We start from the raw sequence: 72,089 nt of genomic DNA, 5'->3' as shown, positions 1-72,089 counted from the left end.
ACGTCCTCTGTCAGGAACCGGCCCGCGGCACGCCTGCGTATACGGTTCCCGACTGCGGGTTTGACCAGTTGAAGCGGGGAGCAGCCTTATTTAAGCTACAAACAAGGCTGTGACGCCTCAAAACACCTCTCACTGCCACCACTAGCGGTTCGCTAGACACTTCCACTCTGCTGTCGAGTCCTCAGCGCGCAATCCGCGTTTTCGTATTCGGGTCAGCTTTGCGCTTTGGGCCGAATACGGGAACGCCACACACACACACACACACTTGCAATCTTACACTGTAGTGAAGCAAAACCACTAACAGTCGTTCCGAACGATACTGTTAGCCACTCTGCTGTCGCTACTCGCACTGGCGTTTTCGTACGTTGGGTCAGCTGCGCGCTTTAGGTCAACGTATGACAAACACCCCCCACACACAATGCAATTACAATTTCATATGGTAGTGTTGCTCAAGCATACAATTAGGCATGGATTGATACACAGTTGCACTTCAATCTCTTCTAGGCTATGAGTGTTAGTTTAGTATAGCAGAAGTCAAACTTATTAAATAATAATGTAATATTCCAGGAAAAAGTGGAACAATGCAGAACAGAATATATACAAAAGATTACAAAAAAAAAAAAAAAAGTTACAAAATTAAGAGTCTACAAAGATACACACAAGATAAGTTGCCAAAAATAAAAATGGAATAAACGTAAAGTGAACTTTTACCCTCGCAAATGTCCAACCGTGGAGAGACGCGGATTTACCGATTTCCTCGGGATCATCTCTAGCAATGAGCTACTCTCGAGAGAAGATCCCTGTGACTGTTCTGGACCAGCTTAAATAGTCTGAAGTGTCCCCTGGGGCATTTAATGCCCAGCCCCCAGGAACTAATGCCATTTCCCCGTTTGTGACATCACCGAACGCTTGTCATAATCTTCCTGTGATATGCGAACTTCAAAGGGTTCCTGTTTCAGCTTTTTGAAGGTTGCAGATTTCACAGGTAAGATTGTATCCTGAGAACAGCAAGTACCCTGTTTACACTTACAGATTTCAAAGCAATCCCATTTCCAGAATCTAACATCCACATGTGAAAAGTGTACTTTAGTACATACATGAAAAGACTTCCTTAGTCCAAGTTACAGGTGACAAACACATTGTTGACAGTATTGGCCTGAATAGCCATCTCCTAATTAGATTCTAGGCAGACAGTCCCTAATTGCAGAGATTTCCCATCTCCCAGTTAGGAGCAGACCATGGCCATTGTCTGATTACCCCAGCTCTATTCACTGAAGTCCTCTTTAGATGCAAATGTAGGTCTATTGACCCACACACACAATCACATGACCAGTCCAGGAATCTAGCCTGGCATATCTACACCTTTGACCTAACACAGCAGATTAGAAAAATGATAGAAATATGTTCCTGTTATCCTTACATCATCAGCCTCATAACTAGCTGCTATATTCCTGACATCCTCTAAACGCAACGTCCTGGTGTGTAAGTAGCCTAAGACTTTTGCCCATTGTCTAGACCATGAGGCATCTTCTGCAAAGATCAGGGGCGTAGCAATAGGGGGTGCAGAGGTCTCGAGTGCACCGGGGCCCCGTAGGGCCCTCCCTCAACCGCAGTATTATCTCTTTTTTGGTCCTGTGCTCATAATAATTACTTCTATAGATGGTTTGACTGATAATAATTGTTAACAAGTTGTTCCCCATCCCCTTCTTGCACCTCTGATACTGTAGTTGCCATTGGCAGGGATTGCTATGTATAGAGTGCTTGGGGGTAATCAGTAACAAGCTGCTCCCCATCCCCTTCTTGCACCTCTGACACTGTAGTTGCCATTGGCAGGGATTGCTATGTATAGAGTGCTTGGGGGTAATCAGTAACAAGCTGCTCCCCATCCCCTTCTTGCTCCTCTGACACTGTAGTTGCCATTGGCAGGGATTGCTATGTATAGAGTGCTTGGGGGTAATCAGTAACAAGCTGCTCCCCATCCCCTTGTTGCACCTCTGACACTGTAGTTGCCATTGGCAGGGATTGCTATGTATAGAGTGCTTGGGGGTAATCAGTAACAAGCTGCTCCCCGTCCCCTTCTTGCACCTCTGACACTGTAGTTGCCATTGGCAGGGATTGCTATGTATAGAGTGCTTGGGGGTAATCAGTAACAAGCTGCTCCCCATCCCCTTCTTGCACCTCTGACACTGTAGTTGCCATTGGCAGGGATTGCTATGTATAGAGTGCTGGGGGTAATCAGTAACAAGCTCCTCCCCATCCCCTTCTTGTACCTCTGACACTGTAGTTGCCATTGGCAGGGATTGCTATGTATAGAGTGCTTGGGGGTAATCAGTAACAAGCTGTTCCCCATCCCCTTCTTGCACCTCTGACACTGTAGTTGCCATTGGCAGGGATTGCTATGTATAGAGTGCTTGGGGGTAATCAGTAACAGGCTGCTCCCCATCCCCTTCTTGCACCTCTGACACTGTAGTTGCCATTGGCAGGGATTGCTATGTATAGAGTGCTTGGGGGTGATCAGTAACAAGCTGCTCCCCATCCCCTTCTTGCACCTCTGACACTGTAGTTGCCATTGGCAGGTTTTGGTGCGCCGTATCAATTGTTATGTATAGAGTGCTTGGGAGGCCCCATTGTAAAACTTGCATCGGGGGCCCACAGCTCCTTAGCTATGCCACTGTGTCTCATCATTAGACCCGATATCGATGAAATCAACAATTAGGCGGACATGTTGCAACACCAATTTTAATCCGATTCAATAAAAGTATTACATTGGATGGTGGATCAGGCCACGAAATCGGTAAATGTATGGCTACAGTAAGGCTCTAGGAACAAATCAAAATACACCATCATATAGCTTAGCGAACACAGTGATGACTATGCTAAGAACATGAGATTGTGAATTCATTCAGATCTCTTGTTCAAACTGCCGTATATACCCGAGTATAAACCAAGATCTAACGTATATACCCGAGTATAAACCGAGATCTAACGTATATACCTGAGTATAAACCGAGATCTAACGTATATACCCGAGTATAAACCTTATATACCCGAGCATAAACCGAGATCTAACGTGTATATACCCGAGTATAAACCGAGATCTAACGTGTATATACCCGAGTATAAACCGAGATCTACCGTATATACCCGAGTATAAACTGAGATCTAACGTATATACCTGAGTATAAACCGAGATCTAACGTATATACCCGAGTATAAACCTTATATACCCGAGCATAAACCGAGATCTAACGTATATACCCGAGTATAAACCGAGATCTAACGTGTATATACCCGAGTATAAACCGAGATCTACCGTATATACCCGAGTATAAACCGAGATCTACCGTATATACCCGAGTATAAACTGAGATCTACCGTATATACCCGAGTATAAACCGAGATCTACCGTATATACCCGAGTATAAACCGAGATCTACCGTATATACCCGAGTATAAACCGAGATCTATCGTATATACCCGAGCATAAGCCGAGATCGACCATATATACCCGAGTATAAACCGAAATCTACCATATACAGTATACCTGAGTATAACCCGAGATCTACCGTATATACGCGAGTATAAACCGAGATCTACGTATATACCCGAGTATAAACCGAGATCTATCGTATATACCCAAGCATAAACCGGTTATACCTGAGCATAAGCCGAGATCTACCATATATACCCGAGTATAAACCGAAATCTACCATATATAGTATACCCGAGTATAAATCGAGAGCTACCATATACAGTATACCCGAGTATAAACCGAGAGCTACCATATATACCTGAGCATAAACTGAGATATTTTGCCCCCAAAACAAAATCTTGGCTTATACTTGGGTCAAGGCACGAGACGCAAGGAGTCTAGTGGCCCCCCTCCCTCCCCCATAGAACATTCCCTGGTGGTCTTGTGGCCCCTCTCCCTTCCTGTATCCCCCATAGAAGAGTAATGGCAGTTCAAGAACAATCTCACCTGATCCGAGGCCTGACGACACCAGGACTCTCCCTGCCTCCGTCCCATTCAGCCTCTTGTGCACAGATGCTGGACTCCACTCCTCAAGGGCCATATAAGCACACTGTTTACGATGGACTGAGAAATAGAGAAATGTGCTCTACTTGATGAATCACACTTTTCCTGATTCAGTCCCATCAATGAATTTGAGCTTTTCCAAAAACGTGAGGACCTCGGCCAGTGATGGCTAACCTTGTCACTTCAGCTGTGGTGGAACTACAAGTCCCATGAGGCATTGCAATACTCTGACAGCTCTAAGCATAACTCGGGAGGCAGAAGCATGATGGGATTTGTAGTTTTGTCACAGCTGGAGTGCCAAGGTTAGCCATCACTGATAGGCCCTTGAGCACTGGAGTTCACCATCCTCACTCTGTGAGTGCCAGAACCAGGAAGTAGAGAGCGAGTGCAAACACTAGAGACCAGGGGCGTTTCTAGGGTCCTTGGAGATCGGGGGCACCTGTGGGCACCAGGCGGGGAGCGCGCGCCGCGGCAAAAAATGGGCGTGGCCTTGCGGTGAGTGGGCGTGGCCATGGGTGGGGCCAAATGTACATGAACTTAGCAGCGGTGTAAGCTACAGATAACGGGCCTGCCCATCGAAATATTGGATGGAGCCCCCTGTCCTTTATTTGGATAATTTACAATCAGTATAGGCATAGATCAAAGATGTATACGCACATACAATTTTGATTGGTCAATCACTGAGCCCCAATTTTACCACCCCCGTGCAGTAAGTGGGCCAACAGACAATGAATTTTATGAACAGAGCTAAAATTGGCTAATCAAAATTTGTATGTGTGTACCAGGCTTTACAGCTAATACTGTACATACTGAAAGTAGCAGGGATCAGCATACAATATAGCTAGTTTACAATCAGTAAAGGCACAGAGTAACACCTTACACTGTACACACTGGAGGTAAATCAGCACACAGTGCAAGCACTAGAGAACAGCGTATACTGTACATACTGTAGGCAGCAGAATTCAGCACACTGCAGCTAGCGTGCCAAAAATATGACGATCACGTTGTGTGGCGTGCTTATCGCGCCGCACCAAAAAATGGGTGGGCCATGGACCAGAATATAGGTGTGGTAATGGGTGGAGACAAATTTACATGAACCTAGCAATGGTGGGACATTAGATTATGACAGTGGTGCCGAACCTTTTGGAGGCCGAGTGCCCAAACTGCAATCCAAAAGTCACTTATCTATCGCAAAGTGGCAACCGCAATTTAAACTAAATACTGTACAAACGTTTTATCTCATACATGAACATTATGGAAAATCCAAGTTGAAAATAAACTGTGAAGATAAACAATTTCATCCATCCTACTCCTGAAAAATGTATTCATTCTTTTTTTTAGAACCTCCCAGTTTTATTTTCTGTTTTAAAAAGCTAAAAAAGTAGGCTTAATGCTATTGTCTCATATGATAAGGATTCAGCTTTTCCCATAGTCTCGCATTTAGCAATCATGTGACCCCCAACAAGACAAATTCAGCAATCATGAGGCCCCCAACAAATCATGAGGCCCCCAACAAGACAAATTCAGCAATCATGAGGCCCCCAACAAATCATGAGGCCCCCAACAAGACAAATTCAGCAATCATGAGGCCCCCAACAAATCATGAGGCCCCCAACAAGACAAATTCAGCAATCTTGAGGCCCCCAACAAATCATAAGGCTCCCAACAAGACAAATTCAGCAGTCATGAGGCACATAAATAGACAGCATTTCACATAAATAGGCAGAATGCCCCCTTAATATGGTAGCCCCCCAAGTTAGGTAGTGAGTGACAGGGACCCCCAGGTTAGCTATTGAGTGACAGGGACCCCGATAGTGAGTGACAGGGAGCCCCTTTAGGTACTGAGTGAGTGCCAGGGAGCCCCATCAGGCAGTGAGTGAGTGCCAGGGAGCCCCTTCAGGCAGTGAGTGAGTGCCAGGGAGCCCCTTCAGGCAGTGAGTGAGTGCCAGGGAGCCCCTTCAGGCAGTGAGTGAGTGCCAGGGAGCCCCTTCAGGCAGTGAGTGAGTGCCAGGGAGCCCCTTCAGGCAGTGAGTGAGTGCCTGGGATCCCCTTCAGGCAGTGAGTGAGTGCCAGGGAGCCCCTTCAGGCAGTGAGTGAGTGCCAGGGAGCCCCTTCAGGCAGTGAGTGAGTGCCAGGGAGCCCTTTCAGGCAGTGAGTGAGTGCCAGGGAGCCCCTTCAGGCAGTGAGTGAGTGCCAGGGAGCCCCTTCAGGCAGTGAGTGAGTGCCAGGGAGCCCCTTCAGGCAGTGAGTGAGTGCCAGGGAGCCCCTTCAGGCAGTGAGTGAGTGCCAGGGAGCCCCTTCAGGCAGTGAGTGAGTGCCAGGGAGCCCCTTCAGGCAGTGAGTGAGTGCCAGGGAGCCCCTTCAGGCAGTGAGTGAGTGCCAGGGAGCCCCTTCAGGCAGTGAGTGAGTGCCAGGGAGCCCCTTTAGGGAGTGAGTGCCAGGGAGCCCCTTTAGGGAGTGAGTGCCAGGGAGCCCCTTTAGGGAGTGAGTGCCAGGGAGCCCCTTTAGGGAGTGAGTGCCAGGGAGCCCCTTTAGGGAGTGAGTGCCAGGGAGCCCCTTTAGGGAGTGAGTGCCAGGGAGCCCCTTTAGGGAGTGAGTGCCAGGGAGCCCCTTTAGGGAGTGAGTGCCAGGGAGCCCCTTTAGGGAGTGAGTGCCAGGGAGCCCCTTTAGGGAGCGAGTGCCAGGGAGCCCCTTTAGGGAGCGAGTGCCAGGGAGCCCCTTTAGGGAGCGAGTGCCAGGGAGCCCCTTTAGGGAGCGAGTGAGTGCCAGGGAGCCCCTTTAGGGAGCGAGTGAGTGCCAGGGAGCCCCTTTAGGGAGCGAGTGAGTGCCAGGGAGCCCCTTTAGGGAGCGAGTGAGTGCCAGGGAGCCCCTTTAGGGAGCGAGTGAGTGCCAGGGAGCCCCTTTAGGGAGCGAGTGAGTGCCAGGGAGCCCCTTTAGGGAGCGAGTGAGTGCCAGGGAGCCCCTTTAGGGAGCGAGTGAGTGCCAGGGAGCCCCTTTAGGGAGCGAGTGAGTGCCAGGGAGCCCCTTTAGGGAGTGAGTGCCAGGGAGCCCCTTTAGGGAGTGAGTGCCAGGGAGCCCCTTTAGGGAGTGAGTGCCAGGGAGCCCCTTTAGGGAGTGAGTGCCAGGGAACACCTTTAGGGAGCGAGTGAGTGACAGGGAGCCCCTTTAGGGAGCGAGTGAGTGACAGGGAGCCCCTTTAGGGAGCGAGTGAGTGCCAGGGAGCCCCTTTAGGGAGCGAGTGAGTGCCAGGGAGCCCCTTTAGGGAGCGAGTGAGTGCCAGGGAGCCCCTTTAGGGAGCGAGTGCCAGGGAGCCCCTTTAGGGAGGGAGTGCCAGGGAGCCCCTTTAGGGAGGGAGTGCCAGGGAGCCCCTTTAGGGAGCGAGTGCCAGGGAGCCCCTTTAGGGAGCGAGTGCCAGGGAGCCCCTTTAGGGAGCGAGTGCCAGGGAGCCCCTTTAGGGAGCGAGTGCCAGGGAGCCCCTTTAGGGAGCGAGTGCCAGGGAGCCCCTTTAGGGAGCGAGTGCCAGGGAGCCCCTTTAGGGAGCGAGTGAGTGCCAGGGAGCCCCTTTAGGGAGCGAGTGAGTGCCAGGGAGCCCGTTTAGGGAGCGAGTGCCAGGGAGCCCCTTTAGGGAGCGAGCGAGTGCCAGGGAGGCCCCCCCGCCGCCGCCGCCCCCACCCCACCCCACCCCCCTTACCTCGTAGCAGACCTCAGGATCAGCGGCGACCCGACCAGTAAGTGCGGAAGTGATGTCACTTCCGCATATCAGTGCGGGCGCTGGGTCCTAGCGCCCGCACGATTGGTCGCCGGCTCGCCGTCTGATCCTGAGGTCTGAGTGACGCGGCGGCGGCGGCTGGAGGGAGCCGCTGCTAGAGGGGGCGGCCGGGCGGAGATCCGTGGCACCCCAGGATAGATTGGGGGCATTTGCCCCCCCAAAATAGGGCTAGCCCCTGCTAGAGACCGAATGTAAGGGAAGGGGCGGAGAGTCCCCATGCTGTGTCGTCCGGCCCTGGATCAGGTGACATATGCATAGACACATTTTGCACATTTGTTTGTTTAGCTGCACACTGCTCATTTCCCCCCATCCATACTTAGTTTTATGCTAGGTACCCACGATACAATTTTCAGGCAGATTTACCTGCCAGATCGATTTCTTCCAACATGTCCGATCTGAATTTCAATCGATTTTCCAATCAATTTCCATTCACTTTTATGGAAATCGATTGGAAAATTGATTGAAATTCAGATCAGGCATGTTGGAAAGAAATCGATCTGGCGGGTAAATGTTCCAGAAAATTGTATTGTGTGTAGCTAGCATTATATACAAGAGAAGAGTCGGCGCTGGTGTCATCACTATGCGCCACAGGCTACTTCAGACCTGGAGACACAGGGAGTAGATTTTTAAGTCCCTTTCTTAACAGGAAGCCCGTAAAATGTAGAAGCTTACATCATTTGGGGCTGAATGTGCTCTGTTTGCATTATGCAGGTGGCAGGGGAATCGGAGGAGACAGACCACACAGCCAAGATGGCTATGCAATTTTTAGTAAATGTAAATGAGGATAAATGCTGCAGATGGAGACAGCATATGCGGGATAAAAACGTTTCTGCAGAGCGGTAGGAAATAGCGGGAGATCTGCAGGGCGAGGACGCTGCCAGCTGGACGGTATAGGAGCAGAGTATGCCTATTTCTGGGTAAACACATGCTGTGCCCTCAGTGGATTTCCTGCACTAAGGAAGACCTCTTCCAGGAAAATGTAGTAAATGAGTAGAAATTTTAGATTTTTAAAGGGACCCTTGTCAATGAGTATTCATAAAGGTATATAAGTTCAGGAGCAGTGATATTTCATCAAAAAAAAAAATAATAATCCCTCCGCACTGTCCGGGTAGCATGTGCAGGCAGCCATAGACCACAGTGTGTACAGATTATGGACTATGGCTGCCTGCAGGATGCTGTACTTATTCCTTTCTACGTTTTTTCCCCTCTGGGAATTTATGAGCAATATACAAGTTCTTCTCCTGAAAAAGTGAACATGGTTTCAAGAAACACATCGAAAAATTGTTTCTGGAATTGTTAGATCTTTAACCATTTACCGCAGCGGAGGCAGTATATCTACGCCCCCATTGCTGGTTATTAAAGTGTACTTGAAATGGGCGATTACCAATAAAATATACTTACCTGGGGCTTCCTCCAGCCCCCTCTTGCCTGATCGCTCCAATGGTGTCCTCTTCTCCATCTCCGTTCGCCCGCAGCTGGCCCCAGAAAATCCGTCAGCTGGGGGAAGTCGGCGCATGCCCAGTCCGGCCAAGGCCACTCCCCTGTCTCGTTCTGCACCTGAGCAGTAGTACTGAGCAGGTGCAGAACGCTCCAGGTGACGTGAACGTGGCAGGAGCGCACACTCGCCAGGCTGCGCATGCGCAGTTGGCCCCTGACCGGAGGACTTTCCAGGTGCCAATTGCAGGCAAACGGACTGGAAGAAGAGGACGCCGTGGGAGCTCATCAGGCCTGAGGGAGCTGGAGGAAACCCCAGGTAAGTACATTTTATTGGTACTCACCCATCTCAGGTTCCCTTTAACCTTCCTGGCGGTAACCCTGAACGTAGTTCGGGGTAAGCCGCGCAGGAGGTTTTCTCAGGCCCTGCTGGGCCGATTTACTTACTTTTTTTTTCTGCACACAGCTAGCACTTTGCTAGCTGCGTCAGCACACCGATCGCCGCCATGGCGACGGGGGAAGCCCTTCAGGGAATCCCGTTCTTTGAACAGGATTTCCTGATCGGAGATCGCCGAAGGCGATCGAAGCGGGCGGGGGGATGCCGCTGAGCAGCGGCTATCATGTAGCGAGCCCTGGGCTCGCTACATGATTTAAAAAAAAAAAAAAAAACTGCTGCGCTCCCTCCTGGCGAAATTAATTAGACCGCCAGGAGGGTTAATGGCTCCAGGAGCATAGATATACATACCTCGCCATGATCGCCCGCTGCAATTTAAAAATGTTTTTACTTAAATACCGTAGTTACCTTAGGGACGCTTTTTTAATATGTATGTCATGAGGGTATATTACTGCTGTTTTTGAAAATAAGGGCTTGTAATTAGTGACGGACGCAAAACTGAAAAAAATACACCTTTATTTCCAAATAAAATATGGCCACCATACATTGTACTAGGGACATATTTTAAATGTTGCAATGACCGGGACAAATGGGCAAATAAAATGTGTGGCTTTTATCCACAGTAGCGCGTTTTATTTTAAAACTATAGTGGCCGGAGACGGAGAAATAATGAATTTTTTCCATTTATTCTTATTATTCCCATAAAAATGCATTTAGAATAAAATAATTCATAGCAAAACGTACCACCCAAACAAAGCGTAATTGGTGGTGAAAAAAACAAGATACATTATAGATCATTTTGTAGTGCTAAAGTTATTGGCGAATGAATGGAAGGAGTGCTGAACTTTGAAAATTGCTCTTGTCCCTAAGGGGAAAACCCCTGCACTGTCTATTATGTTTTATATTTAGTACAATGCTAGTTGAGTAGCGGACAAATTATTGCCGTTCCTAAACCCATATACCTGTTAAAAGATCCACAAGTATATGGTTATGAATGTGCTATAATGTCCCTGTGTAACACTGTACAATGCTTTAAAGGATACCCGAAGTGACATGTGACGTGATGAGATAGACATGTGTATGTACAGTGCCTAGCACACAAATAACTAGGCTGTGTTCCTTTTTTTTTTCTCTGTCTGAAAGAGTTAAATATCAGGTATGAAAGTGGCTGACTCAGTCCTGACCCAGACAGGAAGTGACTACAGTGTGACTCTAACTGATAAGAAATTCCAACTATAAAACACTTTCCTAGCAGAAAATGGCTTCTGAGAGCAGGAAAGAGGTAAAAAGGGGAATTTCTTATCAGTGAGGGTCACACTGTAGTCACTTCCTGTAGTCACTAAAGGTGGCCACACACCATACAAATTTTGGGTAGCAGGAAGAAAGAGCGCTGGCTGAGGGTGGATGAAAAGGGCGCCGCCATAGACTCTAATGCAATTATCGCTAATACGGTGAAAAAAGCAGAAAAAATGGAGCCGCGAGAAATATCATTAACAACATTATAGTTTTTGAAGTAGTTATCGTTTTTGAAGCTTGCAGCGTTATAGTTCTTGTCATTCTTTTGTTTATATGTACAGATTTTACGTTATCAAAGATATTATTGTTTCTATGTGTAAAAGGGTGTTTCTGCAGAGGGAGTGGTTAGGGTTAGGCACCACCCGGGCGGCGGTTAGTTTTAGGCAACGCCGGGGGGGGGGGGGGGGGGTTGGAGTTAGGCACCATGAGGGGAGTGGTTAGGGTTAGGCAGCACCAGGGGAGTGGTTAGGGTTAGGCACCACCCTGGCGGCGGTTAGTTTTAGGCAACGCCGGGGGGGTGGTTGGGGTTAGGCACCATGAGGGGGGTGATTAGGGTTAGGCACTACCGGGGGTGGGGGTTAAAGTTAGGCACCACCAGGGGGATAGGCACCACCGTCTGTAATTACAATTGTTTATCGTTATCAGATTTCGTTATCCACCCGCACCATTTCGTTATCATGCTGGGCCCTTTTTTCATGCATGCAGTTTTTGTATTTATTGATTTCGATTTGAGAATTACGATCAATTTTTCCGATTGCTTCTAACCTTCGAAACATCTGGTCAATGTACCACACGTGTTAGATTTTTCCCCAGTTATGAAAAAAAATGATCTAAAAATATGCTCAGGTCTTTAAATCAAGAAATTGACACTCTATTCTACATTATTCAATCTTCCAACATCCCCCCCCCCCCCAAAAAAAAATCAGAATTTTCCGCCACTCCCAATTGATTTACGTTGAGAAAAAACATTTTTCAATCATATTTCTCTTTCAAAGACAAATAAAACTTAAGATTCTTTCTATTTTCTCCTGTGAGGTCACCTTAAAGCAGACCTGAGAGATCAAAGCAGTGGAGAGATCAAATGACAGTTGTGATTAGTCACAGATGAGGGAGGATTAGACAGGCTAAACTCTCTACATACATACAGGGTGCATTTCTTTATATATTCCTTCTGTCCTGTGTAAGAGTTCAGGTCCACTTTAACTTTGATAGTTTCGTAACGTTGACTTGTGTCTTTAGAGTTTTTGGAATGCTAACACAAAGCAACGTCTTTAAGAATCTTCATCAACAGACATGTCCCTTTATTGGTGAAAAATGAACAGCATGACCTGTTCTCGGTTATTCAGGTTCCTGCTGGTTCATACAATACACTCACATCGAGATGGGTCTACAAGCTATACAAGTCACGTTTATCGAGTAGCACGATTTGTACAATCATAAGATAGGAGAAACAGCTGTACAGATATATACTATATCATACAAAGTGCATTAATAAATCAGAAGCATTTGGCAGTTACAGCCAGGTGCCCGTTGGCGTTTGTTTCAGCGCATTGCGGCGATAAGTAGGTACACTGGCGTTCCGTCTCATCTTTAGACCTCCTTCTCTGGGCTCTCATTTTTCCGTTTCACCAACGCCTCTCGGGTATCCGCCTGCCACTGCTGCACCAGGTCTGTGGGGGTCTTACCATCCTGGGGGGCACACAAGAGGAAAATACGCACTTGAGAAGATTGTCTTCAAGTCCTAGCAGCGACCACACCGGCAGTACATGGCTGAACGGTGAAATATGGCCGCAATCACCCTCTATTGTTTTTATGTACGTAGGTAAGTATAGAACGGTTTAAAGGACAACTGAAGTGAGACGGATATGGTGGCTGCCATATTTATTTTCTCTTAAGCAATAGTAGTTGATTGGCTGTCCTGCTGGTCTATTTTGCTGCAGTAGTGTCTGAATCACACCTGAAACAAGCATGCAGCTAATCCAGTCACACTTCAGTCAGAGCACCTGATCTACATGCTTGTTCAGGGGCTATGGCTAAAGGCAGGGCTGCCATCAGAAATTTTGGGACTCCTCACACATCATCAGGCCTGGGGCCCCCCTCCCTGGGCCAACCCACTGGTTGCTGTGCCCACCCACTAGCCACCCCACCCCCGTGTCCGTGTACGAAGTGCGCTGCTCATCCCCCTACCCTAGACAGGTATAAGTGCCCCCCAGTATAGGTATCCAGGCATGCCGCAGAGCCGGGACATGGTCCTCCAGCACCCAAGGCTGAGACACCAAAGTGCGCCCCTCCATCCCTCCCACCCCAGCCATCACACACTGATTGCTATTACACTAAGAGGCCCCTCCCCCATCCCTCCCACCCCAGCCGTCACACACTGATTGCTATTACACTAAGAGGCCCCTCCCCCATCCCTCCCACCCCAGCCGTCACACACTGATTGCTATTACACTAAGAGGCCCCTCCTCCATCCCTCCCACCCCAGCCGTCACACACTGATTACTATTAGACTAAGAGGGCCACAGGGCCCACAACCTCCCCACCACCTTAATCTCTAGTTATCTGGCTTGCAGTCACTGCTATGTATCCCCTTTTCTTATTTCTTTCTGCTTCAAACACAATTAGGAATGACAGCTGAATGAATTGTGCGCCCCCTCCTACACTGCGCCCTGAGGCTGGAGCCTCTCCAGCCTATGCCTCGGCCCGGCCCTGAGGCATGGGTGCCCCTAGTGAAGGTATCCAGGCATAGGTTCCCCCAGTATAAGTAGCCAGCTATAGCTGGTGCCCCAGTATAGGTAGCCTGGTATAGCTGGCGCCCTAGTATAGGCCAGCAAGATACAGGTTCCCCAGTATCGGTATTTAACTATAGGTGGTGCCTCGTTATAGGTAGCCTGGTATAGTTGCCCCCAGTATAGGTAGACTGGTATGGGTTTTACACCAGTATAGGTAAGCCAGGTACAGGTGCCCCCAGTATAGGTAGCAAGCTATAGGCAACCCAGTATAAGTAATTACCAAAAAGAACAAAGCTAATCCAGGCCTCGCTTGCCAGTAATCAAAAGCTTCCTTTATTGTGGACAGACAACCATAGAATCGTATCAAAATCACATTAAAATTAAAATTAAAACCGCTACAAAAGCCCTAGGAATGTCACGGCACTTCCCCACCACTCCACACGCTCCACTCATCCAAACATTCATTCCAGCCACTATAGAGTATATATCTGTTTGCAGCTATATAGTGCGATATTTCCTAATTTTCTGTAATAGCTATTACTTGGATATCTTCCTGCAATCAATTTGTTTCTTCTATCCCGGTCTATTGCAACCAGTGCAGTCCATCTGATAACCCGCTATTGCTTTGGTTATTCCAGTTTCAGTAAACTGATGTTTCCAGTTTCAGCAAAGCACTGATTGCAAGCCAGTTCAATTCAGTTTCAAATATCAGCAGATCAACATTGCAAGCATCAGCCAAAGCAGCATCTTCACTTTGCAAAGCTACACACATGTAATTGCAGTTAGCGGTGCACAGAGCGCAGTTTTAAGCAAGTCTTATATGCGCAGGAATTGCCAACGTCAGTCACAGCAGTTGTATACCTCACTTGCGGGGCGCCAGCTCCCTGTATACTGTATTCCCCCAGCGGGATGTAGTGACTGTGGTCACATTTACTCACGAACTGCAGTGTTCTTATTAGCAGGCAGTAGACTCTTCTAAAGCGGCTGTGAATGCAGATCTACCCGCACCAGGGATTAAACCAACATGGTCGCGGGGATCACTTCCGAGCAGCGTGGAGTTAGAGTGGTGGGCGAGGCCGGCCTCCTGTAGTTCCTCCCACCTACATGTTTCGCCCAATGGGCTTCCTCAGGGTGTGGCTTAGAGCAAGGAGGAGTGGTTCATCCTTTATATATCCTGGCAAGCGATCACCTGATTTGCCTGCCGGCGCCATCTTTTCTCCTGGCAAGTTTGCCCACAATCCCCATAGAGACTTCATATATTTGCAGAGCGATCTACAGTGCTTGATTCCAAATTTCTTTTATTCAAACGAAGGTGGTCACACATTATAACTTATGAGTAGTAGTCCCCAGATAGTTCACAGACAAAAGATATCCTTATTAAAGGCTCTAATTCTTTTTCTAGCAGGAACTTTTTTATCTATGCACAGCAGCTGTAGGGGTAACTACCGTTCATTCATTGTAGCATTCAGACCTCCAAAAAGAGCACCTAAGGGGCTCATATATATGTGCATTCACATGGATCATAAAGGTACCTCTTCCTCTGCTGTACCCTCGGTAGCATCCAAAGTTTTTCTTCATCACAAAGGGCTCCACACCACATTATACTAAATTGGATTAAACCCAGTTCCCCAACTCGGAGATAGATGCCAACTCCCAGTATACCCATGCGCATGCACTCATATATGACAATCAGTCCAATAATTGAAATCAATGTACTCTGCCCCTTTAGCAAGGGGTCAGTATATAAAAAACATACAAAGTGACCTCCTAAGGATCACACTTGATCCGTATTAAATTAACCGTACAGATCCAAGTACACTGAGAAATCCATCTCCGAGTTGAGGCCACCAGGCGACAAGGTCCCCAATTTATAAATCCACATAGTCTCCTTGCGGAGGAGCTCCCTTTCTATATCAACTTTTCTTGCTCCTTTCTTTATTGAGGAGAGAACCTTCACCAGACTACCCTTAAATTTACCTCCATGATTCAAAAGATAATGCTCCCTTAGAGGGCCCCTGTTTTCATCATTTTTGCTGTGTACATTTGATATGTGCTCCAAAATCCTAGTTTTAAATGCTCGAGTAGTCATCCCAATATAGTGTAAACCACAGGGGCAGGTCACCATGTACACTACCCCCGTGGTCTCACAGTTCATGAATGCTCCAATTTTATATTCCCTTTCATGACCGCTATCCCAAAATGTTTTAGTTTTATGCACAAAGGGGCACACCTTGCACCTCCCACATCTGTGCATACCTTTTGGGGCAGGGGTAGCTCCTAACCAGGTCTTTCTTTCTTCCATTTGCTTTGTGTTTACAAACTCAGAGGACACTAGCTGATCCTTAAGGTTCCTAGCTCTCCTTGCTGTGATCATGGGGGACGGTCCCACAATCTCCGCAATATCGGGAGATGCTGTAAGGACAGGCCAGGCTCTAGTTAGACAATTTCGTAATGTCTCCCAATGTGATCCATATTGGGTAACTATTCTCTCTCCACCCTTAGTGTCCGATCCATCTCCTCTACCTGACACAAGGAGGGTCTCACGGTCTCGATTTCTTGCCCTTTTTAAACATCTTCTGAGCACCCTATGTGGGTATCCCCGATCTCTTAGTCGTAGATACAATTCACGAGACTCTCTGTTAAACTCCTCCTCACATGAACAGTTCCTCCTCAAACGGAGGAACTGCCCATATGGGATGTTCCTCACCAGGTGACCGGGGTGATGGCTGGCGGCGTGGAGTATAGTATTTCCAGCGGTTGGCTTCCTATACGTGGAACTACTGAGACCACCCTCTCTGACCGCAATTTTAAGGTCCAGAAAGGAGATCTCATGTTCATCACACGCATATGTCAACCTAATATTTTTATTATTCACATTGAGTATCTTGATAAATTCCTCCAGTTCATCTCTACTCCCTTCCCACACCACCAGCACATCGTCAATAAATCTAATCCATAGAGCGACGTGGCGCCGGTACATATCAAGTATATATACGTCTCGTCTCTCCCAGTATCCTAGGTGGAGACATGCGTACGCCGGCGCACACGCCGCTCCCATTGACGTCCCGGCCACCTGGTGATAGAACCTTCCATCAAAAAGGAAATAATTTTCCATCAATACCAGTTTCAACATATCCATCACGAACCAGTTATGGTCAGTCAGAGACGGGTATGTCTCCTCTAAATAGAAAGAAGCAGCCTCGAGGCCCGCCCGGTGGGGAATCGACGTATAGAGAGATTCCACGTCAATCCCCACCAGGAGGGCCCCCGGCGACACCCGCACACCAGAAATAACCTTTAGAACGTCCCGAGTGTCTTGGACATATGAGGGGAGGGTCTGAACCAGTTTCTTGAGTTTCTGATCTACATACTGTCCAATTCTTTCCGTTGGTCCTCCGATCCCTGACAGGATCGGACGGCCAGGTGGTCGTTCTTTGTTTTTATGTAGTTTTGGGATCAGATATAGAGTGGGTCTAACATATTCATAGACTTTTAGGAATTCAAACTCAGCTTTAGATAACAAGCCTTCTTTGAAAGCCCCCTCCAGTTTATCGTTAATTTTATCAACCAAGGGGGGAAAGGGGTCATGTGTGAGACATTGATATGTCTTTCCATCACCAAGATGTCTGTGCATTTCTTCTAAATAGTCATTTTCACTCCACAGGACTACATTTCCCCCCTTGTCACTAGGTTTTATCAAAAAGCCCTTTGCCTCTTTCAGTTCTTGTAATGCCACCTTTTCTTCCTTAGTCAGATTTTGTCTGACTTTAGGATTCAGATCAAGTGTTTTTAGATCTTTACTAAAGGTTTCCAAAAAAACCGATAGATATTTATTCGACGTAAGGGAGGGCATAAATTTAGATTTTTTCTTTAACCTAGTCAGGGGTACTATTTCTGTTGTAGTTTCCATCATGTCTCCCATCTCATTGTCCTCTTCTTCAATCACCACATGGCCTTCATCCCATAAGCTCTCCAACACCACCAGAGCCTCTCTCTCCTCTAGATTTAAGCACTCATACTGGACCTCGTTATTTTTGTTGTCCAGTGACTGCTTATGGTCTTTAAACATTAGTTTCAAAAGGACTCGTCTCAAAAATAAGAGAACATCTTTGTATATGGTGAATTCATCACCTTTTTGTACAGGGGCAAACGTGAGTCCTTTTGAAAGGAGGGAGACATGGCGAGGCTCTAATGGAAAGTTGGACAGATTAACTACCTCAACTCCAAGATGTTTCAATTCTGTTTGTTCTGGCTCCTCCCCCTTCTTGGCTCCTCTCTCCGTACGTTTGTCTTTGATCCTCCTCCCCTCTGGGCTGACTCTTTTGTCCCTTTGCCTGAGCCTTTGCCTCTGTCCTGGTCGTCGCTTTCTTCCTCTTCCTCCTCGTCCTCCTCCTGATCTAAAAAAGCTACTTGTTTGTCACTACCAGCATCATCATTTTCTATATTATCTTCTTCACTACTATGTTTACTACCCCTTGGGGTTGGGCGCCTTGGGCGACCGCCCCTTTTCCGTGACCTCGACCGACCTCGTTTTGGTTTAAGAGATGGATCAAACACTGTTGCTAGATCCCACTCTGCAACATCTCTCTGGAATTTAGATTGTTTTGTTTTCTTAATTGTGAATTGAGTCTTCTCTATATGTGTTTTTAAATTATTGTTTAGTTTCTCAAAGTCTGCGTCATCCTTATATTTATCAAGTTGGATTCCACTTTTCTCAACCATATCAGACAGCTCCTCCAATTGCACCTTTTCTTCCTCTATAAAGAGTTCAAGGATATGTAAACCTCTCTTCAAGCAATCCTCACTCCATATTTTCTTAAATCTATCTGTTAGGAGGTTATCTGCTGGTACTATTCGTTCACGTATCCCGTGAGGAATGACCTTAGCTTTATAGTAGGATTGCAAGAAGGAGACATTCCATCTCCTCTTTAATTGTTTCTCCACTAAATGTCGGTGCCCTCTGAAGAGCTGCCAGAGTGGTTCTTTATCTTTGTTTTTCCCTTTTTCCCCGGTGATCCCAGACCTTGAGAACGCAGACTCAATTTCTTCTTGTAGTACATCAGATAGCCTATATGCCATTTTGGATTACAGGGCCCACTCCTCCTTATAAAATTGATAATGATCAGTTCAAGCGGCTGTCACCCACAATAAAGCAGTATTGGTCGATCTAAGCCCCACAGGGGAATATCAGAGCACCAACTTGGGACCGAGCTTGGGTTTTTAAAACCCTCCTCCTTTACATACAACAATTTTCATTGGTCCTCAGCAGGCAAGACAGTCAGGATGTCAAATATAGAGAGTGGTAAATCCACTTCATCTGTAGATAAACTGACTGTTTGCGGGCCTTTAACTCAGACATATATCTGCAATTACCAAAAAGAACAAAGCTAATCCAGGCCTCGCTTGCCAGTAATCAAAAGCTTCCTTTATTGTGGACAGACAACCATAGAATCGTATCAAAATCACATTAAAATTAAAATTAAAACCGCTACAAAAGCCCTAGGAATGTCACGGCACTTCCCCGCCACTCCACACGCTCCACTCATCCAAACATTCATTCCAGCCACTATAGAGTATATATCTGTTTGCAGCTATATAGTGCGATATTTCCTAATTTTCTGTAATAGCTATTACTTGGATATCTTCCTGCAATCAATTTGTTTCTTCTATCCCGGTCTATTGCAACCAGTGCAGTCCAGTATAAGTAGCCAAGTATAGGTGGTACCCCAGTATAGGTAGCCAGCAGTGGCGTAGCTAAGGAGCTGTGGGCCCCGATGCAAGTCTTACAATGGGGCCCCTCAAGCACTCTATACATAATAATTGATACAGCGCACCAAAACCTGCCAATGGTAACTACAGTGTCAGAGGTGCAAGAATGGGATGGGGAACAGCTTGTTAATGATTACCACTATTCAAAGTATCTATAGAAGTGATTATTATGAGCACAGGACCAATAGAGAGCTAATACTGTAGTTGAGGGAGGGCCCTTCGGGGCCCCTCTGGCCCAAGGGCCCCGATGCGGTCGCTACCGCTGCACCCCCTATTGCTACGCCCCTGGTAGCCAGGTACAGGTGGTGCTCTCAGTAAAGGTAGCCAAGTATAGGTGGTGCTCCAGTATAGGTAGCCAGGTATAGATGGTGCCCCAGTATAGGTAGCCAGGTATAGATGGTGCCTCAGTATAGGTAACTAGGTATAGATGGTGCCCCAGTATAGGTAGCTAGGTATAGGTGGTTCCAGCCCCAGTATAGGTAGCCAGGTATAGGTGGTGGCCCAGTATAGGTAGCCTGGTATAGGTGGTGCCCAAGTATAGGTAGCCAGGTATAGATGGTGCCTCAGTATAGGTAGCTAGGTATAGGTGGTTCCAGCCCCAGTATAGGTAGCCAGGTATAGGTGGTGGCCCAGTATAGGTAGCCTGGTATAGGTGGTGCCCCAGTATAGGTAGCCAGGTATAGATGGTGCCTCAGTATAGGTAGCTAGGTATAGGTGGTGCCCCAGTATAGGTAGCCAAGTATAGGTGGTGCTCCAGTATAGGTAGCCTGGTATAGATGGTGCCTCAGTATAGGTAGCTAGGTATAGGTGGTTCCTGCCCCAGTATAGGTAGCCTGGTATAGGTGGTGCCCCAGTATAGGTAGCCAGGTATAGGTGGTGGCCCAGTATAGGTAGCCAGGTATAGGTGGTGCCCCAGTATAGGTAGCCTGTAGCCAGGTATAGGTGGTGCACCAGTATAGGTAGCTAGGTATAGGTGGTTCCAGGCCCAGTATAGGTAGCCAGGTATAGGTGGTGCCCCAGTATAGGTAGCCTGTAGCCAGGTATAGGTGGTGCACCAGTATAGGTAGCTAGGTATAGGTGGTTCCAGGCCCAGTATAGGTAGCCAGGTATAGGTGGTGCCCCAGTATAGGTAGCCTGTAGCCAGGTATAGGTGGTGCACCAGTATAGGTAGCTAGGTATAGGTGGTTCCAGCCCCAGTATAGGTAGCCAGGTATAGGTGGTGCCCCAGTATAGGTAGCCTGTAGCCAGGTATAGGTGGTGCACCAGTATAGGTAGCTAGGTATAGGTGGTTCCAGGCCCAGTATAGGTAGCCAGGTATAGGTGGTGCCCCAGTATAGGTAGCCTGTAGCCAGGTATAGGTGGTGCCCCAGTATAGGTAGCCTGTAGCCAGGTATAGGTGGTGGCCCAGTATAGGTAGCTAGGTATAGGTGGTTCCAGGCCCAGTATAGGTAGCCAGGTATAGGTGGTGCCCCAGTATAGGTAGCCTGTAGCCAGGTATAGGTGGTGCCCCAGTATAGGTAGCCTGTAGCCAGGTATAGGTGGTGCACCAGTATAGGTAGCTAGGTATAGGTGGTTCCAGGCCCAGTATAGGTAGCCAGGTATAGGTGGTGCCCCAGTATAGGTAGCCTGTAGCCAGGTATAGGTGGTGCCCCAGTATAGGTAGCCTGTAGCCAGGTATAGGTGGTGGCCCAGTATAGGTAGCTAGGTATAGGTGGTTCCTGCCCCAGTATAGGTAGCCTGGTATAGATGGTGCCTCAGTATAGGTAGCTAGGTATAGGTGGTTCCAGGCCCAGTATAGGTAGCCAGGTATAGGTGGTGCCCCAGTATAGGTAGCCTGTAGCCAGGTATAGGTGGTGCCCCAGTATAGGTAGCCTGTAGCCAGGTATAGGTGGTGGCCCAGTATAGGTAGCTAGGTATAGGTGGTTCCTGCCCCAGTATAGGTAGCCTGGTATAGATGGTGCCTCAGTATAGGTAGCCAGGTATAGGTGGTTCCAGGCCCAGTATAGGTAGCCAGGTATAGGTGGTGCCCCAGTATAGGTAGCCTGTAGCCAGGTATAGGTGGTGCCCCAGTATAGGTAGCCTGTAGCCAGGTATAGGTGGTGGCCCAGTATAGGTAGCTAGGTATAGGTGGTTCCTGCCCCAGTATAGGTAGCCTGGTATAGATGGTGCCCCAGTATAGGTAGCCAGGTATAGGTGGTGGCCCAGTATAGGTAGCCAGGTACAGGTGGTGCCCCAGTATAGGTAGCCTGTAGCCAGATATAGGTGATGCCCCAGTATAGAAAGTCCACTGTAGCGTGCTCACTCATCTGCTCCCCATGTTCAAGCGCTGATGTCACTCTCCTCTCAGTGCTGGAATGCGGTGTGCTGGTTAGTAAGCCCCAGGCCCGCAGCCAGCACATGCGGCCCTGCCAGCACTTTGGGGGAAGGGGGCCCAGGGCCCCCAGAAGCCATGGGCCCCTCACTGCAGTGTCAGTTGTCCCCCCCTGATGGCTGCCCTGGTAGGTATTAGAGGCAGAGGATCAGCAGGACAGCCAGGCAACTGGTATTGTGTACCCTCCCTATCCCTCTCACCTCCGGGGTCCTTGCTGCACATTGCGGGGTCTTGTATGACCGCTCCTGGAGCTGATGAGGAAGACAAATACTTACTCCATTCTTGGTCATCATGTTGGCTCCATAGATGATCAGCATTTTTATGATCTTGTATCTGTTTAGCCGGACAGCATCGTGCAGAGCCGTGTCCCCCTCCTGCAATTTCCAACAAGAGTGCGTTAGTGCGCAAGTCCTCTACAAAACATTCACATACACAAACCGGCACAACCTTCTCTGTCACACAATCCTACAGATATCAGACCAAACTAATCAAACCGGCACAACCTCCTCTGTCACACACTGCTGCAGATATCAGACCAAACTAATCAAACCGGCACAACCTCCTCTGTCACACAAACCTACAGATATCAGACCAAACTAATCAAACCGGCACAACCTCCTCTGTCACACAACCCTACAGATATCAGACCAAACTAATCAAACCGGCACAACCTCCTCTTTCACACACCGCCACAGATATCAGACCAAACTAATCAAACCGGCACAACCTCCTCTGTCACACAACCCTACAGATATCAGACCAAACTAATCAAACCAGCACAACCTCCTCTGTCACACAACCTTACAGATATCAGACCAAACTAATCAAACAGGCACAACCTCCTCTGTCACACACCGCCACAGATATCAGACCAAACTAATCAAACCGGCACAACCTCCTCTGTCACACAACCTTACAGATATCAGACCAAACTAATCAAACCGGCACAACCTCCTCTGTCACACACCGCCACAGATATCAGACCAACCTAATCAAACCAGCACAACCTCCTCTGTCACACACGGCCACAGATATCAGACTAAACTAATCAAACCGACACTACCTCCTCTGTCACACAACCCTGCAGATATCAGACCAAACCAACACAACCTCCTCTGTCACACACCGCCACAGATATCAGACCAAACTAATCAAACCGGCACAACCTCCTCTGTCACACAACCCTACAGATATCAGACCAAACTAATCAAACCGGCACAACCTCCTCTGTCACACACTGCTGCAGATATCAGACCAAACTAATCAAACCAGCACACCCTCCTCTGTCACACACTGCCACAGATATCAGACCAAACTAATCAAACCAGCACCACCTCCTCTGTCACACAACCCTACAGATATCAGACCAAACTAATCAAACCGGCACAACCTCCTCTGTCACACAAACCTACAGATATCAGACCAAACTAATCAAACCGGCACAACCTCCTCTGTCACACAAACCTACAGATATCAGACCAAACTAATCAAACCGGCACAACCTCCTCTGTCACACACCGCCACAGATATCAGACCAAACTAATCAAACAGGCACAACCTCCTCTGTCACACACTGCCACAGATATCAGACCAAACTAATCAAACCGGCACAACCTCCTCTGTCACACAACCCTACAGATATCAGACCAAACTAATCAAACCAGCACACCCTCCTCTGTCACACACTGCCACAGATATCAGACCAAACTAATCAAACCAGCACCACCTCCTCTGTCACACAACCCTACAGATATCAGACCAAACTAATCAAACCGGCACAACCTCCTCTGTCACACAAACCTACAGATATCAAACCAAACTAATCAAACCGGCACAACCTCCTCTGTCACACAAACCTACAGATATCAGACCAAACTAATCAAACCGGCACAACCTCCTCTGTCACACACCGCCACAGATATCAGACCAAACTAATCAAACAGGCACAACCTCCTCTGTCACACACTGCCACAGATATCAGACCAAACTAATCAAACCGGCACAACCTCCTCTGTCACACACGGCCACAGATATCAGACTAAACTAATCAAACCGACACTACCTCCTCTGTCACACAACCCTGCAGATATCAGACCAAACTAATCAAACCAACACAACCTCCTCTATCACACACCGCCACAGATATCAGACCAAACTAATCAAACCGGCACAACCTCCTCTGTCACACAACCCTACAGATATCAGACCAAACTAATCAAACCGGCACAACCTCCTCTGTCACACACTGCTGCAGATATCAGACCAAACTAATCAAACCGGCACAACCTCCTCTGTCACACACGGCCACAGATATCAGACCATACTAATCAAACCGACACTACCTCCTCTGTCACACTCACACAACCCTGCAGATATCAGACCAAACTAATCAAACCAACACAACCTCCTCTGTCACACACTGCTGCAGATATCAGACTAAACTAATCAAACCGGCACAACCTCCTCTGTCACACACTGCTGCAGATATCAGACCAAACTAATCAAACCGGCACCACAACCTCTGTCACACACTGCTGCAGATATCAGACCAAACTAATCAAACTGGCACAACCTCCTCTGTCACACACGGCCACAGATATCAGACTAAACTAATCAAACTGACACTACCTCCTCTGTCACACAACCCTGCAGATATCAGACCAAACTAATCAAACCAACACAACCTCCTCTGTCACACACTGCTGCAGATATCAGACTAAACTAATCAAACCGGCACAACCTCCTCTGTCACACACCCCCACAGATATCAGACTAAACTAATCAAACCAGTACAACCTCCTCTGTCACACACTGCTGCAGATATCAGACCAAACTAATCAAACCGGCACAACCTCCTCTTTCACACAACCCTATGGATATCAGACCAAACTAATCAAACCAACATAACCTCCTCTGTCACACACCGCCACAGATATCAGACCAAACTAATCAAACCGGCACAACATTATCTTTCACACAACACCGCTGCTCAGCCAGTCCTACGATTCTTTACATTCTGCTCTCATCTCCTGTAAGGAAGTTTGATATCCTGTGCTGTCCCTTCCCTCTCCCCATCCCCAGTCTGAAAGCTGCTTCTCTGGCGTTTTTTATGAGAGCCGCCTCCTCCCTCCTCTTCCCCTTCCCTGAGCTTATCTTTACATCTGCTGTGCAGGGGAGGGGCACGGTTGATCTCTAGGATATGGGCCAGAGGGGGAGGGGTGGGCAATGTGGTCACCACCTCCTAGCGCTAGTGTGAGGAGGTGACCCGTCCCTGAGAGTGAGGGGCACGGCTAGCTTGCACTCTATAATGCCTTGTTCCCGAACACCGTCACTGCAGTGCACTCTTTCAAGCCTTTTCCATTGAGATCAGTCCAGCATCATTTCGATTGATTCAGAGAAAAATCAATTGAAATGATTGATCAGGCATTGATCTCTGCCTGATTCGATCATTATGACTGAATCGTCCAGATATCGACGCCACAAAATGAGTAGTGTATGGGCACCTTAAAAGTATGAGAGGCAGAGTTGATGCACACTTATGCAGCTCGAAGATGAACCAATTGAATTTTACCTCAGCAGGATTTGATTGGTTCATTTTCAAACTGCATAAATTTGCATTAAAAATTGCATACATTTGCATCAACTCGAAGTTATTTGCATCTACTTGACCATCACTAATCAGCAGTATAACCAGGCACTTTGCTTTAACTGGAACTAAATAAGTCCCTCTTACTTCAGGGGTGCCCTATAAGATTACCAAACTTTTGTGAATATATCCCCTGAATCCAAAGATCAGAACAACAAGCAAGCACTTCTCATCCCAGGCAGGGCTGGCGCAAGAGCTGGGCCAAGATCCTCCAGCAGCCAAGGCCGAGACACCAAGGTGTGCCTCTCCATCCCTCCCACCCCAGCCATCACACACTGATTGCTATTAGACTAAGAGGCACCCCAGGGCCCGAAACACCGTAATCTCTAGTTATCTGGCTTGCAGTCACTGCCATGTATCCCCTTTTCTACATTCTCTCTGCTTCATCCACAATAGGGGAATGATAGCTGAGTGAGTTGTGTGTCCCCTCCCACACTGCGCCTTGAGGCTGGAGCCTCTCTCGCCTCTGCGCCCCCTCCTACACTGCGCCCTGAGGCTGGAGCCTCTCTCGCCTCTGCGCCCCCTCCTACACTGCGCCCTGAGGCTGGAGTCTCTCTCGCCTCTGCGCCCCCTCCTACACTGCGCCCTGAGGCTGGAGCCTCTCTCACCTCTGCGTCCCCTCCTACACTGAGGCTGGAGCCTCTCTCGCCTCTGCGCCCCCTCCTACACTGCGCCCTGAGGCTGGAGCCTCTCTTGCCTCTGCGCCCCCTCCTACACTGTGCCCTGAGGCTGGAGCCTCTCTCGCCCGGAGCAGTGCTTTTCAGCGCTGCTAGATTTGGGCGCAGCCAGCGCCGCCATAGACTGTAATGGGAATCAGTCTATAGCGGCGCTCAGTGAGTAACGTCGGAGCCAATAGGGGAATGATAGCTAAGTGAGTTGTGTGTCCCCTCCCACACTGCGCCTTGAGGCTGGAGCCTCTCTCGCCTCTGCGCCCCCTCCTACACTGCGCCCTGAGGCTGGAGCCTCTCTCTCCTCTGCGCCCCCTCCTACACTGCGCCCCGAGGCTGGAGTCTCTCTCGCCTCTGCGCCCCCTCCTACACTGCGCCCTGAGGCTGGAGCCTCTCTCACCTCTGCATCCCCTCCTACACTGAGGCTGGAGCCTCTCTCGCCTCTGCGCCCCCTCCTACACTGCGCCCTGAGGCTGGAGCCTCTCTTGCCTCTGCGCCCCCTCCTACACTGTGCCCTGAGGCTGGAGCCTCTCTCGCCCGGAGCAGTGCTTTTCAGCGCTGCTAGATTTGGGCGCAGCCAGCACCGCCATAGACTGTAATGGGAATCAGTCTATAGCGGCGCTCAGTGAGTAACGTCGGAGCCGTCAGAAGACGGAACCGAAGTTGCTTAAAAACACAATAATTCGGCCTCCAGCAATCGCTGGAAGCCGAATTATTTCATTCCCCCACTATCCATGGCGGCCTGGAGGGGGAATAGTAATTAAATCAGCCCGGACTTGTGCAGAAGCAGGATCAGCCATATACCGGCTGTATCCTGCGCCCAAGTCTACCGGCGCCGATTTCAAATGTACTCCTCTCGCCTCTGCCCGGCCCTGGCCAGCGCTTCCATAGAGGCAAAAGGGGTAATTCCCCAGAGCCTGTGGAGGCCCCCCTAGGTGCCCCCCTCCAGCTATGGTGACCCATGAGAGAGGCGATATTGTGTATACTCAGTAGAGGAAAAGGAGGAGGTAAAAAATGGGAACCTTAAAATGCTTTTTAGGGGCCATATGATGGACACCTAATGATATTGTGTGATAAAGGGGGATTGGATCGGGCCTGGAAGCCGGCTCGGGGGGTGATTTGGTTGGAAAGGGTGATTCAGGGGGCCCCCAAGTGACTTTTGCCCCAAGGCTCCATTGTATCTAGAACCGGCCCTGATCCCAGGAGCAATATGGCAGCCCCCATATTCTTCTGACTTCCGGGTACTTTACAAAAGGAACAAAAACAGATACTTACTCTGTCCTTGGAGTTGATGTCCACCCCGGTGGCAATAAGGTGTTCCACAATGTCGGCATGTCCACACCGCGTGGCCACATGCAGGGGGGTACTCAACACCTGAAATGTGAATAATCATAAGAGAATAAAGCACAGATATCACTATCCTCCACCATAATACCATATTACCACTTATAACTAAATGTACAGTAAAGAGGAACTGTAACCAAAGTTACAATATTCATTTATAAAATATTTAGTCATTGTTTGCCCATTGTAAAAATCGTTCCTCTCTCTAAATTAGATTCTGAAATGTATTTCAGGTGGTGACATCTTTACTGAGAGTTCTAAAGCCAGTACAAAAACTTCTGATCGCCCAGAGTGGTGGTCGGGATAGGGGGGGGGGGGGGTGGGGTGGAAAGTAAGCCCAGACCACGCATTAGGGATGAAAATATGTCTGAGTACCCAACAGTAATAATCACTCCTATCTCAGTAACAGGGAGGAGGAGCCATCACACCTGTAGGGATGCTGGCTCTGCGTACGAAGCACCCCACAGTGATAATCACTCCCATCTCAGTAACATGGAGGAGGAGCCATCACCTCTGTAGGGATGCTGGCTCTGCATACGCAGCACACGATAGTGATAATCACTCCCATCTGTGACAATCCAGCCCCGCGATCCCGTCGAGATCTGCTCCCATTAGCGTACGCAGGAAGTACGGGTGCAGACGGACAACGAGACCGGTTGCTGGATCGTCAGAGGTAAGAAGAAAAGGGCGACAGAGCGTGCCAATCCCGTCTAATCTGCTCCCGTTAGCATACGCAGGAAGTACGGTGAACAGACTGACAATAAAGATTGGTCGCGCAGCTGCCGACAATATGTAATGGGACAAACATCCACCAATCCCGTATTACTAGGCCACTGTTGCCATGCAGGTCTCATGCACTAGAGACTGCTGGAGGCAAATTCACTGTGTGCGTAGTAAACGGTTAAGATTGGTTGGAGGTGTCCATACATGTACAATTCTGATTGTATATACAATCGGTAAACTAAAAAATATCGATTTCGCGCTGGAAATCGGGTAAATAAAGTAGACTGCCACCACTCTCTCAAGTTCAGGGAGGAAAGAGACTCCCGCTATCCTAATACGGTAGCCAGCCCAATCACGTTCAACACGCTCAAGTCACCGTTCGGGGAATAGTCACTTCCGACGGCTTAAAGACTGTGAGCAATGTGACGTTAAAGAAAGGTTACTGGGTCCCTATATGATGCAATCTCGAATTGTATTTACAATCGAGAAACGAAAGTTATCGATTTCGCACAGGAAATCTGGTACTAGCTAATCCTAGAAGGAAGAAACGGTTATTTACAACCTAGCTAGCAAATCAACAATTTATAAGCAAACCATAAAACAATGCGGTAGTATGACTGACTCTTCAGAGGGCAGATTCGTTATAGCAGCAATCAGATGACCAGAACAGGCACAAGACTGAACGATAAAATCGTTAGTTTATTTCTAAACTACATACACACAGCTTATTTTAGAACAGATTGATTGACAGAGAGAAGGGAAGAAAAGGAACAGGATGTCTGATTATATACAGTTCAAATACCGTTATTGGTAGTCCATGCGGCAATCGCAAGTCTTTGGCGAAAGTCCCAAAATGGCGGTTGCCATGCGGCCAACAGGCCTTTGTTAGGAAGTTCCAAGAGGGAGGGTTTGCCCGCGTCCTTGCGGGCTGCCAGGATGTTACTAGGCATCAGATTGAAGGTAAAGGACTCAGAGCTTTCTGGGCTCTGTCTGGTTATAGCCCCCACTCCAGCAAGGAGGGGTTAGGGGGCGTGGATCACACACCTCTTTGCAATAGGAGATCTCTGCCCCTCTCAGAGAGACAAAATTTTACCTGAATCATGATAAGTGTGCTCATCTGCAAACCGTACAAGTTGTGTTAAATCTAATAACATTTTTAGGTTTGTCAGAATTTATCAAGAACGTTGATACCAAACTTGGGGGGTTTAGAGTGAACGGTGACCCCAAAATGTATATCTCTGCTTTGGCAGGGCTTACCTTGAATTCCGAAACATCCAATCGTGTGGTTGGTTCCGAATTTCAGAATAAGCGGGTTCTTAAGGCCGTTGCCTATTTGGAAAGCCATCTTTATGGCAAAAGATGGATTTCATATTTGTGAGATCACAGAAAGGTCAGCTGGGAGATGGAATCTCCTTGATCCTTCAGCTGAGGTAATCCTGAGAGAACCCCCTGCTGTGATCGGTTCCTAGCAGTCTGGAGGAGCTAACATTTATGAGCTTCTGTCAACTGATATCTACCCTTCACCTGATGGATGAGGTCATAAACACCTCAGGGGGTCCCCTGTGCTGGCAGAGAATCTTTTCAACAGCAGGCTAATTAACTGGCCATGAAAAGATTTCTCCAGCCCTTTGGTGAAGGGAAAAAAAAAGTGTATTTAAACCCAAAAAACTGTCAGTTTGGGTGGTTTGCGCAGAACTAGCGTTGGTAACTCCATGACGCATTCGATATGTCATATCGACGGCGTCACACCATCTCAGTAACAGGGAGGAGGAGGAGCCATCACACCTGTAGGGATGCTGGCTCTGCGTACGCAGCATCCCACAGTGATAATCACTCCCATCTCACTAACATGGAGGAGGAGCCATCACACCTGTAGGGATGCTGGCTCTGCGTACGCAGCATCCCACAGTGATAACCACTCCCATCTCAGTAACATGGAGGAGGAGCCATCACACCTGTAGGGATGCTGGCTCTGCGTACGGAGCACCCTACAGTGATAATCACTCCCATCTCAGTAACATGGAGGAGGAGCCATCACACCTGTAGGGATGCTGGCTCTGCGTACGCAGCACCCCACAATAATAATCACTCCCATCTCAGTAACAGGGAGGAGGAGCCATCACACCTGTAGGGATGCTGGCTCTGCGTACGCAGCATCCCACAGTGATAATCACTCCCATCTCACTAACATGGAGGAGGAGCCATCACACCTGTAGGGATGCTGGCTCTGCGTACGCAGCATCCCACAGTGATAACCACTCCCATCTCAGTAACATGGAGGAGGAGCCATCACACCTGTAGTGATGATGGCTCTGCGTACGCAGCACCCTACAGTGATAATCACTCCCATCTCAGTAACAGGGAGGAGGAGCCATCACACCTGTAGGGATGCTGGCTCTACGTACGGAGCATCCCACAGTGATAATCACTCCCATCTCAGTAACAGGGAGGAGGAGCCATCACGCCTGTAGGGATGCTGGCTCTACGTACGCAGCACCCGACAGTAATAATCACTCCCATCTCAGTAACATGGAGGAGGAGCCATCACACCTGTAGGGATGCTGGCTCTGCGTACGGAGCACCCTACAGTGATAATCACTCCCATCTCAGTAACAGGGAGGAGGAGCCATCACACCTGTAGGGATGCTGGCTCTACGTACGGAGTACCCCACAGTGATAATCACTCCCATCTCAGAAACAGGGAGGAGGAGCCATCACACCTGTAGGGATGCTGGCTCTGCGTACGCAGCACCCGATAGTGATAATCACTCCCATCTCAGTAACATGGAGGAGGAGCCATCACACCTGTAGGGATGCTGGCTCTGCGTACGGAGCACCCCACAGTGATAATCACTCCCATCTCAGTAACATGGAGAAGGAGCCATCACACCTGTAGGGATGCTGGCTCTGCGTACGGAGCACCCCACAGTGATAATCACTCCCATCTCAGTAACAGGGAGGAGGAGCCATCACACCTGTAGGGATGCTGGCTCTGCGTACGGAGCACCCCACAGTAATAATCACTCCCATCTCAGTAACATGGAGGAGGAGCCATCACACCTGTAGGGATGCTGGCTCTGCGTACGGAGCACCCGACAGTAATAATCACTCCCATCTCAGTAACAGGGAGGAGGAGCTATCACCTGTGGGGATGCTGGCTCTGCGTACGCAGCACCCAACAGTAATAATCACTCCCATCTCAGTAACAGGGAGGAGGAGCCATCACACCTGTAGGGATGCTGGCTCTGCGTACGGAGCACCCTACAGTGATAATCACTCCCATCTCAGAAACAGGGAGGAGGAGCCATCACACCTGTAGGGATGCTGGCTCTGCGTACGGAGCACCCTACAGTGATAATCACTCCCATCTCAGAAACAGGGAGGAGGAGCCATCACACCTGTAGGGATGCTGGCTCTGCGTACGCAGCACCCCACAGTGATAATCACTCCCATCTCAGTAACATGGAGGAGGAGCCATCACACCTGTAGGGATGCTGGCTCTGCGTACGCAGCACCCCACAGTGATAATCACTCCCATCTCAGTAACATGGAGGAGGAGCCATCACACCTGTAGGGATGCTGGCTCTGCGTACGCAGCACCCCACAGTGATAATCACTCCCATCTCAGTAACAGGGAGGAGGAGCCATCACACCTGTGGGGCGTCTGGCTCTGCGTATGCAGCACCCCACAGTGATAATCACTCCCATCTCAGTAACAGGGAGGAGGAGCCATCACACCTGTGGGGCGTCTGGCTCTGCGTATGCAGCACCCCACAGTAATAATCACTCCCATCTCAGTAACATGGAGGAGGAGCCATCACACCTGTAGGGATGCTGGCTCTACGTACGGAGTACCCCACAGTGATAATCACTCCCATCTCAGTAACATGGAGGAGGAGCCATCACACCTGTAGGGATGCTGGCTCTGCGTACGGAGCACCCGACAGTAATAATCACTCCCATCTCAGTAACAGGGTGGAGGAGCCATCACACCTGTAGGGATGCTGGCTCTGCGTACGCAGCACCCCACAGTGATAATCACTCCCATCTCAGTAACATGGAGGAGGAGCCATCACACCTGTGGGGATGCTGGCTCTACGTACGGAGTACCCCACAGTGATAATCACTCCCATCTCAGAAACAGGGAGGAGGAGCCATCACACCTGTGGGGATGCTGGCTCTGCGTACGGAGCACCCCACAGTGATAATCACTCCCATCTCAGTAACATGGAGGAGGAGCCATCACACCTGTAGGGATGCTGGCTCTGCGTACGGAGCACCCTACAGTGATAATCACTCCCATCTCAGTAACAGGGAGGAGGAGCCATCACACCTGTAGGGATGCTGGCTCTGCGTACGGAGCACCCTACAGTGATAATCACTCCCATCTCAGTAACATGGAGGAGGAGCCATCACACCTGTAGGGATGCTGGCTCTGCGTACGCAGCACCCCACAATAATAATCACTCCCATCTCAGTAACAGGGAGGAGGAGCCATCACACCTGTAGGGATGCTGGCTCTGCGTACGGAGCACCCTACAGTGATAATCACTCCCATCTCAGTAACATGGAGGAGGAGCCATCACACCTGTAGGGATGCTGGCTCTGCGTACGCAGCACCCCACAGTAATAATCACTCCCATCTCAGTAACAGGGAGGAGGAGCCATCACACCTGTGGGGATGCTGGCTCTGCGTACGGAGCACCCCACAGTGATAATCACTCCCATCTCAGTAACATGGAGGAGGAGCCATCACACCTGTAGGGATGCTGGCTCTGCGTACGCAGCACCCCACAGTAATAATCACTCCCATCTCAGTAACAGGGAGGAGGAGCTATCACCTGTGGGGATGCTGGCTCTGCGTACGCAGCACCCAACAGTGATAATCACTCCCATCTCAGTAACATGGAGGAGGAGCCATCACACCTGTAGGGATGCTGGCTCTGCGTACGCAGCACCCCACAGTAATAATCACTCCCATCTCAGTAACAGGGAGGAGGAGCCATCACACCTGTAGGGATGCTGGCTCTGCGTACGCAGCACCCCACAGTGATAATCACTCCCATCTCAGTAATAGGGAGGAGGAGCCATCACACCTGTAGGGATGCTGGCTCTGCGTACGCAGCACCCCACAGTGATAATCACTCCCATCTCAGTAACAGGGAGGAGGAGCTATCACCTGTAGGGATGCTGGCTCTGCGTACGGAGCACCCAACAGTAATAATCACTCCCATCTCAGTAACAGGGAGGAGGAGACATCACACCTGTGGGGATGCTGGCTCTGCGTACGCAGCACCCGACAGTAATAATCACTCCCATCTCAGTAACAGGGAGGAGGAGCTATCACCTGTGGGGATGCTGGCTCTGCGTACGCAGCACCCAACAGTAATAATCACTCCCATCTTAGTAACAGGGAGGAGGAGCCATCACACCTGTGAGGAGTCTGGCTCTGCGTACGTAGCACCCGACAGTAATAATCACTCCCATCTCAGTAACAGGGAGGAGGAGCCATCACACCTGTGGGTATGCTGGCTCTGCGTACGCAGCACCCCACAGTGATAATCACTCCCATCTCAGTAACATGGAGGAGGAGCCATCACACCTGTAGGGATGCTGGCTCTGCGTACGGAGCACCCGACAGTAATAATCACTCCCATCTCAGTAACAGGGAGGAGGAGCCATCACACCTGTGGGTATGCTGGCTCTGCGTACGCAGCACCCCACAGTGATAATCACTCCCATCTCAGTAACAGCCATGTAGGGCAGTTTACCCAGTTTCTGGCTACTTCCTATTTGTGTACATGTGACATTAGTGTAGAAACGGAACTCATACCTTGTCTTTCACATTAATCTCCGCTCCGTTGTCCTGAAGCAGAATGACGACCTCCAGTTTCCCTCCGCGGCAAGCCCAGTGGATGGCCGTACAGTCCAGCTGCCAGAGAAGCCATACAAGTGGTAAGCACTCATAGCTAATATTTCAACACAATACTTACTTAAAACGAACCTGAGGAGAGAGGGACATGGAGGCTGCCATATGTATTTCCTGTTAAACAGTACCAGTTGCCTGGCAACCCTGCTGATCTCTTTGGCTGCAGTAGTGTCTGAATCACACCCAGAAACAAGCATGCAGCTAAACCAGTCAGACTTTAGTCAGCATCTTATCTTCATGCTTGTTAAGGGGCTATGGCTAAAAGTACTAGAGGCAGGAGATCAGCAGGATAGTCAGGCATTCTGCATTGTTTAAAAGGAAATAAATATGTCTGCCTCCATCCCCCTCTCTCCTCAGGTTCTCTTTAAGTTACAAAGAAGTATCTCTATCTATGTTAGTTGACCTGCATTAGCACTCTGGGACACTGCGCTGTGATATAGACATAATATAGCCACTATGTGATTTCTTACACCAGTATATACTGTATCTAAGAAGGATACATTATCCCCACATCCTGTAGCTATGAAGAGTTCTGCCTGAACTGTCAGTGCCGTGTCGGGCCCAGGAAGAGGCCAGCTGTCACTTGCTGTCATATGATGTGATGGCGTCGGGTGATCGCAGTATTCCTGGGTCAGGGGCGGGGTCTTACCCTGTCCCTGAGGTTGACAGATGCTCCGCTGTCTATGAGCTTCTTGATGATCTCTATGTGGCCCTCCAGGGAGGCTCTGTGAAGGGCTGTCCTCTTGAACTGCAAGAAACATACAGCAGAGTCAGTCTACAGACGTCAAAACAAGCAGGAATCACAACAAATATTCTTCAATACAAATTCTGAAGCAAACAAGAAGCAGCCATGATTTCTTCCTCTTTCTCCCCAATGTTTCCTGCTTGTGTGGAGGATACCGCTTCAAGAGCGATAGTGTGTGCCTCGTGTAGGATTGTGGAAGGGGTGTGTCCATAGTTCCAGGGTTCCAAATCTTGCCTGGCAGTCCAGGATAAGGAGGAGAAGAATAATAATCACATGACTACTATCAGGTGCAGCAAGAGCAGCCTTTCTGATTGGCTGTCGCTCATGTGACTTCTGTTGTGGGACAGATAAGGATTATTTGAGTGTATTACTTTTGGCAGATTACATTGTTTCCTGCACCTGGCTACCTATACTGGGGGCACCTATAGCTAGCTACCTATACTGGGGGCACCTATACCTAGCTAGCTATACTGATGGGCACCTATACCTGGCTAGCTATACTGGGAGCACCCATACCTTGTTTTCTATACAAGGGGCACCTATACTAGGCACACTATACTGGGGGCACCTATACCTGGCTTCCCATACTGGGGGCACCTATACCTGGCTACCTATACTGGGAGCACCTATACCTGGCTACCTATACTGGGGGCACCTATACCTGGCTACCTATACTGGGGGCACCTATACCTGGCTACCTATACTGGGGGCACCTATACCTGGCTACCTATACTGGGGGCACCTATACCTGGCTACCTATACTGGGGGCACCTATACCTGGCTACCTATACTGGGGGCACCTATACCTGGCTACCTATACTGGGAGCACCTATACCTGGCTACCTATACTGGGGGCACCTATACCTGGCTACCTATACTGGGGGCACCTATACCTGGCTACCTATACTGGGGGCACCAATACCTGGCTACCTATACTGGGGGCACCTATACCTGGCTACCTATACTGGGGGCACCAATACCTGGCTACCTATACTGGGGGCACCTATACCTGGCTAACCTATACTGGGGGCACCTATACCTGGCTTACCTATACTAGGGGCACCTATACCTGGCTTCCCATACTGGGGGCACCTATACCTGACTACCTATACTGGGGGCACCTATACCTGGCTACCTATACTGAAGGAACCTACACCTGCCTACCTATACTGGAGGAACCTACACCTGGCTACCTACACTGGGGACACCCATATTAGGCAATCTATACTGGGGACACCCATATTAGGCAATCTATACTGGGGGCACCTATACCTGGCTACCTATACTGGGGGCACCTGTACCTGGCTACCTATACTGGGGGAACCTACACCTGGCTAGCTATACTGGGGAACGTACACCTGGCTAGCTATACTGGGGGCACCTATACCTGACTACCTATACTGGGGGCACCTATACCTGGCTGCCTATACTGGGGGCACCTATACCTGACTACCTATACTGGGGGCACCTATACCTGGCTACCTATACTGGAGGAACCTACACCTGGCTACCTATACTGGAGGAACCTACACCTGGCTACCTACACTGGAGGAACCTACACCTGGCTACCTATACTGGGGACACCCATACTAGGCAATCTATACTGGGGGCACCTATACCTGGCTATCTATACTGGAGGAACCTACACCTGGCTACCTATACTGGGGGAACCTACACCTGGCTAGCTATACTGGGGAACCTACACCTGGCTACCTATACTGGGGGAACCTACACCTGGCTAGCTATACTGGGGAACCTACACCTGGCTATCTATACTGGGGGAACCTACACCTGGCTGCCTACCTACCTATTCTGAGGGTGTTTTTTCCTGGTAGCACTGCAGCTATAATGCACAGTGCAAATTGTCGGGCGCTGTGCGATCATAGTGAATGGGGGGGGGGGGGGAGGTTACGCATGCTTACTAGTTTGCCTCAGGCAACAAAAAGTCTAGAACCAGCCCTGGGTGCTACTTTAGTGGAGGCAGAGGTGCAAATGCTACCAGAATTGGTCCATTCAGTTAAACAGGTAAAAGTCGATGTGCAGCTCTGTGCAGGATAGCCGGGACAGCTGTGGAAAGAGAGGGACCGGAGTATTGGGTTGCAGACCGGAGCGGCTGGTCACGTGCAGCATAGCCGGGACAGCTGTGCACACAGAGAGACAGGAGTATTGGGTTGCAGACCGGAGCGGCTGGTCACGTGCAGCTCTGTGCAGCATAGCCGGGACAGCTGTGCACACAGAGGGACAGGAGTATTGGGTTGCAGACCGGAGCGGCTGGTCACGTGCAGCTCTGTGCAGCATAGCCGGGACAGCTGTGCACACAGAGGGACAGGAGTATTGGGTTGCAGACCGGAGCGGCTGGTCACGTGCAGCTCTGTGCAGCATAGCCGGGACAGCTGTGCACACAGAGGGACAGGAGTATTGGGTTGCAGACCGGAGCGGCTGGTCACGTGCAGCTCTGTGCAGCATAGCCGGGACAGCTGTGCACACAGAGGGACAGGAGTATTGGGTTGCAGACCGGAGCGGCTGGTCACGTGCAGCTCTGTGCAGCATAGCCGGGACAGCTGTGCACACAGAGGGACAGGAGTATTGGGTTGCAGACCGGAGCGGCTGGTCACGTGCAGCTCTGTGCAGCATAGCCGGGACAGCTGTGCACACAGAGGGACAGGAGTATTGGGTTGCAGACCGGAGCGGCTGGTCACGTGCAGCTCTGTGCAGCATAGCCGGGACAGCTGTGCACACAGAGGGACAGGAGTATTGGGTTGCAGACCGGAGCGGCTGGTCACGTGCAGCTCTGTGCAGCATAGCCGGGACAACTGTGCACACAGAAGACAGGAGTATTGGGTTGCAGACCGGAGCGGCTGGTCACGTGCAGCTCTGTGCAGCATAGCCGGGACAACTGTGCACACAGAAGACAGGAGTATTGGGTTGCAGACCGTTGGCAATTGGTCGCCGCCAGGCAGGGGAGGACTGGCCAGGGGGGAAGGGGGGCAATTTCCCCCCAGGCTGCCTCTCATTTAATGATTTAGGGCTGGTACAGTGCCTGCCTGGTACATGTTTTTGTATAAGGCAATGTGAACCACTGGGCTGGCCGAGGGAAATCAATGCCTAATTACAGAGTAATTATAGGGAGGGCAAGTTGGTAAATATAAACAGCATGATGCAGAGCAGAGGCTTGCCTGCAGGTCCGTGGGAAAATATCTGTCTGATTTTGGGTGGAAATTGGTTGAAAGTATCGATCTGAGATGCGGGGAAATCTCGGGCTGATGTGGTCGATCCAGTGCGATAATCACGAACAATGAACGCGACGGAACTTGAAATGTTTTATGTGCCCCCCCATTGCCAGTGCATTATATTGTACCTGTCACGCTGTCCCTGATGTGTCCTTACTGAATTTCCCATGTGAATTTTGGCATATAGCACATGGGGCACGTGTGTGTTGTAATTTAGGCCCGGGCTGCCGTGAAAATGGGCCTCTAGTTTGTGTTTTCCCTCCAGGCCAAAAGGTCCCAGTCCTCCCCTGCCGCCAGGCCTTGATATTGGTATTTCAGCCTGTCAGAGGCCGCTCCATCCTATACTGTGGCATGTGCTGATACATCCCGTCCTGCACAATCCTTGGCTTCCCATAGAGGAGATTTATATTACCCGTCTTATTCCTAGGTTAGTCTCTGGTCCTGTATATCTAGTAGTTGGATAGACAGGTTAGCCTCTGGTCTTGTATATCTCAAAGTTAGATAGGCAGGTTAGTCTTTGGTCCTGTATATCTTATCTAGTAGTTGGGTAGGCAGGTTAGTATCTGGTCCTGTATATCTAGTAGTTGGATAGACAGGTTAGTTTCTGGTCCTGTAAATGTAGCAGTTGGATTGACAGGTTAGTCTCTGGTCCTGTATATCTAGTAGTTGGATAGGCAGGTTAGTCCCTGGTCCTGTATATCTAATAGTTGGATGGGCAGGTTAGTGTCTGGTCCTGTATATCTAGTAGTTGGATAGGCAGGTTAGTCCCTGGTCCTGTATATCTAGTAGTTGGATGGGCAGGTTAGTCCCTGGTCCTGTATATCTAATAGTTGGATGGGCAGGTTAGTGTCTGGTCCTGTATATCTAGGAGTTGGATAGGCAGGTTAGTCCCTGGTCCTGTATATCTAGTAGCTGGATAGGCTGGTTAGTCCCTGGTCCTGTATATCTAGTAGTTGGGTAGGCAGGTTAGTCCCTGGTCCTGTATATCTAGTAGTTGGATGGGCAGATTAGTCTCTGGTTCTGTCTAATTATAGTAGTAGTATGCAGTCCCTGAGTAGCTCTGTGTCCTTCATCTCACCCTCACAATTAGCCTGGGAGATCTCGCATGTAATTTAAATGACTTACAATCCCTAGTCTCTCCCTGAGGTCCTGGTGATGCTATTTTTACCCCGATAAATAAATAATTGCAGCGATCTCACATAAGTTGATGGTTTTACAGCCCATCCTGGAATATGTGCAGCCCTCATGGCTATAGTCGTTACTCTTCAGATACAAGCAATGTACAGACATTACACAAATCATGCCCTACAGTTATACTGCATGTGCAGAATGGTCCTGGCCAAGGGCGCGTGATATTGGGGGGCGGGGCAGGCATAGTGCTCTGCATTGGGCAATCTTACAGGGGGGCACAGCAGAGCAGACCAGGACACTGAGGAACCTGTAAAGGTGGTCACACACAATACAATAAAATTATCCTATTTTACAGCAATTCAATAAAAAAAATCAGATTTCTCGAAAAAAAACGAAAAAGCTTTCTTTTTTTTTTTATTAATTCAAGCAAGAAATCGTTTCGAGCAAAAGGTCACTCAGGCTCACTCAGCCTTTGCGATGTTGTGGGCGGCTGAGTGAACTATAAGGCCTCGTTCACATCTAAAATCACAATAGCTGACTCCATCGTTTTGCGATTTTGTGTGAGATTATTTTTAGTGCCTCCCGGCGCTTACCTGTGCATTGCGATTTTTTTTTTGTAGATCGCTTTTCGAAGCACTTTTGCAGAGCGATTTGTTTTTTCTCTTCCTGATGCCAGTCAGGAAGTGAACTCTTTGACCCGGAAAAAAATAAATACAATGTATTTATTCTTAAAACGCCTATACTAAGCGCTTTTTTAAGCATTTTGCGATTTCCCTATACCTTTCATTGAGGCAAGTCACCCCAAAAAATGGTCCAGGCAGCGCTTTGCTGAGCGGATCAGAATGGAACAGCTCAGATGTGAACTCTCTCATAGGGAATCATTGCACAATCGCTTTTAGGACGATTTTTTTAAATCGCTGGCACTTCAAAAAAAAGCTTAAAACGCCCCTAGTGTGAACTAAGCCCTAAAAGATAGAAATATGAGCACATGCGCAGCACTACCCACCCACCCCAGTATCGTGTCTGTAGGTTGTTGTACGGGGGCTGGGTGATGGGATTGTTTTGGAAATAATAAGTGTTATTATCTTGTCTACCCCATGTTCATTTCTTACTTTGTATAGCGCCACGGAATATGTTGGCGCTTTATAAATCAATAATAATAATTATCTTCAAAGTAAAAGCAGCACAAATCTTATTTTTTGCAGCACAAATGGGCACAAACGCAGCACTAACCAAGCCTGGTGGAATTTTTATTCATGCTGATTGTAGGTAGGGGGGAGGGCAGATTTACGGAGGCCATTTGCCTATATGCCGTTACGGTGTCGCTTTAAACATATCAGGAGTCGGTACAGCTTTCACAAAAGAGTTTGTCAGCACCCCAAGTAATATTGACTGCGTGTGCTGGGGTAGAACATGTATACATAATACTATAAGAGAAAAGATACCCCTATAAACAGCACCACTGCAGACCATATGTATCAATAAAAAAAATAAAAAGTACAGCTTTGCCGTCTCCAGGCTCCCAAACATTGACCTGCTACACAGCCCTGCTTATTATTTGTTATGCTGTGTAATAGTCTCCTCATTAATAAGCGGTAATAGAGTGATGGTTGCTGAGTGAGCTCTGCGTCCCCGGCCGGTGTCCTGTCTATAACAGCTACCCATCCTAAATAGCTACTTTCAGCACTGCGCATGCGCACTTCAATAAACGCGTCACAGGAGGGAGGAGGGTCGTCTGAAATAGCTGCTTTTCTGCTGCACTCAGAAAAACTATCAAACCTACTAGCACAGAACTGTTGCTAAAGAAGTGGCAACTAGCCGCTGTGCAGGCTTGCCGAGATCTCATCTCCCTTCTCCTCTTCTTTACTACACAGCTGCGTGACTGGCAGGGCAGCTGATACTCCCTCACTCAGGCTGACGTGCTTCTCCCTGCTTCCTCCTGAAGGCTGCGATGTCTGTCCTCCTCGCACAGCAGAGCGGTGTATAATATCTCTGGCATACACCTCGTCTAGTGCTGTGCATCCCTCTTCCTTGCTCTCTCCTCTGCTTTCTTCAGAGCTCCTCTGCTATAATTCACATTTGTGCAGCTCCTGACTGAGTTGTGACAAACTCGGGAAGCACAGTACACTGGGCAGCTCACCTCTGATGAAAGTGTAGGAGAGGAGCGATGCAAAGCGCTGGATGAGGTGTAATGGAATTATAAACTGCTTTGCTGTCATGTGCCTTAAAATACAAGGTGGTGGAGAGGACAGACATTGCAGGGGGGAGGTGGAGAATGTCAGCCACTGGGAGTGTGAGGGGGGGGCTCAAATTACATCAATCTTTGTGAGACGTAATATACTGTACATGGGGCAGGTGAGGGAAGAGGGTCAGTAATGCTGGCCACTTAGTTTTTTCGTTGGGGTGTTGGGGGGGGGGGGGGGGGGATGATCCTGGCTATACATAGGGGAACAAGAGGACTATTAGATTAGTAGGGGGGGGGGGGGAATAAAATGCTGGGAGGGATAGTCATACTAGCCACTTTTTACAGGTGAGGGGGGAGGGGGGTTTAAGGTGTACTGGCCAAACTTTTCTGGTGGGAAATTGGTAGAACATGATATGAGGGGAAGGGCAGGGGGTAAGGTGCAGAGCAGGTGAAAACGGGGCTGCCATAAGCACCAATATTAAAAGCCGCAATTAACGATATGGACAGTACTTAAAGGGAACCAGAGACGTTGGGGGAAAGGTTTTATACATACCTGGGGCTTCCTCCAGCCCCATAAGCCTGGATCGCTCTTACGCCACCGTCCTCCACTGCCTGGATCCGCCGGTACCGGGACCCGTCATTTCCGCGAGTCGGCCGGCGGACGCGGCCAATTGTCCGCATCACAGGGGCTCCCTCCATATACCTACGCGTGCGGCTGCAAATTGCGCAGCCACATGCGTACGGGGATGGAGGTAGCCCCTGTGCATGCAGACAATTGGCCGTGTCCGCTGGAAGTGACGGCGTGGGAGCGATCCAGGCTTATGGGGCTGGAAGAAGCCCCAGGTATGTATAAACTCTTTTTATATTTTATAAAATCATTCCTCTCTGGTTCCCTTTAAAGACAAATAAGTGTGGAAAGTTTGGGGCTTGTACCTGTGAAACTGTAGGAGGAGTAGCGTATAGAAAATGGGGGGGGGGGGGGGCACCGATAATAATATTAACTAGATGGTGTCGTTTCTGAAGAAACCACAGGATGTTGGCTATGTGTCTGATTGGCTGTATGTGGCTCCGCCCACCTTGCCAAATTTTAACCCCAGTGACCCAGTGTGCCAAGTCTGGGAACTCTGGCTTTAATACAGTGAGAATTACAGCTGTTTACATTTTCTCATTGAAGTCAATAGGGAAAATCTGATTGGTTGATTATGGCTCTGCCCACTTTTGGGGGTCCCCAAAATGTGACAAAATGTTTCAGCTTCACTCCATTAACAAATGACCCAAGTTTGGTGAATGTAACTTCAAATTTTCATTGGCCGCTGGTAGCTCCGCCCACTTCAGGGTGACCCCCCCCCAAAATACATATTTTTATTTGGGGTTACACCTACAATATGTGGTCCGAGTTTGGACGAGTGGCAGTGATTTAAAATTTTTCCCTGTCAAAGTCAACACGGAAAAAGGGGTCTTCCGGGGTCCGCCGCAGGGGCCCGGAGGGTGGGATCGCTTATTAAAGCACAAGCAATATACTTTGCTACAGGACGAATAAGTGTAGAAAGTTTGGGGCTTGTACCCCTAAAACTGTGGGAGGCGTAGCGTATAGAAAATGGGGAGCGCTAATAATAACAATATTAATAATAAGAAGAAGAACGAGCTGAACTAGAAGAACAATCTATTGGCTATTTCATATCCAACATAATAATTATTACATAAATAAGATCTGTAACCTATCACTCAAGGGCAAACAACATTATGCAGCATATACACAGGGTTTGTTTTTTGCCATGGTAGCTAATTCAGACAGGGTAGCTTTTCCAGACACACTGTGCTGTCTGATTTAGCTACCGGTAGCTAAATCAAACGAAGTAGCTAAATCAGACACCACACCGGCATTCAGAGCGCAGCAGGCGGATAATAGCGCTGACACTGATTACATAAGCGCAGACATCTCTCTCAGGGTAAGTGAGCCTGCAGCAGGGAATGCAGATCCACGGCCAATCACATTCCACGCCGCTCGGGTTACCCAGACAGAATGGCCAGCCAGCCTCGTATATATAGACTCACCACATCGCAAGTGTCAGCCGATCCCCCTTCCTCCAAGAACTTCTCTATTATGTTCACTTTGCCTTCAACGGCCGCTTTCAGGAATGTCTCTGGGCTGATGGGCTCCGTCTGTCGGGCACAAATCATATCGTGTATGAGGGGTCCGCTGGTTCAGGTGGTCACAGTAACATTAAAGCATACCTTAGTCCTAATTAAAATCTAAAAATGCCCCCCTGTGTGTGTGAGGGGAGGTGCACATAGCCTCCCGCACCTCGAGCAGCCCGTCGCCTGTCTCCGTTCACCCGCTATTCCTCCGGTGGTCCTGGTCGGAGCAGTCGGCGCCCTTTGACCTGGACATACTCCGCATGCGCAGTGCATTCTTTTGAGAGGCTTGTGACCGCCCTTGCCGGGCACTCAGTGTGCTGTTCACACGCACGCCCGTGAAATGACGTACCCAGTGCACAGGAGGACATACTGCACATGCACAGTACCAAATGTCCAGGTCAAAGGGTGCCGACTGCTCCGACCAGGACCATGAGTACCGGAGGAATAGCGGGCGAACGGAGGCAGACGTCGGACCACGGGAGGTGCCCGAGATTGAATTGGAAATCTTGTAGCGGCAAAGCATACCGCAGTCATGGCATTTCTATATCTTTATACGTCAGTTTATTCTCCTGCTGCAGTACACCACAAACTTGTACATCTAAAAAGGCACCGCGGTAATACGAGCGCCGGAGAAAGCCGCTAGTAGAATATCAGTAAAATGATCAATGTTCTATTGGGCAATAGGTGATATGATAGTAGAACATTGGTAAATTTTACCAATATTTTACTGTCGCTAAACCTGATCCTACTCTAACTTGAACACTCCGACTATTGATGCCTTACCCTCACTGATCCTCCCCCACTGATCTGTAAGTGACACCCCCATTGATGTCTGACCCCCCCCCCCCACTGATCCCTAACTGACACCCCTTCCCCCCACCACTGATGCCTAACCCAAACCAAAAAACCCCTCCCCCCCATACATTGATGCCTAATCCTAACTGACCCTGCAGATTGATAATTGGCCATTTTTGCACCAGATCTTTCTGACTTGTCTAGACTGACGCTCTGATCATTATTGTTTGAACCGAAATTCATTAAGCTGCAGGAAGCATTGCTTCTATGACTCATCACAGAGAAGACCCGCCCCCCATTGACTTACAAGCTCCTCCTCTTCTGGTTCTGGTTCTGGCGCCACCACTAACGACCTCTTCTTCTTTCGTTCTTGCCTCCTTTTGCGTGTTTCAATCAGATTCTGGATGCTGCCTATGTCCACGATCTCCTTCCGTAAATCCACAGACGTCTTCCTCACTCGCTCCTCCCCCTGCGCATTTATAAATAAAGTCTGTGCTCAGCCAATGATTACCATATAACCATACAGAGGATTAAAAGGTAGCTGCAGTAGTGCAAAAATCCGTGTAGCCTATATAATCACCATGCAGCCAGGTCATTCTAATGCTGGGTACACACGTTGCGATTTCCCGCTCGATCTGCGGGATCGACCGGGATTGATTAGATTATTTCCGACATGTTCGATCGGGTTTCGATCGATACAGCTGTCGATTTTGCATACTTATCATGCAGGTCATTAATCTCAGTGCTAATAAATATCATCTGCTGTACATGGATCTTGTACATGGCAGATGGAGATGCACGTGGGATTGGAGGGGGTTGATGTACATAGATATGGAATAGAGGGCTGCACATGGAATGGGAGGGGCTGTTGTACATGGATGATACACATGGAAGAGAGGGCTGCAAATGGAATGGGAGGGGGGCTGCTGTACATGGGTGATACACATGGAAGAGAGGGCTGCAAATGGAATGGGAGGGGGGCTGCTGTACATGGATGATACACATGGAAGAGGGGGCAGCACATGGAATGGGAGGGGCTGCAGTACATGGATGTTAGACATGGAAGAGGGGGCTGCACATGGAATGGGAGGGGCTGCTGTACATGGATGATACACATGGAAGAGGGGGCTGCAAATGGAATGGGAGGGGGGCTGCTGTACATGGATGATACACATGGAAGAGACGGCTGCACATAGAATGGGAGGTGCTGCTGTACATGGATGATACACATGGAAGAGGGGGCGGCACATGGAATGGGAGGGGCTGCTGTACATGGATGATACACATAGAAGAGGGGGCTGCACATGGAATGGGAGGGGCTGCTGTACATGGATGTTACACATGGAAGAGGGGGCTGCACATGGAATGGGAGGGGCTGCTGTACATGGATGTTACACATGGAAGAGGGGGCTGCACATGGAATGGATTGGGGATGCTGTACATGGATGCTACACATGGAAGAGGGGGCTGCACATGGAATGGGAGGGGCTGCTGTACATGGATGTTACACATGGAAGAAGGGGGTGCACATGGAATGAGAGAGGCTGCTGTACATGGATGTTACACATGAAAGAGGGGCTGCACATGGAATGGGATGAGACTGCAGTACATGGATGTTACACATGGAAGAGGGGGCGGCACATGGAATGGGAGGGGTTGCTGTACATGGAGGATACACATGGAGGAGGAGGCTGCACATGGAATGGGAGGTGCTGCTGTACATGGATGATAAACATGAAAGAGGGGGCTGCACATGGAATGGGATGGGACTGCAGTACATGGATGTTACACATGGAAGAAGGGGTGGCACATGGAATAGGAGGGGTTGCTGTACATGGAGGATACACATGGAGGAGGAGGCTGCACATGGAATGGGAGAGGATGCTGTACATGGATGTTGCACATGGAAGAGGGGGCGGCACATAGAATGGGAGGTGCTGCTGTACATGGATGATACACATGGAAGAGGGGGCTGCACATGGAATGGGATGAGACTGCAGTACATGGATGTTACACATGGAAGAAGGGGCGGCACATGGAATGGAGGGGGCTGCTGTACATGGATGTTACACATGGAAGAGGGGGCTGCACATGGAATGGGATGGGACTGCAGTACATGGATGTTACACATGGAAGAGGGGGCTGCACATGGAATGGGAGGTGCTGCTGTACATGGATGATACACATGGAAGAGGGGGCTGCACATGGAATGGGAGAGGCTGCTGTACATGGATTGGGAGGGGCTGCTGTACATGGATATTACACACAGGAGAGGGGGCTGCACTTGGATTGGGAGGGGTTGCTGTACATGAATGTTACACATGGAAGAGGGGGCTGCACATGGAATGCACAGAAACTGAATTTTTGTAGGTTAGCTGCAAGCACAAGATGCCGGCACTATGACAATACTGGATATTTTGATCATGTTTTGTGATTATAAAACCTTCAAAGCAGAACTACAGTTTTGTGATTATAAAATCTTCAAAGCAGAACTACAGTACCTGTATTTACTGTTTCCAAAAAAAAGAATGCACTACACTCCCAGTGGTACAAAATATACAGCACAGCAATAATAGAAAAACAGCAAAAAAAGCCCTACTTTAATTTTCTGTGGTCACATGATTATGCCTAGAGGAAGCTGCTGACTCAGGTGCATGCTGGGAGAGAACCTCAGCATCTGTTAATACTGTAATTCTCTCCCAGCATGCACCTGAGTCCACAGCATCCTGCGACCACGGACCAGGGAACATGAAAAGTAGGCTATTGAAGTTTAAACCGTTTACTATGTGTTTTGTTCTACATGCTGTGCAGTGTATTCATGTCAGTCACGGTCTGTCTATAGTTCTGTTTATTAATTCACTTTTATTCTATGTAGAACCAAAGTAGAAACAAATAGGGATACATCACATGGCCATATGGGTTACCAATGACTGAACAGACAAAAAGAAATATCACTTTAATAATTATACAGCAGTCAGGTGACATCATGCAGGAATATACACTGCTCGTTACCATGGTGACAAATACGGCTGTATACATTACACAAACCTAATACGGAAACACTGATATTCAACGTGTTACCTTTACGTTGGCGAGATTTCGATTGACGGGGGGTTTAACGTTCTCCTCGTTGAGCGCATTGCAATCAATGCTGACTACTCCAATCTTCCGAAATCGAGGCCTAATCTTCTAAACAAAAACATATCAATTGCGTTAAAAGAAGATCTTTAATGAATATACTCTATACCGTAATTAATAAAATGTCATTTTTTACACAATTCCTTTAGAAATGATTAAGTCAGCGTTGCCCATTTACATTCTGAAATGTATCACAGTTGGGGACATCTTTACTATTTGCAGGTGCACCACTGAGGAATGTTTGTTTGTTGTGTGTGTTCTGATTTCTGAAGCAAGCAGGAAAAACAAAACTTGTCTCCCAGAGGGCACTGGGGCAGACGACTGCATAATAAACAGCCTAGGTTAAGCATGACTGAGAGGGCAGAGCTACATGTAAATGTACAGCAATATATAGATATCGGAAGTGGTTCTGATGCTGAAACAAGAATAATTAACATAAAAAAGGCTATCTTGAATCATTGACTGCATTATTTGTTTGTAGGATTTAAACAGGAGATGTTGGGCTCAGCGCATCTGTCTTATCAGTCTGCCGACAGACTGTACACACGTCCTACTCTCGGCAGGACGTCCGCCCAGTGGGAGGGTCTGGCGGACCCGTCGTTTGTTACAATAGTGCGTGTGTACGCAGCTTAAAGGGATACTGTAGGGGGGTCAGGGGAAAATGAGTTGAACTTACCCGGAGCTTCTAATGGTCCCCCGCAGACATCCTGTGCCCACGCAGCCACTCACCGATGCTCCGGCCCCGCCTCTGGTTCACTTCTGGAATTTCAGACTTTAAAGTCTGAATACCACTGCGCCTGCGTTGCCGTGTCCTCGATCCCGCTGATGTCACCAAGAGCGCACAGCGCAGGCCCAGTATGGTCTGTGTCTGCGCAGTACACTCCTGGTGACATCAGCGGGAGTGAGGACATGGCAACGCAGGCGCAGTGTTTTTCAGACTTTAAAGTCTGAAATTCCAGAAGTGAACCGGAGGCGGGGCCGGAGCATTGGTGAGTGGCTGCGCGGGTACAGGATGTCTGCGGGGGATCATTAGAAGCCCTGGGTAAGTTCAACTCATTTTCCCCCGACCCCCCCCTACAGTATCCCTTTAAGGCCTCTTTCACATTAGCAAACGCATGCACGAACTTACTGTGTGCACGCATTATGACCTTGCGGCATGACACCAGGAAGTCGCGGATAGTTCGACACTGATCAGCGACGCTAGTTCTAATTCACCCGACAGGAAAACGCCAGCGCTGGACTCTTCGAAGCTACCTGATGGGTTACAACGTAACTCTCTGGAACGCTTTGTCTAATGGAAAGTTAACATGATAGTCAATAGACCTTCATGCTACCTTTAACTGCATCCCAGGAGCGATCCATCAAAATGCACGGATCAGTTCCTAGTGTGAAGGTGTGTGTTAGGAATAACAAAAACAGAAGCCGGGTCTTAAAGAGAACCTGTACTGAGTGAAAATATTTAAAATAAACACATGAGGTAACTTCAAATGAACATTACATAGTTACCTTGCCATCAGTTCCTCTCAGAAGCTCACCATTCAGTTCTGACAATATTTTGTCAGATCTGAAATATATCAGTTGCTGTCAGTAAAATATCAGTTGCTGTCAGTTATAGCTGAGAGGAAAACTGATGTACCAGGTAATGTCCATGTTTCCCTATGGCTCAAGTGGGCGATGTTACAGTTTAACTGTGTGCTGACCAGAAAGCTGTTATGGGTAATGGCCATTTTCAAAATGGAGGACGGAAAATTCCCTTGATCACAGTGAACAAATAGGACGCGGGAGAGGAGAAAGACACTGAGAAGTAGACTGCATGGAAGGTAAATATGACTTGTGTATGCTTATTTTGACTTTTAATTTTCAGTTCAGGTTTTCTTTAACCATACCGAAGACTTGGCTGCAGCATTAGCTCAGTGTCTGCTCTGCATGGTAATTTCCCAGTAGGCATCACTGGGAGGGCGGGATTACATACCAATATACAGCAAGATATAGCTATGGGAAGTGATTCTGCTGCTGAAACCAGGAAATTACCCTAACATTGTTTATACTGAGTAATTTACTGCATTCTACTATTTGTCACTACAGGGCCTATTTACTGCATTCTACTATATGTCACTACAGGGCTTCTTTACTGCATTCTGCTATATGTCAGTACAGGGCCTCTTTACTGCATTCTACTATATGCCACTACAGGGCCTCTTTACTGCGTTCTGCTATATGTCACTACAGGGCCTTTTTACTGCATTCTGGTATATGTCACTACAGGGCCTTTTTACTGCATTCTGCTATATGTCACTACAGGGGCTCTTTACTGCATTCTGCTATATGTCACTACTGGGCCTCTTTACTGCATTCTGCTATATGTCACTACAGGGCCTCTTTACTGCATTCTGCTATATGTCACTACAGGGCCTCTTTACTGCATTCTACTATATGTCACTACAGGGCTTCTTTACTGCATTCTGCTATATGTCACTACAGGGCCTTTTTACTGCATTCTGCTATATGTCACTACAGGGCCTTTTTACTGCATTCTGCTATATGTCACTACTGGGCCTCTTTACTGCATTTTGCTATATGTCAGTACAGGGCCTCTTTACTGCAGTCTAGTATATCTCACTACAGGGCCTCTTTACTGCATTCTGCTATATGTCACCACAGGGCCTCTTTACTGCATTGTGCTATATGCCACTACAGGGCCTTTTTACTGCATTCTGCTATATATCACTACAGGGCCTCTTTACTGCATTCTGCTATATGTCACTACTGGGCCTCTTTACTGCATTCTGCTATATGTCACTACAGGGCCTCTTTACTGCATTCTGCTATATGTCACTACAGGGCCTCTTTACTGCATTCTGCTATATGTCACTACAGGGCCTCTTTACTGCATTCTGCTATATGTCACTACAGGGCCTCTTTACTGCATTCTGCTATATGTCACTACAGGGCCTCTTTACTGCATTCTGCTATATGTCACTACAGGGCCTCTTTACTGCATTCTGCTATATGTCACCACAGGGCCTCTTTACTGCATTCTACTATATGCCACTACAGGGCCTCTTTACTGCGTTCTGCTATATGTCACTACAGGGCCTTTTTACTGCATTCTGCTATATGTCACTACAGGGCCTTTTTACTGCATTCTGCTATATGTCACTACAGGGGCTCTTTACTGCATTCTGCTATATGTCACTACTGGGCCTCTTTACTGCATTCTGCTATATGTCACTACAGGGCCTCTTTACTGCATTCTGCTATATGTCACTACAGGGCCTCTTTACTGCATTCTACTATATGTCACTACAGGGCTTCTTTACTGCATCCTGCTATATGTCACTACAGGGCCTCTTTACTGCAGTCTAGTATATCTCACTACAGGGCCTCTTTACTGCATTCTGCTATATGTCACTACAGGGCCTCTTTACTGCATTCTGCTATATGTCACTACAGGGCCTCTTTACTGCATTCTGCTATATGTCACTACAGGGCCTCTTTACTGCATTCTGCTATATGTCACTACAGGGCCTCTTTACCGCATTCTACTATATGTCACTACAGGGCCTCTTTACTGCATTCTGCTATATGTCACTACAGGGCCTCTTTACTGCATTCTGCTATATGTCACTACAGGGCCTCTTTACTGCATTCTGCTATATGTCACTACAGGGCCTCTTTACTGCATTCTGCTATATGTCACTACAGGGGCTTTTTACTGCATTCTGCTATATGTCACTACTGGGCCTCTTTACTGCATTCTGCTATATGTCACTACAGGGCCTCTTTACTGCATTCTGCTATATGTCACTACAGGGCCTCTTTACTGCATTCTGCTATATGTCACTACAGGGCCTCTTTACTGCATTCTGCTATATGTCACTACAGGGCCTCTTTACTGCATTCTGCTATATGTCACTACAGGGCCTCTTTACCGCATTCTGCTATGTGTCACTACAGGGCCTCTTTACTGCATTCTGCTATATGTCACTACAGGGCCTCTTTACTGCATTCTGCTGTATGTCACTACAGGGCCTCTTTACCGCATTCTGCTATATGTCACTACAGGGCCTCTTTACTGCATTCTGCTATATGTCACTACAGGGCCTCTTTACTGCATTCTGCTGTATGTCACTACAGGGCCTCTTTACCGCATTCTGCTATATGTCACTACAGGGCCTCTTTACCGCATTCTGCTATATGTCACTACAGGGCCTCTTTACCGCATTCTGCTATATGTCACTACAGGGCCTCTTTACCGCATTCTGCTATATGTCCCTACAGGGCCTCTTTACCGCATTCTGCTATATGTCACTACAGGGCCTCTTTACTGCATTCTGCTATATGTCACTACAGGGCCTCTTTACTGCATTCTGCTGTATGTCACTACAGGGCCTCTTTACCGCATTCTGCTATATGTCACTACAGGGCCTCTTTACTGCATTCTGCTATATGTCACTACAGGGCCTCTTTACCGCATTCTGCTATATGTCACTACAGGGCCTCTTTACTGCATTCTGCTATATGTCACTACAGGGCCTCTTTACTGCATTCTGCTATATGTCACTACAGGGCCTCTTTACCGCATTCTGTTATATGTCACTACAGGGCCTCTTTACTGCATTCTGCTATATGTCACTACAGGGCCTCTTTACTGCATTCTGCTATATGTCACTACAGGGCCTCTTTACTGCATTCTGTTATATGTCACTACAGGGCCTCTTTACTGCATTCTGCTATATGTCACTACAGGGCCTCTTTACTGCATTCTGCTATATGTCACTACTGGGCCTCTTTACTGCATTCTGCTATATGTCACTACAGGGCCTCTTTACTGCATTCTGCTATATGTCACTACAGGGCCTCTTTACTGCATTCTGCTATATGTCACCACAGGGGCTCTTTACTGCATTCTGCTATATGTCACCACAGGGCCTCTTTACTGCATTCTGCTATATGTCACCACAGGGCCTCTTTACTGCATCCTGCTATATGTCACCACAGGGCCTCTTTACTGCATCCTGCTATATGTCACCACAGGGCCTCTTTACTGCATTCTGCTATATGTCACTACAGGGCCTCTTTACTGCATTCTGCTATATGTCACTACAGGGCCTCTTTACTGCATTCTGCTATATGTCACTACAGGGCCTCTTTACTGCATTCTGCTATATGTCACTACAGGGCCTCTTTACTGCATTCTGCTATATGTCACTACAGGGCCTCTTTACTGCATTCTGCTGTATGTCACTACAGGGCCTCTTTACTGCATTCTGCTGTATGTCACTACAGAGCCTCTTTACTGCATTCTGCTATATGTCACTACAGGGCCTCTTTACTGCATTCTGCTATATGTCACTACAGGGCCTCTTTACTGCATTCTGCTATATGTCACTACAGGGCCTCTTTACTGCATTCTGCTATATGTCACTACAGGGCCTCTTTACTGCATTCTGCTATATGTCACTACGGGGGCTCTTTACTGCACTCTGCTATATGTCACTACAGGGCCTCTTTACTGCATTCTACTATATGTCACTACAGGGCCTCTTTACTGCATTCTGCTATATGTCACTACAGGGCCTCTTTACTGCATTCTGCTATATGTCACTATAGGGCCTGTTTACTGCATTCTGCTATATGTCACTACAGGGCCTCTTTACTGCATTCTGCTATATGTCACTACAGGGCCTCTTTACTGCATTCTGCTATATGTCACTACAGGGCCTCTTTACTGCATTCTGCTATATGTCACTACAGGGCCTCTTTACTGCATTCTGCTATATGTCACTACAGGGCCTCTTTACTGCATTCTGCTATATGTCACTACAGGGCCTCTTTACTGCATTCTGCTGTATGTCACTACAGAGCCTCTTTACTGCATTCTGCTATATGTCACTACAGGGCCTCTTTACTGCATTCTGCTATATGTCACTACAGGGCCTCTTTACTGCATTCTGCTATATGTCACTACAGGGCCTCTTTACTGCATTCTGCTATATGTCACTACAGGGCCTCTTTACTGCATTCTGCTGTATGTCACTACAGGGCCTCTTTACTGCATTCTGCTATATGTCACTACAGGGCCTCTTTACTGCATTCTACTATATGTCACTACAGGGCCTCTTTACTGCATTCTGCTATATGTCACTACAGGGCCTCTTTACTGCATTCTGCTATATGTCACTACAGGGCCTCTTTACTGCATTTTGCTATATGTCACTACAGGGCCTCTTTACTGCATTCTGCTATATGTCACTACAGGGCCTCTTTACTGCATTCTACTATATGTCACTACAGGGCCTCTTTACTGCATTCTACTATATGCCACTACAGGGCCTCTTTTCTGCATTCTGCTATCTGTCACTACAGGGCCTCTTTTCTGCATTCTACTATATGTCACTACAGGGCCTCTTTGATAGCAGAGTATTTGTTGTGGCAAATGGTGCTGGCTAAACAGATAACAGAGGTTGTCGTGCGTCCCAATAAGCATATTTAGCAAAATGTCTGTTTAAGCCATGAACTTGTAAATCCAAGCACAAGCATAAACTGCCCTTATTGTCTTTCCTGAAATCTGTATTCCATGTTTCAGTACAGGCAGCTCGGGACGAGTATCGCCTCTTGCATGACTATTCACATGCACAGAGCAGGAGGTCTTATTAGTTATTTTTCACTCCTGCACTAATTGAGTGACGGTAGGCAGCACTGACACTTCCAAGTTGAGACTGTGTTTGGATCATGAGGGAGAGGATGTTGTACTGAATCAATGTAAGCTGTTTGAGATAACATTTGGCATGAGGGCTAGCAATGTGTAGTGCTGAAGGAAGGAATTTCTGTATAATAAAGTGCAGTCTCACTTCACGAAAGAGGGAGCAGGCTAAGGGAGTTTCTTATCTCAGTTAAAGCACAAACTATTGAATGATAACTATCTATGTCTATTTATTATTTTATAATACATGTTAAAATGATAAGGAAATTGCAATATTGTTTATGAAGGGTGTCCATTGGTGAGTTGGTCTCATTTGTACATGATATAATTATGGAGAATGCTGAAGGGCTCGTCTTATCAGATGCAAAATGTATTTTCCAAGACACATGCAAGAGGAGGACATTTTACTGTTTCTATATTCTTATTCATTTTTAGTAGTAAAAATAATACAGCACATTCATAAAATATATATATTTTGAACCAGGAAAACATGCTGGTTTGACTTCCTAATTCATTCTAATTGAATCTGTGCTCAGTGACAGCCTGGTACACACCTTCAATTTTGATTGGCCAATTTTACCACCTCCTTCTAGTTTGACAGTTAAAATACTTTGAGCACTATGAGCACGTGTAGATAAACTCTCGTACTATAGGGAAGTGGTAAAACTGGCCAGTGATTGGCCAATCAAAACTGAAGGTGTGTACCAGTCTTACGAGTTAAAGGACACCTGAGGCAAAAATAAACTAATGAAATAAATTATTGTATCTATTTTCTTTCTCCTAAAAATGACTTTTTTAAGATATTGCACAGTTTTATTTTATGTTTAAATCTACTTTTTAAGTTTTAACTGTTTTATTGTTTTTGTTCAATGACACATTCATTGAAGTATGCCAGAGCTAAAATCTATGAACTATTTACCCTTTTTATCTTTTTCTTGCTCTCAGACGCCATTTTCTGCTAGGAAAGTGTTTTATAGTTGGAATTTCTTATCAGTGAGGGTCACACTGTAGTCACTTCCTGTCTGAGTCAGGACTGAGTCAGCCACTTACATACCTGATATTTAACTCTTTCAGGCAGAGAAAGAAAAAAAGGAACACAGCCTACGGTAGTTATTTGTGTGCTAGGCACTGTACATACCCATGTCTGTCTCATCATGTCACACGTCACCTCAGGTATCCTTTAAGTCCATACTTAGCAATAGGGGTGATTACTGAACAAGTCAGGACATTTGAATTGTGTAAGGAGAGAGGGTATAGCAAGATGCTTTTCTGTTTACAGAATATGCCATTGAACCAACAGATGGACCCACCAAGTCTCACCACAATTTTGAAATAATAATTCATATTTTCCAATAAAAATACAATAATTTAACCACTTTGGCCCTTGTTAAATTTACTTTTTCTCTAATTTCACTAAGTTTTCTCCCAGATCTTTTTTCATCTTCGCTTTAACCCATTCGCGCTCCGTCTTTTTCACTTGAGAAATGTTCACCTCCCATTCTTTAGCCTATAACTTTATCACTACTTATCACAATGAACTGATCTATATCTTGTTTTTTCCGCCACCAATTAGGCTTTCTTTGGGGGGTACATTTTGCTAAGAGCCACTTTACTGTAAATGCATTTTAACAGGAAGAATAAGAAAAAAACGGAAAAAATCATTATTTCTCAGTTTTCAGCCATTATAGTTTTAAAATAATACATGCCTCCATAATTAAAACTCACGTATTGTATTTGCCCATATGTCCCGGTTATTACACCGTTAAAATTATGTCCCTAGCACAATGTATGGCGACAATATTTTATTTGGAAATAAAGGTGCATTTTTTCCGTTTTGCATCTATCACTATTTACAAGTTTAAAATAAAAAATATAGAAATATTTCATCTTTACATTGATATTTAAAAAGTTTAGACTCTTAGGTAAATATTTACATGTTTTTTTTTTTTTATTGTAATGGTTTTTTTTTTTATATTAAACATTTTATTTGGGTATTTTTGGGAGGGTGGGATGTAAACTATAGTTTTATAATGTAATTGTGTGTGTTTTTAATTTTTTTTACTTTTAGTTGTAGTTTTACTTTTTGGCCACAAGATGGCGGCCATGAGTTTGTTTACATGACGTCACTCTAAGCGTAACACACGCTTAGAGTGACGCAGGGGGGAGGCAACGGCCAGAAAAAGCTCAGCTTCCGAGAGAAGCTGTCGCTTTTTCAGCGGGGGAGAGGAATCAGTGATCGGGCACCATAGCCCGATACATTGATTCCGTGGCTACCGAATCCACGGCCGGGAGTGCGCCGTGCACGCGCGCGATCGGCCGCGGGAGCGCGCGGTAGCGCGCATGGTTCCTGGACGTAGTTTCTACGTCCAGGAACCAAAATAGGTTAAAATAACTTTTCAGCATTCGGCTATTGAAAAAGTATCAAAAAGTAGGTGAAGAACTACTGCTAAAATTTATCAGACTACTTTCTTGCTTGCTGTTGGTGGCTTCAAATGCATTTTATTGATAAGGTGTGAAAAAGGGGAAGAAGTTATTGGATAGCCTTTATCTATTTTACCGCTTAAAAAAAATAGAACAACACATATATTTACATCACTATGCATACAGTTTAAGATAATTTTTATATATATATATATGTATATATATATATTCTAAGTCTAAGTGGTCTGCAGCCTTGAAAAATATTGGATCATGTACAAAACTTTATTAGTATTTGTCAGCTTTGTTGTTTTACTGGAGTGCCATGTGTATTAGATTACTGACATGATGCAACCTGTTTTATAGGGCACTATAAACCCCATGCTGTAAATAGGATATTACGGCTACAACATTTTTGTTGAATCATTTAACATAAAAACACATCGGTGGAGGTGCCCTTGATGATAGGATACTGCTAGATGTTGTATATAGGAGACGTCATTTCTTACCTTCTCAGGAAGACAAACCATTATTTCATAGAAAAAGTAATGTTTATTCATGCGCAGTAGACATGATTTTTAGGCACTCATGTTCGTGGCCAGAAGCTCTATTGCCTGTACTATTGACCCAATGAATTGACCCGAGGAAGCAGGCCAAGACCCGTGAAATGCGTTGTCTACCCTGCATGAATAAACATTACTTTTTTCCATGAAATAACGGTTTGTCCTTCTGAGAAGGTAAGAAAGTACGCTTCTCATATATATATATAGCATCTTGTAGTATCATATCATCAAGGGTGGCTCCACCAGTGTTTTTAGTGTAGTCCATACCCCCATAGGCTTTTTTATTTTGTCACAAAGACCTTCAGTCCTCTCAACTAATCCAGGAGAGCAACCGACCAGCATCTGCAGCAACAGACCAGGGACACCGAGCGGAGCTCAGATGGTTGTTGCAAGCAGCTGACCCTTGTGAATATAATACTTGTACACGTGTGCTTACATCCCTTTGTCTGACGATACTGCACCATTGGCCTCCTGGGGCCCCTATGCAATTCACCTTTTTCTCCTGAGTTTTCTCCTAGGAGATCATTTTTAATCTTCTATTTAAAATACCTTTCCAGCACTTTTCAACTCAAAAAGTACAGAAAAGTAAGTGCAAAAGTACTATCAGAATTATTTTGAATATTTTCTTGCTTGCTGGTTGCTTAGCAGACAATTTTATTGACAAATTTAAAGATATCACCTAGGAGAATTGCATATGGGCCCTTGTCACAAAATCCCTTATAAGGGCTAGGGCACACCGAGCTGGTTTTCTGGCGTTTTGCGATCCGCTTGCGGCTGCGGATACGCTTGGTCAATGTATCTCAATGGGCTGGGTCACACCAGAGCGGGAGGCGTTTTGCAAAAATACATACTCCCGGGCTGCTGCAGATTTTGGATTGCGGAGGAGTTTCTGCCTCAATGTTAAGTATAGGAAAACCGCAAACCGCTCTGAAAAACTCTAGATCAGAGCGGTTTGCCAGGCGGTTTTTGTTACAGAAGCTGTTCAGTAACAGCTTCACTGTAACAATACATGAAATCTACTACACCAAAAACCGCTACACAAAACCGCAAAATGCTAGCTGAAACGCTGCAGAAAAAAAAGAAAAAGCGTTTCAAAATCTGCTAGAATTTTGCGGATCTGCTAGCGGGTTTTGGTGTGCACCGGGCCTAAGCCCCCAGCAACCAAGAAAATACTCAAAATAATTTTGCCAGTACTTTTACACCTACTTTTTGGTACTTTTTCAATTACAAAATGCTGAAAAGTTAGATTAAAAGAAGTTGAAAAATTATCTCCTAGTGAAAACTCAGAAGAAAAAGTGAATTGCAAATGGGCCTTGGTTTCTCTCATTCACAGAGACTTGCAGGGTACGGGTAACCCTTAAAAATTAAAACTTTTTCTACCATTGAATGTAAACAACATTTTTCTGTAGGTTCGAAATTCTGCTATAATGCACATAACGTTCTCAGATATCATTTGAGATGATAAACGTATCTCTAATTATAACTTTAAAAGCTGGTTGTTTTTTTTCATGTTAGTCTTTTAGATCTGCCTATTTTTATATTTTTTTAGTTCATGTACTGATACTTTTTTTTATTTAATTATGTTTTAGTTCAAATGGTATTTCAATTTACTGTTACTATTTCCAGCTTCTGGGTAATTATATTTTTTTATTAGCTTTTGATCTCATCAATCATAATTGAAATTTGAACTCTAAAACTTCTCTGAAAATATTTTTGGATAAAACACTCACCTCGTCCTTTTCTTCTTCCAGCTTTTGGTCAATAAGATCTGTAGCCCATTTTACCTCTTCTTCCATCTTCCAAGTTTATAATCCAACAGGTAATGAGAGGTCGGGAGGATTGTGGAGAAGTGATGTGATTTAATATAAATCTTGATGAAGATATATTTAGGTTTTTTTGTTTGTTGTTTTTTTTAGTGCTGAAACATCCAGCAGAATCCTGTGTGTCTATCGGGAGGAGGAGGAAGAGTCCATCTCTCTTCCAAATCACACACAACTTTATAGAGAGCTGTCTGAGGACGCTCCACCCTTCTCCCTTTCAGAATAGTCAGGACCTCCATTCCAAACTAACAGGTGTAGCCCTCTTGCACATGACCTGGGAGCCTTCGGAGTGAGCTCATCTTTCTGCATTATGTCATGTCTCTCTCCATGACCTCAGGTCACCTTCACATCCATCTTCTCAGACTGGCAGGAACTTTCACAAGTCCTCACGCACGCCACATCTTTAAAGTCTAATTCATTTCAGGCAAATACAATTAACACTGGATGGCAGGCCAATTAATATCAATTTAAAAAAATTAGAGTTAAAGAGGAACTGTACTAAAAATAACGTAAAGTCAAAATGAACTTCCGCACACTCATGCAAATCTTAATGCGAATCTATTCACGAAAATCATGCAGCAATCAATGCTGTCCTTACAGCTAAGTTAAAAGCTGGGATCTTCGTTACAAGAATAAAGTCTCTTGCATAGTCACATACACCGCATAGAGGTAGCCCAGTGTGGTATGTGTCCTAACTCTGGCCCTGTAACATGCATAGCACATACACCGCATAGAGGTTGCCCAGTGTGGTATGTGTCCTAACTCTGGCCCTGTAACATGCATAGCACATACATCGCGTAGAGGTAGCCCAGTGTCGTATGTGTCCTAACTCTGGCCCTGTAACATGCATAGCACATACACCGCATAGAGGTAGCCCAGTGTCGTATGTGTCCTAACTCTGGCCCTGTAACATGCATAGCACATACACCGCATAGAGGTAGCCCAGTGTCGTATGTGTCCTAACTCTGGCCCTGTAACATGCATAGCACAAACACCGCGCAGAGGTAGCCCAGTGTCGTATGTGTCCTAACTCTGGCCCTGTAACATGCATAGCACATACACCGCATAGAGGTAGCCCAGTGTCGTATGTGTCCTAACTCTGGCCCTGTAACATGCATAGCACATACATCGCGTAGAGGTAGCCCAGTGTCGTATGTGTCCTAACTCTGGCCCTGTAACATGCATAGCACATACATCGCGTAGAGGTAAGCCAGTGTCGTATGTGTCCTAACTCTAGCCCTGTAACATGCATAGCACATACACCGCGCAGAGGTAGCCCAGTGTCGTATGTGTCCTAACTCTGGCCCTGTAACATGCATAGCACATACACCGCATAGAGGTAGCCCAGTGTGGTATGTGTCCTAACTCTGGCCCTGTAACATGCATAGCACATACACCGCATAGAGGTAGCCCAGTGTGGTATGTGTCCTAACTCTGGCCCTGTAACATGCATAGCACATACATCGCGTAGAGGTAGCCCAGTGTCGTATGTGTCCTAACTCTAGCCCTGTAACATGCATAGCACATACATCGCGCAGAGGTAGCCCAGTGTCGTATGTGTCCTAACTCTGGCCCTGTAACATGCATAGCACAAACACCGCATAGAGGTAGCCCAGTGTCGTATGTGTCCTAACTCTGGCCCTGTAACATGCATAGCACATACACCGTGCAGAGGTAGCCCAGTGTCGTATGTGTCCTAACTCTGGCCCTGTAACATGCATAGCACATACACCGCATAGAGGTAGCCCAGTGTCGTATGTGTCCTAACTCTGGCCCTGTAACATGCATAGCACATACACCGCATAGAGGTAGCCCAGTGTCGTATGTGTCCTAACTCTGGCCCTGTAACATGCATAGCACATACACCGCATAGAGGTAGCCCAGTGTCGTATGTGTCCTAACTCTGGCCCTGTAACATGCATAGCACATACACCGCATAGAGGTAGCCCAGTGTCGTATGTGTCCTAACTCTGGCCCTGTAACATGCATAGCACATACACCGCATAGAGGTAGCCCAGTGTCGTATGTGTCCTAACTCTGGCCCTGTAACATGCATAGCACATACACCGCATAGAGGTAGCCCAGTGTGGTATGTGTCCTAACTCTGGCCCTGTAACATGCATAGCACATACATCGCGTAGAGGTAGCCCAGTGTCGTATGTGTCCTAACTCTGGCCCTGTAACATGCATAGCACATACACCGCATAGAGGTAGCCCAGTGTGGTATGTGTCCTAACTCTGGCCCTGTAACATGCATAGCACATACACCGCATAGAGGTAGCCCAGTGTCGTATGTGTCCTAACTCTGGCCCTGTAACATGCATAGCACATACACCGCATAGAGGTAGCCCAGTGTGGTATGTGTCCTAACTCTGGCCCTGTAACATGCATAGCACATACACCGCGCAGAGGTAGCCCAGTGTCGTATGTGTCCTAACTCTGGCCCTGTAACATGCATAGCACATACACCGCATAGAGGTAGCCCAGTGTCGTATGTGTCCTAACTCTGGCCCTGTAACATGCATAGCACATACACCGCGCAGAGGTAGCCCAGTGTCGTATGTGTCCTAACTCTGGCCCTGTAACATGCATAGCACATACACCGCGCAGAGGTAGCCCAGTGTGGTATGTGTCCTAACTCTGGCCCTGTAACATGCATAGCACATACACCGCGCAGAGGTAGCCCAGTGTCGTATGTGTCCTAACTCTGGCCCTGTAACATGCATAGCACATACACCGCGCAGAGGTAGCCCAGTGTCGTATGTGTCCTAACTCTGGCCCTGTAACATGCATAGCACATACACCGCATAGAGGTAGCCCAGTGTCGTATGTGTCCTAACTCTGGCCCTGTAACATGCATAGCACATACACCGCGTAGAGGTAGCCCAGTGTCGTATGTGTCCTAACTCTGGCCCTGTAACATGTATAGCACAAACACGCACGCAATCAGCGCATCAAAACCTATCTAAGGAATAGGAACACATATCCTTACCATCCTCCTTGGGAAAATAGCATAATAAAATTACTTCTTTTTTTTTTTTTTACAATATTAACCACTTGCCGACCGCACGCTTATACCGTGCGTCGGCAAAGTGGCAGCTGCTGGACCAGTGACGCAGTTCTGCGTCGCCAGCTGCAGGCTGATTAATCAGGAAGCAGCCGCTCGCGCGAGCGGCTGCTTCCTGTCAATTCACGGCGGGGGGCTCCGTGAATAGCCTGCGGGCCGCCGATGGCGGCTCGCAGGCTAAATGTAAACACAAGCGGAAATAATCCGCTTTGTTTACATTTGTACGGCGCTGCTGCGCAGCAGCGCCGTAAGGCAGATCGGTGATCCCCGGCCAATCAGCGGCCGGGGATCGCCGCCATGTGACAGGGGACATCCCGTCACTGGCTGCACAGGACGGATAGCGTCCTGTGCAGCCCCGATCACCAGGGAGGGGACAGGTAGGAGGGGGAGGGAATGTCGCCGCGGAGGGGGGCTTTGAGGTGCCCCCCCCCCCCGCAACATGCCACCAGCAGGAGCGATCAGACCCCCCCAGCACATCATCCCCATAGGGGGGAAAAAAGGGGGGCGATCTGATCGCTCTGTGTGCCCTCTGATCTGTGCTGGGGGCTGCAGAGCCCACCCAGCACAGATCCCATCAAACAGCGCTGGTCCTTAAGGGGGGGTAAAGGGTGGGTCCTCAAGTGGTTAATTGTAAATTATTTTTTTAGTCAGTATTTTCCTTTTGTAAAATGTTTCCTCTCCCTGATTTAGATTCAGACATTTATCTTTAGTCCTGTCCAGTGCAGGATCCACTGTTCTTAGGTGCTTTTCATTTGTTTACCTACAGCAAGGGACGCCTCCAGCCATTTTGTCACTCCAGGCGAGAAAACCTGTGTCAGACATGGCACATGGGACTGAAGGAGGCACAAAAGGGACAAAAGTAGGCACCAAGGTGGGAAGAAGGATGCACAGCGCACAGAGGTGGCAGCTGCTTGCAACTTACGCTAAGTAGATGCAGCAGAAGCAAGTAATAGAACACCCATGGGGGTGGGGCTTAGTCCAGGGTGGAGCTTAATCCAGCAACATGGTGCCCCACAGGACCAATGGCACTCCAGGCAATGGTCTGTACTGCCTATGCTTAGAGGCTCCCCTGCCTACTGCTCAGAATTACTCTCGGCACAGGTGGCTACATGGTGTCCGTTGTTCATAAGGTAATTGATTTCTGGATTGTTTATGCAGTACTATGATTTGTTTCTGTACAATTATTATGTAGATCCCCCCCCCCCCCCCCCCACCATTGCTCTGGCATTGCTACACTGCTAGTGGGTCTGCTGGTGTAGTGATTCACCAGACTCTAAGCGCTGTAAAAGCAATCCTAGTTGGTGCCAAGCCTAAAAGGAGACAGGCAAATGTTAGACGATACGAATCTCTGCACCACTTCCAAACCTTAGCTTTGTATTAAGATCAGTGAAGGAAAAAGGAGGTAAAATTGAGGGTAAAGTGTAGGTCAAGAAAGCGGAAGAAGGGGGAAAGATAGGATTCCCCCCATTTTATTGGGGTACCACGATGTGTATTTAGATAGAGCATTTTACAGGATGTAAATTGCTACTTTCTGTATATACTTTTGATGCTGGATTTATTGTTTATCCTTCTTTTCTTCGTTTCTTTGTAGATTTTGTATTTTTTTTAACTTATAGTCATAGGGGAATAACTTGGAGTTTATTTGCCTCTGAGGAAGCGTCCCTTATGCAGCCGGGAAACGCGCATCAGGCTGCTGGATGTTATATTCACCACATTCTGTGACCGTATCATATTTTAATATCTAGGACTGTACTCCTGCTGTTTTTAGGATTTGATTAAAAGTCTTATGCATAATGTACCTTTGGCCTTCACACCTTCCTTTATTCTTCTTTGTTTATTGTATGATGTTTGTTTAAAGGGTTTTCACGTACGGATTCTGTTATTGACTTCATGACAGATAGTTCGGCAGCTTTGCAGGACCCCTGTAGACACACTCGATTCTCAGTTGAAAAAATATTGTGTTAAATTTTCATGTAAAACTGTATTATGAGCATCTCGGTAACCCCCCCCCCAAAGGCTTGTTTGTCTGTACAGTATATATTCTGTAAGAACAAACCCATGTGAAGGTAGCCTGATTTGTAGCAATACATTAAAGTTGGTTTTGGTACAGTTTATCTATGCCCCATAGGAGGACTGTTTAGTTTCCGGGGTCGTAGATATACGTACCTCACCTCGATTGCTCACCGCATGCTCCCGCACATTCTCATCGCCGCCCGTTAGTACACTCATCAGTGAATGGATCACACAGTTCCGATTCACCAATCAAAGTGCCTGTGATCAATGTGATTCCGGGTGGTCATTGATAACAGTAAAGTGGAAGCATACTCACATAACTTTGTGTGTACTGTTCACCATATACACAGGAATAACTGAAACAAATAGGCAAACATAATGTGAGGGTTTTATCCACAGTAGCAAGTTTTATTGTAAATCTATAATAGCTGAAAACTGGGAAATAATTTAATGTTTCTAATTTTTTCTTATTATTCCCGTTAATATGCAGTTACAATAAAATAATTCTTAGCAAAATGTACCACCCAAAGAAAGCCTAATTGGTGGCGAAAAAACAAAACAAGATATAGATCATTTCATTGTGATAAGTAGTGATACATTTATTGGCGAATGATTGGGAGGAGCTCTGACAGGTGAAATTGCTTTGGTCCATAAGGGGAAAAAAAAACCCTCAGTGTTGAAGTGGCTAAAGAAGACCAAACGCTGCTTTGCATTTTTCGGCAGGACCCCGTAGTCGTAGTCGTGTCTGTGAGACCTCCTGCCAGTGTGACAGTTTATTGCCCTGCGGCCAGTGTGACAGTTTATTGCCCTGCGGACAGCAGCTGTCAGACAGCAATGAGCACAGTTTATAATCACAAGGTGGTGTGAAAACAAGCAGTTGTGACACTTATGTGCTCAGTCACATGGCCTGTTTGTTCAGACAGAAGGATTGACGGCGTGAGCTATCCAGATCCTGCGACAATAAAACTAGCAATGTGTAATCTGTCACCCAGTACAACTGAGGCCAGGCCTGAAATACAACTCAAAACAACTCCGTAAATGCCAAAACAAAACCTGCACGGGGGGGGGGGGGGGGGAGGGGGATACAAGGGGACATTGGAGGCACAGGAGGACACTGGAGGCAAAGGGGACAGAGGTGGCACGGGGGGGGGGGGGGGGGTTGAGGGACGACGACACTGGTGGCACAGGGGGTGACTGGTGCCACTGGAGGCACAGGGGGAGCATTGGAGGCACAGAGGGGGAGATCGGTGCCACTGGAGACACAGGAGGGGGGCATCGGAGGCATAGAGGGGAGACTGGTGCCACTGGAGGCACAGAGGGGAGACTGGTGGCACAGGGGGAGACTGGTGCCACTAGAGGCACAGAGGGGGACACTGGAGGCATAGAGGGGGAGACTGGTGCCACTGGAGGCACAGGGGGAGCATTGGAGGCACAGAGGGGGAGATTGGTGCCACTGGAGACACAGGAGGGGGGCATCGGAGGCATAGAGGGGAGACTGGTGCCACTGGAGGCACAGGGGGGAGACTGGTGGCACAGGGGGAGACTGGTGCCACTAGAGGCACAGAGGGGGACACTGGAGGCATAGAGGGGTAGACTGGTGCCACTGGAGGCACAGAGGGGGACACTGGTGGCACAGGGGGAGACTGGTGCCACTGGAGGCACAGAGGGGGACACTGGTGGCACAGGGGGAGACTGGTGCCACTGGAGGCACAGAGGGGGACACTGGTGACACAGAGGGGACACTGGTGGCACAGGGGGAGACTGGTGCCACTGGAGGCACAGAGGGGGACACTGGTGGCACAGGGGGAGACTGGTGCCACTGGAGGCACAGAGGGGGACACTGGTGGCACAGGGGGAGACTGGTGCCACTGGAGGCACAGAGGGGGACACTGGTGGCACAGAGGGGGACACGAGGCACAGGGGAGCACAGAGGGAGATACTGGTGGAACGGGGACGATGGAGGCACAGAGGCAAAGTGTTCAGATTTAAACTGTGTTCCGACTTAGATACAAATTCCATTTAAGAACAAACCTGCAGTCCCTATCTGGTACATTAACCTGGGACTACCAGTATGTATTTGTTTTAAAATTTTAGAATAGATATAAAATATAAATTGCAGGAACACGTGAAACATAAGTGAAAAAGTTACATTTGTGTATTGCTGCAGCAGCTGGTTTATCTGGCGAGCTTTGTAAAGCCATCATTTTGCTGCTATATAATATGTACGCGGTAATCAGTGTCCACAGCTAATCCTTAGGGCCGGTTTTCACCAGCCGGATGCTTTGTGCGTCCGTAGCGCAGGCAGCCGCGGGGGTTTTCCGGAAGTCCAGATGCGGCTGTCGCTCACTGCTGGGGGGAATCTGCAGCATGCAATCCACTGGAATGAGAATCGCAATCGCAGGAAAATTATAGAATAGCGCAACACAAATTTTGCTAAATCGCTAGGCGCTTGCGATCGTGATTATGTTCGTACAATATACACTATATATTTATTTGGTTTTTTTTCAATCTTATTAAATCAGATTAAAGAGGTCCTGTAGTGACGTATAGTAGAATGCAGTAAAAACATTTTTTATTATAGACACTTTTACAGTAATTTTCCTGGTTTCAGTGCCAGAAACACTTCTAGGCTAGGCTAATTAGCTAAGCGGAAATCTGCCTCCCAGAACATTCTGGGTGACCAGGTATATTTTCTACTGGCTTTAGAATTCTCAGTAACCAAACATTCTGCAGAGATGCACTTGACAGGACTAAAGATATCCCCACCTGTCATGAATATTAGAATGCAAATCAGTGCGAGGAAAGATCTTACAATGGGCAAACATTGACTAAATCCTACCCAATAAAACCCCACTATCCCTGTGTCCCCTGTCCCTGTGTCCGTGCTTTTTTGCCAGCGCAAGCGAGGACGAGGGCAGGGGGCGGCCATTGGTGTGCGGGGCGGGGAGCGTGGCCGTGTGCACATGTGGCGGCGGGGGTCCTTGGGAAAGGGGTCGCATCCCAGCCCTAGCGCTTGTTTTTTAACGAGCGGGCTGATTAACTGGTAGTTTATAAATGAATATTGTAAAAAAAAAAAAAAAAAAAGCAATTTTACGCATTACCTTACTGGTCTTCTTTAAACTGCCCTTATGACTGTCCATAAATGACATAGTTACCTTAGAGAGTGAACTTTTTTAATATGTATGTCAAGAAGGTATATTACTGTTATTTTTGAAACTGGGCTTGTAAATAAAGACGGACGCAAAACTGAAAAAAACGCACCTTTGTTTTCAAATAAAATATTGCCGCCATACATTGCACTAGGGAAATATTTTAAACGTTGCAACAAATAGGCAAATCAAATGTGTGGGTTTTTAATTACGGTAGCATGTATTATTTTAAAACTATAATGGCAGAAAACTGAGAAATAATGATTTATTTCAATTTTTTTATATAGATAAGATATAGCTTGTTTCGTTGTGATAAGTAATAATAAAGTTATAGGCGAATGAATGGAAGGAGCGCTGACAGGTGAAAATTGCTCTGGTTTTTAAGGGGAAAAACTTTTGGAGGTTAATTGGTTAATGGATCAAGCCCATTTTTAATTCTAAAAGTAGAAATGAAACTCACAAGGGGATGTAGTTTCATGCTTGGTGTTCGTGAGACGAGGCGTTCCTTGTTAACGTCGTGTTCTTGTCCTGAGTGACAGGGTCACAACACGCGGTATACATGTGTCAGACAGGCCAAGGTGTGTTATATAACACTGTCACTCAGCCAGATCCACTTACACACACTTCAGCCGTGGCACGGAATCTCAATGGCTGTCTTAAAGGGGAGATCTCGTTCTGCTAAACACGCCTTACGCTTGTGAGAATCAGCACCCGTGTCTGAACAATTCAATTGTAAGCTCTCCTGACCAGAAAATTATGTATAGAGAATAGAGATGGCTCGAACCGTTTGCCGGGCGAATCTCTCTGGGCCTTATACTACTTCCGGGTCGCTATGACCCGGAGTAGTACGGCTGCGCTGGCCCGGCAGTGCGTGTCCTATATTGCGCTCCTGTTGCCGGGCACTCTCTGCGCATGAGCGTGAGGTCACTCATGATGTCACGCACATGCACAGAAAGTGCTCGGCAACAGGAGCGCGATCTAGCACGCGCACTGCCGGCCCAGCACAGCCGTACTACTCCGGGTCATAGCGACCCGGAAGTAGTACAAGGCCCATAGATTCAGAGATGTTCGCTGGCGAATGGTTCGGGAACCGTTCGCAACATCTCTAATAGAGAAGTGACGAGTTTTGCCCAGCCACTTGTTCATCTTGTATACAACACTGGGCTGAACGTGAGATAAGAGGTATACGGAGGCTGCCATATTCATTTCCTTTTAAGCAATACCGGTTTCCTGGCAGCCCTGCTGATCCTCCGCCTCTAATACTTTCAGGCTTTGTTTACATCTAAAATCAAAATCACTGACGGCAGCGATTTTTAATTTTTTTTAGCGTTTTTCCCCCCCTACCCTTGCTCCACTGCGCACTACGATTTTGTGCAAAGCGCTTTTGCAGAGCAATTCCGTTTTTTCACTTCCTGACGTCACTCTTTGACCTGGAAAATAATAAATACAATTAATTTATTCTTAAAAACGTGAACGCAATTGCCGGATAAAAAAAGAACAAAAGCGATTTGTGAGCGTTTTGTGTATTTCCTATACCTTTCAGTGTAGCAAAATCGCCCAGAAAATGGTACATGTAGCGCTTTTGTGAACGGAAAGCAGACGAAACGCGTTGATATGAACTATCCCATAAGGATTCATTGCACAAGGTATTTTAGGGTGTTTTTCAAAGTCGACGGTGCTCAAAAAAAGTGCAAAACACCCAAGCATGCAGCAGATCAGGTGTTTCTGACATTATTGTCAGATCTGACAAGATTAGCTGCATGCTGGTTTCTGGTGTAATTCAGACACTACTGCAGCCAAATAGATCGGCAGGCCTGCCAATAACTGGTATTGCTTAAAAGGAAATAAACATGGCAGCCTCCATATCACTCTCACCTCGAGTTCACTTTAAGCAATACCAGTTGCCTGGCTATCCTACTGATCCTCTGCCTCTAATACTTTTAGCCTTTTCTGCTCTGCCGAGGCAGTCAGTTGACACAGCTGAGAGACTAAATTACAACTTGTGATTAGTCACAGATGAGGGGGGATTAGACAGGCTAAACTCTCTAAATACACACAGGGTGCATTTCCCTGTGTTTTCCTTCTGTCCTGTGCAAGAGTTCAGCTCCACTTTACTGGCAGGTTTAGTGAGCTCTCGCACAGGATAATAATGACTGACGAAGTCTGCCCTACTATCAGGAGTGTTGTCACAGCCACACAAAAGCGCTGCAGTCTGACTGCGGGTAGACTGGGATTTATATCACTGGGCTAGTATCCCTCACAGTGGGAAAACAAAGGAAGGAGGAACATAGGAAAGTTTTAAAGCTCCATGGCAAGATTTTTCGCCATGAATTAATGTTTTTATGATTTTAACGAAAATTTGTGATGTTTAATGGCGGCCAACTACCCATGAGGATTGATCATGTTGAATGATCATCATGTTGGATCACTGCGCGATCGGTCGTTCAGATCTCCACTAAAGTGAATGATCATCATATCAGATCATGGAACGACCGACTTTAGCGGAAAATTAGAACGACTTTTAAATGATAGTTTGCGACCTGTTTTTCCGGGGGGGTTTTGCGATTGGGACAGATGGATCTGGGCATTATCCTTCGTCAGCGGAGATCGCCGATCCCTCTGTCTGTGGGTACTTCTCTTAAGCCCCGGAGTCCAGTATGGAGCGGCTTTACGACTTTGGGAACCGCTTGCGATTTCCGAATTTGCGAAGTACTGTGATTTTTAATGTAATTTCCGGAGTGATCGCAATTTGGCCCTGCAGCCTTTGAAAGCGAATGCTCTGAAAATGCTGCATGCAGCGGTTTGCGATCCCCGGCGATCGGAAATTGCCGCAGGAAGCTCTGTAGTGGGCTCCAGTCCTAAGGGCTCGCTTCCTCTGAGGGCGAATTGCAGCATTTCCCCCGCAAGCAAATTCAAATGGGGAATCGCAGCCTACTGAAACCAATAGGCTGCTTCTGAATTTGGGGGGAGGGGGGGGGCATAGTGCCGGCAGCATTTGTTTGGCTGATGCCTCTAAAGCCCCATAGCTGAGCATGGCTAGAGCAGGGGTGTCAAACTCAAATACAAAGCGGGCCAACCTCAAGGTCTACTGGCCACCTTCCTCCCTTATACAGTTCCCAGGTGTTTAATGGCTCCTCTCCAACTCATATACAGTTCCCTGCTGACTAGTGCTCCTTCTTCCCCTATATATTTCCCTGGTGACTAGTGCTCCTCCTTCCCCTGTACAGTTTCCTGGTGTCTAGTGGCTCACACCCTCCCCTATACAGTTCCCTGGTGTCTAGAGGCCCTCCTCCCTCCCCTATACAGTTCCCTGGTGTCTAGAGGCCCTCCTCCCTCCCCTATACAGTTCCCTGGTGTCTAGAGGCCCTCCTCCCTCCCCTATACAGTTCCCTGGTGTCTAGAGGCCCTCCTCCCTCCCCTATACCGTCCCCTATACCGTCCCCTATACAGTTCCCTGGTGTCTAGAGGCCCTCCTCCCTCCCCTATACAGTTCCCTGGTGTTTTGAGGCCCCCACCCTCCCCTATACAGTTCCCTGGTGTCTAGAGCCCCTCCTCCCTCCCCTATACAGTTCCCTGGTGTTTTGAGGCCCTCCTCCCTCCCCTATACAGTTCCCTGGTGTTTTGAGGCCCTCCTCCCTCCCCTATACAGTTCCCTGGTGACTAGAGGCCCTCCTCCCTCCCCTATACAGTTCCCTGGTGTCTAGTGGCCCCCACCCTTCCCTATACAGTTCCCTGGTGTCTAGAGGCCCTCCACCCTCCCCTATACAGTTCCCTGGTGTCTAGAGGCCCCCACCTTCCCCTATACAGTTCTTTAGGGTTTAGGGCTTTCCCCATACCTCCCCTATATGGCTTACCTGGTGTTCTACAGTGGGCCAAACATAATGGAAAATGGGGAAACCACTTGAGGGCCACATTTCATGGCTCTGAGGGCCAGATTTGGCCCGCGGGCCTGAGTTTGACATGTATGGGCTAGAGGGATTCGGATGTCACATCAGCACAAGTGCCGGTGTCCATGGAAATGGGGCCTGGGGTTACCAAACACTCATCGATTTTCCCATTCAAGTCCCATGCCCCAAAGTGTCACGATGGGAAATGTCCATGGGCTGGGGGCGGGGCAGGAACAGGAGTCACTCAATAGGCCATATAATGATAGGATCACTGCATAGAACAGGGCAACGCTGCTGCAGTTCATTTGATTTTTGCAGACAATTCCATGCAGTTTCGGCACAATTGACCAACTGATAGCAGCTGATGGTCGGCTGTAGGAAGCGCATGCGGTGTGTGAAAAAAAAAAGCAACCAAGCAGAAAAACACACAGCAAGAAAACACCCATAACCCCATTTCCCTATGAATCTTCATAGGAAAGCATTATGTGCCTTTTTGCATCGCAGAAAAAGGTGTTCAAATCTTGCAAGTATGACTCCCGGCTGAAGGTCTCTCTCCAGGGAAACCACATTCCTCAATGGAAATGATTAAAGAGCTGTAACAACTATCTGCTGACACTGAGAAAACTGCGTGAATAAATTAAAAAACATCTACTGCAAAAATCTGAAAAATTCTAAATACACGCGTAGCATGCAAAGGAAATGTACATGTGTTGCAGAACAAATTGACTATAAATTGCTTTTTTACTATGTTGTTGTCACTTACAATGGTTTGTAAAAATCTGACAGGTTTTGGACTAGTCCATCTCGTCACAGGGGATTCTCAGTTTACTTTTAAAAGCTCTTAATAAATGGGGAGAGAAGCCAGCTGGGATCTTTGTATAGATCTTCTCCATGGAGTGATTTTGTAAAGAATAAAGGAAATGCTGACAACCCCCATGAGGATATGAACTAGTCCAAGTCCTGTCAGATCTGTACTTCCTACTGTAAACAAC

At 47.5% G+C, this 72,089-nt stretch overlaps 1 protein-coding gene across 2 annotated transcripts; it reads right to left on the bottom strand.

Annotated features, from left to right (window-relative positions):
- Nucleotides 1-12,199: 12,199 nt before the first annotated feature.
- Nucleotides 12,200-59,128, bottom strand: ANKRD2 (ankyrin repeat domain 2). Of its 2 annotated transcripts, none has more exons than XM_068257912.1 (9): nt 58,892-59,128; nt 47,418-47,525; nt 44,644-44,805; nt 43,458-43,565; nt 34,761-34,859; nt 34,016-34,114; nt 27,391-27,489; nt 22,077-22,175; nt 12,200-12,618 (listed from the first exon to the last, which is right to left on the bottom strand). In XM_068257912.1, exons 1-9 carry the CDS (start codon nt 58,955-58,957, stop codon nt 12,520-12,522), a joined length of 939 nt encoding a protein of 312 aa, XP_068114013.1. In that variant the 5' UTR covers nt 58,958-59,128; the 3' UTR covers nt 12,200-12,519. The 2 variants fall into 2 exon arrangements, with proteins under 2 accessions (XP_068114013.1, XP_068114014.1); XM_068257913.1 differs by having other exon boundaries at nt 47,418-47,522.
- Between the last annotated feature and the right edge of the window lie 12,961 nt (nt 59,129-72,089).

This window comes from Hyperolius riggenbachi, chromosome 10 (genome assembly GCF_040937935.1).
Source record: "Hyperolius riggenbachi isolate aHypRig1 chromosome 10, aHypRig1.pri, whole genome shotgun sequence".
Lineage (NCBI taxonomy): Eukaryota > Metazoa > Chordata > Amphibia > Anura > Hyperoliidae > Hyperolius > Hyperolius riggenbachi.
The sequence above is the reverse complement of the archived record's forward strand: the minus strand, read 5'-3'. Positions and strand labels throughout refer to the sequence as shown.

Coding starts and splice junctions, on each gene's coding strand:
- ANKRD2 (XM_068257912.1), bottom strand. CDS start 58,957: ATGGAAGAAGAGGTAAAATGGGCTACAGATCTTATTGACCAAAAGCTG. Junction 34,860..43,457: donor CGGCTGACACTTGCGATGTG/GTGAGTCTATAT, acceptor TGTTTCTTGCAG/TTCAAGAGGACAGCCCTTCA. Junction 12,619..22,076: donor ACATGATGACCAAGAATGGA/GTAAGTATTTGT, acceptor TGTGCCCCCCAG/GATGGTAAGACCCCCACAGA.